Genomic DNA, 72,089 nt, shown 5'->3' on the forward strand with positions numbered 1-72,089 from the left:
TATAGGCATCACGTCCGTGTCAAGTAGACCGAAACGATTCTGCATCTACTACTATTACTCCACACATCGACCGCTATCCAACATGCATCTAGAGTATTAAGTTCATAAGAACAGAGTAACGCATTAGGCAAGATAACATGATGTAGAAGGATAAACTCAAGCAATATGATATAAACCCCATCTTTTTATCCTTGATGGCAACAATACAATACGTGTCGTTTCCCCTGCTGTCACTGGGATCGAGCACCACAAGATTGAACCCAAAGCTAAGCACTTCTCCCATTGCAAGAAAGATCAATCTAGTAGGCCAAACCAAACTGATAATTCGAAGAGACTTGCAAAGATATCAAATCATGCATATAAGAATTCAGAGAAGATTCAAATATTGTTCATAGATAAATTTGATCATAAACCCACAATTCATCGGATCTCGACAAACACACCGCAAAAAGTATTACATCGAATAGATCTCCAAGAAGATCGAGGAGAACTTTGTATTGAGATCCAAAGAGAGAGAAGAAGCCATCTAGCTAATAACTATGGACCCAAAGGTCTGTGGTAAACTACTCACACATCATCGGAGAGGCTATGGTGTTGATGTAGAAGCCCTCCATGATCGATTCCCCCTCCGGCGGAGCGCCGGAAAAGGCCCCAAGATGGGATCTCATGGGTACAGAAGGTTGCGGCGATGGAAATAGTGTTTCATGGTGCTCTCGGATGTTTTCGGGGTATATGAGTATATATATAGGCGAAAGAAGTAGGTCGGTGGAGCCATGAGGGGCCCACGAGGGTGGGGGCGCGCCTACCCCCCCTGGGGCACCCTCCTACCTCGTGGCCGCCTCGTTGCTTCCTTGACGTCCACTCCAAGTCTCCTGGATTGCGTTTGTTCAAAAAACAACGCTCCCGAAGGTTTCATTCCGTTTGGATTCCGTTTGATATTCCTTTTCTGCGAAACACTAAAATAGGCAAAAAAACAACAATTTGTACTGGGCCTTTGGTTAGTAGGTTAGTCCCAAAAATAATATAGAAGTGTATAATAAAGCCCATTAAACATCCAAACCAGATAATATAATAGCATGGAATAATAAAAAATTATAGATACGTTGGAGACGTATCAGTGTCCTCACCCAATGACAGAAGCGATAGTGATGCACGTATTTGTATTGTTGCCAATAAGTATAAAAATATGGGGTTTATTTCATATTGATTGGATCTATCCCTCTACATCATGTCATCTTGCTTAAGGCGTTACTCTGTTCTCGTTAACTTAATACACTAGATGCATGCTGGATAGCGGTCGATGTGTGGAGTAATAGTACTAGATGCAGAATCGTTTCGATCTACTTGTCGCGCACGTGAGGCCTATATTCATGATCATTGCCTTAGATATCATCATAACTATGCGCTTTTCTATCAGTTGCTCAACAGTAATTTGTTTACCCACCTATGTGTTCTTTCAAGAGAGAAGCCTCTAGTGAAAACTATGGCCCCCGGGTCTATTTTTATCATATTATTTTCAGATCTATAAAACTAAAAACCCAAAAATACCTTGCTGCAATTTATTTACCTTTACTTTATTTTGCCTTTTTATTTATGTTTTATACCTATCTCTATCAGATCTCATCCTTGCAAGTGATCGTGAAGGGATTGGCAACCCCTTTATTGTGGTGGGTGCAAGTATTTGTTTGTTTGTGTAGGTGCTATCATTGGAGACTTGTGTGTTCCGCCTACTGGATACTTATCTCTACTTTCTTGAGGAAAATACTTATCTCTACTTTGATGCGTCACCCTTTCCTCTTCAAGGGAAAAACCAACGCAAGCTCAAGAAGTAGCAACAGAACCCGGCAGTGAGGTGACAACACACGTAGCCTTGGCTTCCAACAGCAACACCCCTCATCAAGCTCATAACACATGTCACAGTGGTTGTTAGTCGTAGCACCATGGATCGCCCTTCGCATCTCTAGTAGTCACTAGTCACAGCAAAAATGGGCCATTGCAACTCTGGATGTCACCGATCCCAGCCAAATGGCCTATCGGTATCAGTAAAATGACTCGTCCGTTGTAGCTCGGTGTTGTGCCAGTTATAGCACCTCGACTTGTCGTCATGCTACAAACACCTCGCTCAAGCATTGGTGGTTGCTGGTTGCAGCACCGTCGGTCGTCATCTCCGGCATCAGTGATTGTTGGTGGTAGCACCTATCGTTGGGAGGTGTCGTCTCTAGCATCAGTGGGTGCCAACCTCAACACTCGTCATTGGTGTGGCCTTGTCTCCATTAGATCCTTTAATGGTAGCGTCAACATCGCAGCTTCGGGCATCTTGTCATTTGGGTTGCAACATCAGTAGTCGGTGGAGGCATGTGAGGTTGTGATAACCCACAAGTATAGGGGATCCTTTGTAGCCTTTTTCGATAAATAAGAGTGTCAAAACCGACGAGGAGCTAAAGGTAGAACAAATATTCCCTCAAGTTCTATCAACCACCGATACAACTCTACGCACGCTTAACGTTTGCTTTACCTAGAACAAGAATAAAACTAAAAGTGCTTTGTAGGTGTGAATAGGTTTGCAAGATAATAAAGAACGTGAAGATAAAAGTTAGGTGTTGTTTAAATAAAGAAACAATTAAGTTTAGTAAAACGAGTGTGGATTAGTGGTGGTAGGATTTGCGGAATTGTCCCTTAGCAATTAACTATGTTACTAGACCGATAGCAAGTTTTTATGTGGGAGAGGCCATTGCTAGTATGTCATCCCTTACTTGGAATTCTATGCACTTATGATTGGAACTATTAGCAAGCATCCGCAACTACTAACGTTCATTAAGATAAAAACCCAACCATAGCACTAAGATATATATTGGCCCCCCTTCAATCCCGTATGTATCAATTTCTATGTTTAGGAAGAAGCTTCTGTCACCCTTGCCCTCTAATGCATAGTCCTATCAACATACAACTAACCCTAAGGTGTGATCCACACGCGCTCTCATATGATGGGCACCAAAGGATAGCAACATAACCACAAGCAAATTAAACCAAACATAACCACACGAGTTTTTTCCAGATATAAGCTTCCTTGCGCCCAAAATAGAGCTCCAACCGACTTACGAGGAGGGAACGATACACCACCACGCGCCTAGGCTGCCTGGCATGTCCAGGTGTATCTTGGTGGCTGTGGGCCTCCGTTTGCGTTGATTCCAACTCCGAAAAATCACAAATATTCCAAAATAATTCTCCTTAAATTTTTATCGCATTTGGACTTCGTTTGATATGGATATTCTGCAAAACAAAAAACATGCAACAAACAGGAACTGGCACTAGGCACTGGATCAATAGGTTAGTCCAATAAATCATATAAAATGTTGCCAAAAGTATGTAAAATTTGTATAATATTAGCACGAAACGATCAAAAATTATAGATACGACGGAGACGTATCAGCATCCCCAAGCTTAATTCCTGCTCATCCTCGAGTAGGTAAATGATAAAAAAGAATAATTTTTGATTTGGAATGCGACCTAGCATAATCTTGATCATATATCTAATCATGGCATGAATATTAAGACATGAGCGATTCAAAGCAATAGTCTATAATTTGACATAAAAACATCAATACTCAGGCATCTAAACAAACAATCATGTCTTTCAAAATATCAGTGCTAAAGAATGCTATCCCTACAAAATCGTATAGTCTTGTCATGCTCCATCTTCTTAACACAAAGTATTTATCATGTACTACCCCGGTGTCACCCAAGCAATTGTTTCATACTATTTAACGTGCTTCAGCTTTTTCAACCCTCACGCAATACATGAGCGCAAGCCATGGATATAACACTATGGGTGGAATAGAATACGGTGGTAGAGATTAATTTGGAGAAGACAAAAAAGGTAAGAAAGTCTCACATCAACACGGCTAACCAATGGGCTATGGAGATGCCCATCAATTGATATCAATGCGAGGAGTAGGGATTGCCATGCAATGAATGCACTAAGAGCTATAAGTGTATGAAGGATCAACATGAAAACTAAGTGGGTGTGCATCTAACTCTATAATGAAAAATTCCCACTAGTATATGAAAGTGAAAACATAGGAGACTCTCCATATGAAAAACATGGTGCTATTTTGAAGCACAAGTGTGGAATTTGCATGCCCCTTCTCTCTTCTTCTCTCATTTTTTATTTCTTTTTCTTTGGCTCTTTTTGGCCTCACATTTTTCTATTTTTATTTGTCCGGAGCCTCATCCCGACTTGTGGGGGAATCATAGTCTCCATCATGCTTTCCTCACTGGGACATGCTCTAATAATGAATAATGATGATCATCACACTTCTATTTACTTACAACTCAAAAGAAATAAAAATTACAACTCGATACCTAAAACAAAGTATGACTCTAAATGAATGCCTCTGGCAGTGTACTAAGATGTGCAATGATCTAGCATAAAAACGATATCAAAAAATGGACAAGCCATGGAAATATCATGCTAGCTATCTTACGATCATGCAAAACAATATGATAATGAATCCTCAAGTCATCAGAACGAAAGCGGTGGAAGTTGCATGGCAATATATCTCGGAATGGCTATGGAAAGGCCATAATAGGTAGGTATGGCGGCTGTTTTGAGGAAGATATAATAAGGCTTATGTGTGATAGAGTGTATCATATTACGGGGTTTGGATGCACCAGCGAAGTTTGCACCAAAGGGCAATGCACGGTACCATAGAGGCTAGCAAATTGCGAAATGATAAGAGTGTGTATAATCCATGGACCCACATTAGTCATAAAGAACTCATATACTTATTGCAAAATTTTATTAGCCCTCGAAGCAAAGTACTACTATGGATGCCCCTAGGGGGAGTGTGGTAGGAGTTAACCATCGCGCGTCCCCGACCTCCAGACAAAGGAAGACAATCAATAATAAATCATGCTCCAATTTCATAGCATAACGGGAGACTATACGTGCATGCTTCGGGAATCACAAACCTTAACACCAATATCTTACTAACCACGTTCATCCACTAGTACCTCCCACATATTCCATCTCTATATCACAAAACTATTGCAAGGAATCAAACATATCATATTCAGTGATCCACAAGTTTATGTAGGATTTTATGACTTAACCATGAAAATGACCAATTCCTGGTGACTCTCTAAATAGATATAAGTGAAGCATGAGAGTTTAATTCTTTCTACAAAAGACCATGCTTTAGCAAATATAAGTGAAGCAAAATAGCATTCTACAAATAACGGTTTTCCATGTGAAGAGAAACACGCAATCCAAACTTCAAATGATATAAGTGAAGCACAAGAAGCATTCTATAAAGCCATACTCAAAAGATATAAGTGAAGTGCAATGAGCATTCTATAAATCAACCATGGACTATCTCATACCAGCATGGTGTATAAAATAAAAGGGATAAATAAACACAAAAGACGCTATAAGATTTACACATATCACATGAACGAAACCAAAAACATACCGATACTTGTTGAAGAAAGATCAGATGCCTTCTAGGGTATCCCCAAGCTTAGACGCTTGAGTCTCCTTGGATATTTACTTGGGGTGCCTTGGGCATTTCCAAGCTTGAACTCTTGCCTATCCTCCTTCTCCATATCGAGACCTCCTCGATCTTTGAACACTTCATCCACACCACACAAAACTTAACAGGAAGTTGGTGAGATCTGTTAGTATAATAATGCAAATCATTACTTTAAGTACTGTTGCAAACCAATTCATATTTTGTTTTTGCATTGTAGCTTATGTATTATAACTTCTCCATGGCTTATACCACCGATACTATCGATAGTTTCATCAAAACAAGCAAACAATGCATCAAAAACAGAATCCGTCTTAAACAGGACAGTCTGTAGCAATCTGAACATTGACCATACTTCTGTAACTCCAAAAATTCTGAAAAATTAGGAAAAAATTGCATAACAGTACTGTGTGAAAATTTCAGAAACTTTTGACATTCCAGTAAGAAATGAAAAATCACGCACTACAGCCAAAGTTTCTGTTTTTACACCGCACATACCAACAAGCAATCTAATCATCCTAAAGGCAAATCTTGGCACATTATTTTTATAACACAATGGATTTGTACAAGGGGATAATTAATTTTGTTGAAAAGTTTCTGTAATTCAAGATTTGCAAAGTTTCCATGGGCATGAACAAAGTTCAAGGAGCTCCCCCACTTCAACGGTGCTCGTCCTTCTCACTTTCACTTTTCTTTTTGTGAAGTTTTAGGTTCCCCTCTATATTTTTTGTTTTTTAACTTTATAAAAGCACTCAACAGTATGAAATGACTCTTTAAAACTTCCGGGTTGTCTCCCTGGCAGCACTTTCTTCAAAGCCATTAAGCTAGGCATAAAGTGCTCAAGTAACCGATCCACTCGGATCCCAAGGTATATCAAGGCCAATTTCAATTAATAATGATTTATAATTTAGAAGTGAGCACAAAGCAATATATATCATGCAATGACGAAGTATAACTCTCTTCGTATGCATCGGCATGTCATAAAAGAACAATTCATGCACATCAAGTAAGGGCCAATACATAACATAAGCAGTTGCTTACAATTTTATCATGTTGGAAACATAAGAGGAGGAGATGTAGTTCCTCTCTCATAATAATTGCAAGCAGGAGCGGCAAGCACATGCATATTATGTTCATCAAAATCATCATGTGCAACGATAAAAGGCAACCCATCAATGTAATCCTTAATAAGTGCAAACTTCTCCGATGTAGTGTAGTTTGGAGAAATCAAAAAGATAATAGGACTATCATGTGTGGGTGAAATAGCAACAATTTCATTCTTAACATAAGGAACTATAGCAAGTTCATCTCCATAAGCATAATTCATATTGACATCATGGCCACGAGCATAGCAATCATCAAGTTCATCAAAAAGGGATATTTCAAAATCAACGTGATCATAGCAATTATCATAGCATTCATCCTTTTGTAAGAACAAATGGAAATTAAAAAATGTATGAGTTGAAGAGTTACTCTCATTAGAAGGTGGGCACTAGTAGCTAATCCGCTCTTCCTACTTTTGTTCTTCACTCTCCTCGTCATGTTTTTCATCCAATGAGCTCACAATTTCATCAATTTATTCTTCCATAGACTCCTGCAAAATATTAGTCTCTTCTTGGACATCTGAGGAGTCCTCAATACATAGTTTAATAAAAGCATTAGAAGCATAGTTTTCATAACAATATATAAGTATGGCAAAAAAATAGATTTGTAAAGAGTAGCATCATACTTTTCAATAAAAGAAGCAATTTCATAAGCACCCTTAAAAGCAACAAACTCTTTAATTGGTTCAACATCATAGTAATTATAAACACCCTTGGCATAAGAAGATAAGATTCCATTATCACTAAACTCACATTGGTAGAGAAGGTGTTTCTTAGGGTCTTCAGAACAACAAGTAAAATCATATAATTCACATAAATTCCAAGCATAGCATTGCATAGTATTAATTTCATGTTGTAAAAGTTTCCCTTTTTGAGATAAACGGTGTCGCATAAAACAAGCATGCTCATCTAATGATTTTCCCTCAACTAAGCTAGTTGGGTTTTCAGCACGAGCACATAGGGATCAAAGATTATCCAAGTAAAAAGTTTCAGCAGTATGATAGATTTTGGGTGGTTCTTCAACCATTGGTTTAGTAGGTACAACTATTTTTTCGTATTTTGCGTTTCCTACCCATAACTAAAGATAGAAAGCAAGAGCACAAAATAATAATTACTGAGTGATAAAGCAAACAAGCACACACGAGAATATTCACCCCACGCTACTGCTCCCCGGCAACGGCGCCAGAAAAAGGTCTTGACAACCCACAAGTATAGGGGATCATTTGTAGCCTTTTTCGATAAATAAGAGTGTCGAACCCAACGAGGAGCTAAAGGTAGAACAAATATTCTCTCAAGTTCTATCGATCACCGGTACAACTCTACGCACACTTAATGTTTGCTTTACCTAGAATAAGAATAAAACTAGAAGTGCTTTTGTAGGTGTGGATAGGTTTGCAAGATAATAAAGAACGTGATAATAAAATTTAGGTGTTGTTTAAATAAAAAACAATTAAGTTTAGTAAAACGAGTGTGGATTAGTGGTGGTAGGATTTGCGGAATTGTCCCTTAGCAATTGACTATGTTACTAGACCAATAGCAAGTTTTTATGTGGGAGAGGCCACTGCTAGCATGTCGTCCCTTACTCTGAATTATATTCACTTATGATTGGAACTATTAGCAAGCATCTGCAACTACTAACGTTCATTAAGATAAAAACCCAACCATAGCATTAAGATATATATTGCCCCCCTTCAATCTTGTATGTATCAATTTCTATGTTTAGGAAGAAGCTTCTGTTACCCTTGCCCTCCAATGCATAGTCCTATCAACATACAACTGACCCTATGGTGTGATCCACACACGCGCTCCTATGATGGGCACCAAAGGACAGCAACATAACCACAAGCAAATTAAACCAACCATAGCAATTCACCAATTACTGATAGGACAACAAAAATCTACACAGACATCATAGGATGGCAATATATCATTGGATAATAGTATGAAGCATAAAGCACCATGTTCAAGTAGAGGGTACAATGGGTTGCGGGAGAGTGGACCGCTGAATATATATGGGGCAAGGTGATGGAGTTGTTGGTGAAGATGACGGAGTTGTTGGAGTAGATCGCCGTCACACGATGATTGCCCCGGTGGCGTTCCGGCGCCACCGAGAGAGATGGGGAGAGATCCCCCTCCTTCTTCTTCTTCTTCCTTGGCCTCCCCCCTAGATGGGAGGAGAGTTCCCCCTCTGGTCCATGGTTTCCATGGCGGCGGAGGGGTAGGAGCCCCTCCTAGATTGGATCTACCCCTCTGTTCTCTTTTGTTTTGCGCTCCTCAGATCTGGCCGAAAACCGTTTCTTAAATATCCGGAGATCCATAACTCTGATTGCGCTGAGATTTTAACACGAGTTTTTTCCACATATAAGCTTCCTTGCGCCTGAAGTAGAGCTCCAACGGACTTACAAGGAGAGCACGATACACCACCACGCGCCTGGGCTGCCTCGCGCGCCCAGGTGTATCTTGGTGGCTGTGGGCCTCCGTTTGTGTTGATTCCAACTCCCAAAAATCACAAATATTCCAAAATAATTCTCTGTAAATTTTTATCGCCTTTGGACTTTGTTTGATATGGATATTCTGTGAAACAAAAAACATGCAACAAATAGGAACTGACACTGGGCACTGGATCAATAGGTTAGTCCAATAAATCATATAAAATGTTGCAAAAAGTATGTAAAAGTTGTATAATATTGGCATTAAACAATAAAAAATATAGATACGACGGAGACGTATCAGGTTGCATCGTTGTTGAGGAGCACCCCGTGCAACAGCTTCGAGAGGGATGTGTGTGAGTGTGTACGGATTGAGCTCGCAACAAACCCTCTTGTGAGCTCACGTGCATTGTGCACAATAATGGTGATGACGGGTGGGAGCCGGGAGGTAGAGAGAAGAGGAGCGGTGGTGCTCAATAGAGGCGTGTCCATGACAGAGTGTTCCCTAAAGCCGAGGGAGAAAGATAAAGCGGCCCAAGAAGAAATGAATGGAGGAGGATAAGGGAAAGAAGGGATAAGGATGGGATGGGCGACCATGAACGCGAGCGATAGTGAGGGAGATTGATTAGTCGATGTCGATCATTTTCCATAATGATAAGTAGTCGGATACGAAGATTTTTGTTTGCGGGAAAGATAAGAAGAGTTGTGTATAGGACTCAATATCTATTGACGAAAAAAGAGGAAGATGATTGATTTATTTTTGGGAAACATTCCAAATCGGCTGAATGATCTTGCTCGAGATCGTTTGCATCGCGCAGTGGGCTCACGGCTGGTGGCCCCACGCACCTCCGAGTGCTGCTTTATCTCATTCATGTGTGGGACACCCTCCTCCACTCAGTTTTCCCGAATGTGATCTCTTTTTCATTAGCTTCTTCCACCTCGATGCACCACACATTCAGGCTACATCGCGCTAAGCTTAGGCCACAAGTAGCCACCGAGGATACCTCTCCCCAGGGAGAACTACAAACTGCGTGTTGTCACGCTGCTACATCAATTTGCATTGCAAACCGGAGATGACTTGTTGCAGGGGGGGCTACTGTCAGTGTCAAAACCGGCGGATCTCGGGTAGGGGGTCCCGAACTGTGCGTCTAAGGTCGATGGTAACAGGAGACGGGGGACATGATGTTTACCCAGGTTCGGGCCCTCTCTATGGAGGTAATACCCTACTTCATGCTTGATTGATCTTGATGAATATGAGTATTACAAGAGTTGATCTACCACGAGATCGTAATGGCTAAACCCTAGAAGTCTAGCTTGTATGACTATGGCAATGAGTATATCCTTTCCAGACTAACCCCTCCGGTTTATATAGACACCGGGGGGATCTAGGGTTACATAGAGTCAGTTACATAAGAAGGAATCTTCATAGTTGATCGCCAAGCTTGCCTTCCACACTAGGGGGAGTCCTAACCGGACGCGAGTATAGTCTTCGGCCTTCATGTCTTCACAGCCCGTCAGTCCGGCCCATGGATAACAGGTCGGACGCCTGAGGACCCCTTAGTCCAGGACTCCCTCAGTAGCCCCCGAACCAGTCTTCAATAGAGAGGTGTTCGGCACACAAATTGTCTTCGGCATTGCAAGGCGGGTTCCTCCTTTAATGATCCCCAAGTAATGTACTCGGCCATTGATCCAATGTCGCTCCCCTCGGCTTCTGCGCGTTAAATAACTTCGTCTTCCACGTGTCGCGCGAATGTGGAAGGTCAGGGTATTTTTGCGAATAACACCCCATCCATGCAAGGTAGAGTGCCTATTTAAAGAGATTAGATCCTGGATCCATTCGGCACCACACAGAGAAAAATCCCCGGAGACTGCTAGGAGAAACCATTCCAGCATGGCTAGCGTTCCTAGCTCCTCCTCCCGTTCCGGCCCAGAGAAAGGCGGGTGGGAGAGGTGTTCTGTGTCCCACAGTCAATTGACGAAGCTGCAGACACAGGGATTTCTTCCCCCTGCAGATCTAGTCCCTGTTCGAGCGGGGCTAGCTTCCTTCAATGGTGAGACTCAGGCAGAGGGCCTCCCCAATCCATCCAGGGGAGAGCGGGTGTGTTTTGTCCCCTACTTGCTAAGAGGCGTCGGATTTCCAATCCATCCGTTCCTCCGAAGGCTTATGGAATATTATGGCCTCCAGCTGCACAACTTCACCCCTGCCTCCATTCTACACATTGCAGGTTATGTCGCCTTATGCGAATTATTTCTGGGCATTGAGGCCCATTTTGAGCTGTGGAGGAAGTTGTTATGTCTTGTCCCGCGCAACCACGAGGGGTCAATATTTGAAGTGGGCGGAGCCGAAGTGTGGCGCATCGTCGATACCGGATACTTGTCTGGCACACCGAGGAGGGCATCCGAAGAATGGCCTTCCGAATGGTTCTACATTGAGGACGTCGCACTTCCCGACCCAGTTCGAAAGGGTCTTCCTGAATTTGCAAGCATTCCGCTAAAGAAACGCCACTGTTGGCGTCCCCAGAGTCTTGAAGAGGATGACAGTGCGGAAGTTGGTCAGCTCATGAGCAAGATAAAGATGTTTGCCCAGTCCGGATTAACAATAGTTGAGGTGATGGTGGCCTCCATAGCGCGAGGGGTTCAGCCGCTTCAATATAGAGGGCTCCCAATGTGGCACTACAACGGGGAGGATGACGCCTCCCGCCGTGGTCGAAAGGGTCCGGACACCCCCGCTGCTCTAGCCAAGATACTGGCCGAGCTGTTCAAAGGGGAGGAAGAGGAATTTCTCCGAATCAATCGCAGAGATGGGTATTCTATGTATAATCCTCCCAGTTGGGTAAGCCCAATCCTTCTGCTTCACTCATTCCGCTTCCTGAATCATCTTTGATAAATTTCTAATCCGCTTATAACAACATTGGCGAAAAATCACCGAGGGGCTTTACAGCCCCGCCCCACAGCCTGAGAACCACAACCGGGAGCTGGATCCTGGATTTGAAGAGGACCCAGATATATTCGTGGTACTTGCGGAAGGGGTGTTCTACCAGGAGAGCTACGATGGCACTGAAGTGGCCATTATCGCCGATTATCCTGGCCTTCTTCCTGCTTCCCACGTAAGTCATCAAGAAAAATCCCCCTCGAAAGAGTTTCCTCGCACTGCCTCACCTACCGCACTACCTCATGCTCTGAAGGGGAGGCGTTCGGCACGCCATGCTACTCTGGGGGCGACTCCAAAGAGAGCGGCTCTCGCGCCGAGCAAGGCCTCTAAAAGGAAGGCCCGGGAAGACAATGACCAGTCCCTCGTCAAAGAGGTACGGATTTGAAGGTATACTTTATTAGTCACATCCAACTGTAACTTGTGCGTTTGTCTTGCGCCAGAAAACAGGTTCGCCGGACTATGTCCGGGGGTCCGGCCAGCCGTACTCCCAACAACCGGGATTTAGACCCCGCCAGAGAAACGGGAGCTGGTACGGGAACAACGTCAGACTGTCCTTCGGCCGAGGGTTCGGAAAATATGTCCGTTACCAACTCGGAAGTAGAGAGCGCCATGAACCATCAGTGCTGCAGGGCTATTTTACGAGACCCTGAGTTCTCGGAAGAGGCATTCAATGCCTTCAGCTCGGCTGACGTATACATCCGAGCTGCTCGAAACGGGCTTAGCAGAGCCACCAAGCAGCATTTAACAGATGTGCAGGTAAGTTTACTGTGCCCAAAATATGATAACCATGTGCCAGTAGCCCCTGAGACTTAAAGTAGTTGGTACAACTAATTTGAGGATCGTTGTATAACTAGGCTCTTACGGAGAAGAACGTCATGCTAGCCCAAGAGCTAAAAAGGTGTCAGACACAGCTAACTGTTGTCGCCGCCGAACTGGAGAAATCCAAGAAGGCGTCACCTGGTAATATTCCCCTCCATCGTGAAAATATAATTATATGCCGTTAATGCTAACAGTGTTGCCTATACCATGACATAATTGTCAGAGAAACTCAAGGAGGCGCTGGAAGTCACGCGAGCGAATGAACAAGAAGCCAAAAGTCTACATGCTGTGGGCGAACATGTGCTGAAGCAGGTCATTATTAAGAAAAACCAACTCCAGGATTGCAAGACCCAGCTGGGCGAAGAGCTGAAGGATGTGAGGGCCCCGCTAGCCGATTCCATGAAGGAGAACAAGAAACTGCGGGGCGGCATATTCACTAGGTGTCTGAACTATTTTTAAAGTAGTTCGGAGATAAATGGAACTGATATGGTTATGATTGCAGGTATATTGATGGGCCGTCCTGAAGAGGAGGTGTCCGGATCATCAAGTGAACTGCTGCAAAGGCTGTCGCAAGTGCACGAGCATGGTCGGTTGGCCATGAGGAGTGTTGCCAAGGCTTTATGGCCGTCCGCCTCTTCTCCAGGAAGTATGGAGGAGCTTGTAGAGCTGTTCAAGGGAGCGCGGCGGCATATCCGACTATGGAAGATATCGGCCTGCCGAGAGGGTGTGCGAGAGGCCTGGGCCATGGTGAAAATGCGATATACCAAGCTGGATCCTAATCACATGGCCCGAGTTGGTGAAAACGCGATATACCAAACCATGGTGAAAACGCGATATAATTTTTGATTGCTCCATGCTATATTATCTTCTGTTTTGGACATTATTGGGCTTTATTATTCACTTTTATATTATTTTTGGGACTAACCTATTAACCGGAGGCCCATCCAGAATTGTTGTTTTTTGCCTATTTCAGAGTTTCACAGAAAAAGAATATCAAACGGAGTCCAAACGGAATGAAACCTTCGGGAATGTGATTTTCGGAACGAACATGATCCAGAGGACTTGGACCATACGTCAAGAAAACTACCAGGAAGCCACGAGGTAGGGGGGCACGCCTACCCCCTGGGAGCGCCCTCCACCCTCGTGGGCCCCACGTTGCTCCACCGACGTACTCCTTCCTCCTATATATACCTACGTACCCCCAAACGATCAGATACGGAGCCAAAAACCTAATTCCACCGCCGCAACCTTCTGTACCCACGAGATCCCATCTTGGGGCCTGTTCCGGAGCTCCGCCGGAGGGGGCATCAATCACGGAGGGCTTCTACATCAACACCATAGCCTCTCCGTTGAAGTGTGAGTAGTTTACCTCAGACCTTCGGGTCCATAGTTATTAGCTAGATGGCTTCCTCTCTCTTTTTGGATCTCAATACAATGTTCTCCCCCTCTCTTGTGGAGATCTATTCGATGTAATCTTCTATTGCGGTTTGTTTGTTAAGACCGATGAATTGTGGGTTTATGATCAAGTTTATCTATGAACAATATTTGAATCTTCTGAATTCTTTTATGTATGATTGGTTATCTTTGCAAGTCTCTTCGAATTATCAGTTTGGTTTGGCCTACTAGATTGATCTTTCTTGCAATGGGAGAAGTGCTTAGCTTTGGGTTCAATCTTGCGGTGTCCTTTCCCAGTGACAGTAGGGACAGCAAGGCACGTATTGTATTGTTGCCATCGAGGATAACAAGATGGTTTTTTATATCATATTGCATGAATTATCCCTCTACATCATGTCATCTTGCTTAAAGCGTTTACTCTATTCTTATGAACATAATACTCTAGATGCATGCTGGATAGCAGTCGATGTGTGGAGTAATAGTAGTAGATGCAGGCAGGAATCGGTCTACTTGTCTCGGACGTGATGCCTATATACATGATCATACGTAGATATTCTCATAACTATGCTCAATTCTGTCAATTGCTCAACGGTAATTTGTTCACCCACCGTAAAATACTTATGCTCTTGAGAGAAGCCACTAGTGAAACCTATGGCCCCCGGGTCTATTCTCCATCATATTAATCTTCCAACACTTAGTTATTTCCGTTGCTTTTTATTTTACTTTTACTTTACTTTGCATCTTTATCATAAAAGTGCCAAAAATATTATCCTATCATATCTATCAGATCTCACTCTCGTAAGTGACCGTGTAGGGATTGACAACCCCTTATCGCGTTGGTTGCGAGGATTTATTTGTTTGTGTAGGTGCGAGGGACTCGCGCGTAGCCTCCTACTGGATTGATACCTTGGTTCTCAAAAACTGAGGGAAATACTTACGCTACTTTACTGCATCACCCTTTCCTCTTCAAGGGAAAACCAACGCAGTGCTCAAGAGGTAGAAAGAAGGATTTCTGGCGCCGTTGCCGGGGAGGTCTACGCAAAAGTCAACATACCAAGTACCCATCACAAACCCTTATCTCCCGCATTACATTATTTGCCATTTGCCTCTCGTTTTCCTCTCCCCCACTTCACCCTTGCCGTTTTATTCGCCCTCTCTTTTCCGTTCGCCTCTTTTCGCTTACTTTTTGTTTGCTCGTGTGTTGGATTGCTTGTTTGTCACGATGGCTCAAGATAATACCAAATTATGTGACTTTACCAATACCAACAATAATGATTTCCTTAGCACTCCGATTGCTCCTCTTACCGATACTGAATCTTGTGAAGTCAATGCTGCTTTGTTGAATCTTGTCATGAAAGATTAATTCACCGGCCTTCCCAGTGAAGATGCCGCTACTCATCTAAATAGCTTCGTTGATTTGTGTGATATGCAAAAGAAGAAAGATGTTGACAATGATATTGTTAAATTGAAGCTATTTCCTTTTTCGCTTAGAGATCGTGCTAAAGCTTGGTTTTCGTCTTTGCCTAAAAATAGTATTGATTCTAGGAATAAGTGCAAAGATGCTTTTATCTCTAAGTATTTTCCTCCCGCTGAGATTATCTCTCTTAGAAACGATATTATGAATTTTAAGCAACTTGATCATGAACATGTTGCACAAGCTTGGGAGAGGATGAAATTAATGATACGTAATTGCCCCACGCATGGTTTGAATTTGTGGATGATTACACAAATTTTCTATGCCGAATTGAATTTTGCTTCTAGAAACCTTTTAGATTCAGCCGCGGGAGGCACTTTTATGGAAATCGCTTTAGGAGAAGCTACTAAACTCCTAGATAATATTATGGTTAATTATTCTCAATGGCACACTGAAAGATCTACTAATAAAAAAGTGCATGCGGTAGAAGAAATTAATGTTTTGAGTGGAAAGATGGATGAACTTATGAAATTATTTGCTAGTAAAAGTGTTTCTTCTGATCCTAATGATATGCCTTTGTCTACTTTGATTGAGAATAATAATGAATCTTTGGATGTGAATTTTGTTGGTAGGAACAATTTTGGTAACAACGCGTATAGAGGAAACTTTAATCCTAGGACTTATCCTAGTAATTCCTCTAATAATTATGGTAATTCCTACAACAATTCTTATGGAAAATTTAATAAGATGCCCTCTGAATTTGAGACTAGTGTTAAGGAATTTATGAATTCGCAAAAGAATTTCAATGCTTTGCATGAAGAGAAATTGCTTAAAGTTGATGAACTGGCTAGGAACGTTGATAGAATTTCTCTTGTTGTTGATTCTTTAAAACTTAGATCTATTCCTCCTAAGCATGATATCAATGAGTCTCTCAAAGCCATGAGAATTTCCATTGATGAGTGCAAAGAAAGAACCGCTAGGATGCATGCTAAGGAAGATTGCTTTATAAAAGTGTGTTCTTCAAATTTCTATGAAAATAAAGATGAAGATCTAAAAGTTATTGATGTGTCCCCTATTAAATATTTGTTTTGCGATATGAATCTTGATGGGACTGAATATGATCCACCTTTACCTAGAAGGCATTCCAAGAATTCAGAGTTTTTAGATCTTGATGCTAAAATTAATAAAAGTGGGATTGAAGAAATCAAAACATTAGATGTTAATGAACCCACTATTTTGGATTTCAAGGAATTTAATTATGATAATTGCTCTTTGATAGATTGTATTTCCTTGTTGCAATCCGTGCTAAATTCTCCTCATGCTTATAGTCAAAATAAAGCTTTTACCAAACATATCGTTGATGCTTTGATGCAATCTTATGAAGAAAAGCTTGAGTTGGAAGTCTCTATCCCTAGAAAACTTTATGATGAGTGGGAACCTACTATTAAAATTAAGATTAAAGATCATGAATGCTATGCTTTGTGTGATTTGGGTGCTAGTGTTTCCACTATTCCCAAAACTTTGTGCGATTTGTTAGGTTTTCGTGATTTTGATGATTGCTCTTTAAACTTGCACCTTGCGGATTCCACCATTAAGAAACCTATGGGAAGAATTAATGATGTTCTTATTGTTGCAAATAGGAACTATGTGCCCGTAGATTTTATTGTTCTTGATATAGATTGCAATCCTTCATGTCCTATTATTCTTGGTAGACCTTTCCTTAGAACGATTGGTGCAATTATTGATATGAAGGAAGGGAATATTAGATTCCAATTTCCATTAAAGAAAGGCATGGAACACTTCCCTAGGAAGAAAATAAAACTACCGTATGAATCTATTATGAGAGCCACTTATGGATTGCCCACCAAAGATGGCAATACCTAGATCTATCCTTGCTTTTATGCCTAGCTAGGGGCGTTAAACGATAGCGCTTGTTGGGAGGCAACCCAATTTTATTTTTAGTTTTTTGCTTTTTGCTTCTGTTTAGGAATAAATTTTTGATCTAGCCTCTGGTTAGATGTGTTTTTATGTTTTAATTAGTGTTTGTGCCAAGTTAAACCTATAGGATCTTCTTAGATGATAGTTATTTGATCTTGCAGAAAATTCCAGAAACTTTCTGTTCACGAAAATAATTGTTAAAAATCACCAGAATGTGATAAAATATTGATTACAATTGCTGTTGATCAATAAACAAATTGCCTAGGTCGTCCTATTTTTCTGATTTTTTGGAGTTCCAGAAGTTTGCGTTAGTTACAGATTACTACAGACTGTTCTGTTTTTGCCAGATTCTGTTTGTCGTGTGTTGTGCTTATTTTGATGAATCTATGGCTAGTAAAAGAGTTTATAAACCATAGAGAAGTTGGAATACAGTAGGTTTAACACCAATATAAATAAATAATGAGTTCATTATAGTACCTTGAAGTGTTCTTTTGTTTTCTTTCGCTAACGGAGCTCACGAGATTTTCTGCTGAGTTTTGTGTTGTGAAGTTTTCAAGTTTTGGGTGAAAGATTTGATGGATTATGGAACAAGGAGTGGCAAGAGCCTAAGCTTGGGGATGCCCATGGCACCACCAATATAATCTAAGGACACCAAAAAGCTAAAGCTTGGGGATGCCCCGGAAGGCATCCCCTATTTCGTCTACTTCCATCGGTAACTTTACTTGGAGCTATATTTTTATTCACCACATGATATGTGTTTTGCTTGGAGCGTCTTGTATGATTTGAGTCTTTGCTTTTTAGTTTACCACAGTCATCCTTGCTGTACACACCTTTTGAGAGAGACACACATGATTCGGAAATTATTAGAATACTCTATGTGCTTCACTTATATCTTTTGAGTTATATAGTTTTGCTCTAGTACTTCACTTATATCTTTTAGAGCACAATGGTGGATTTGTTTTATAGAAACTATTGATCTCTCATGCTTCACTTAGATTATTTTGAGATTCTTAAATAGCATGGTAATTTTCTTAAATAATCCTAATATGCTAGGTATTCAAGATTAGTAAAAACTTTCTTATGAGTGTGTTGAATACTAAGAGAAGTTTGATGCTTGATGATTGTTTTGAGATATGGAGGTAGTGATATCAAAGTTGTGCTAGTTGAGTAGTTGTGAATTTGAGAAATACTTGTGTTGAAGTTTGCAAGTCCCGTAGCATGCACGTATGGTAAACGTTATGTAACAAATTTGAAACATGAGGCGTTCTTTGATTGTCCTCCTTATGAGTGGCGGTCGGGGACGAGCGATGGTCTTTTCCTACCAATCTATCCCCCTAGGAGCATGCACGTAGTGCTTGGTTTTTGATGACTTGTAGATTTTTGCAATAAGTATGTGAGTTCTTTATGACTAATGTTGAGTCCATGGATTATACGCACTCTCACCTTTCCATCATTGCTAGCCTCTTCGGTACCGTGCATTGCCCTTTCTCACATTGAGAGTTGGTGCAAACTTCGCCGGTGCATCCAAACCCCGTCATATGATACACTCTTTCACACATAAACCTCCTTATATCTTCCTCAAAACAGCCACCATACCTACCTATTATGGCATTTCCATAGCCATTCCGAGATATATTGCCATGCAACTTTCCACCATTCCATTTATCATGACACGTTCATCATTGTCATATTGCTTTGCATGATCATGTAGTTGACATAGTATTTGTGGCAAAGCCACCGTTCATAATTCTTTCATACATGTCACTCTTGGTTCATTGCATATCCCGGTACACCACCGGAGGCATTCATATAGAGTCATACTTTGTTCTAGTATCGAGTTGTAAATAAATAGAAGTGTGATGATCATCATTTTCTAGAGCATTGTCCCAAGTGAGGAATAAAAAAAAGACAAATGCCATAAAAAAGAGAAGGCCCAAAAAATGAGAGAAAAGGAGAGAAGGGACAATCTAACTATCCTTTAACCACACTTGTGCTTCAAAATAGCACCATAATCTTCATGATAGAGAGTCTCTTGTTTTGTCACTTTCATATACTAGTGGGAATTTTTCATTATAGAACTTGGCTTGTATATTCCAACAATGGGCCCCCTCAAGTGCCCTAGGTCTTCGTGAGCAAGCAAGTTGGATGCACACCCACTTAGTTTCTTTCGTTGAGCTTTCATATATTTATAGCTCTAGTGCATCCGTTGCATGGCAATCCCTACTCCTCGCATTAACATCAATCGATGGGCATCTCCATAGCTCATTGATTAGCCTCGTTGATGTGAGACCTTCTCCATTTTTGTCTTCTCCACATAACCCCCATCATCATATTCTATTCCACCCATAGTGCTATATCCATGGCTCACGCTCATGTATTGCGTGAAGGTTGAAAAAGTTTGAGATTACTAAAGTATGAAACAATTGCTTGGCTTGTCATCGGGGTTGTGCATGATGAGAGCATTCTTGTGTGACGAAAATGGAGCATGACTAAACTATATGATTTTGTAGGGATGAACTTTCTTTGGCCATGTTATTTTGAGGACATAATTGCTTAGTTAGTATGCTTGAAGTATTATTATTTTTATGTCAATATTGAACTTTTATCTTGAATCTTTCGGATCTGAATATTCGTACGACAATTAAGAAGAATTACATTGAAATTATGCCAAGTAGCATTCCACATCAAAAATTCTGTTTTTATCATTTACCTACTCGAGGACGAGCAGGAATTAAGCTTGGGGATGCATGAAACGTCTCCAACGTATCTATAATTTTTGATTGCTCCATGCTATATTATCTTCTGTTTTGGACATTATTGGGCTTTATTATTCACTTTTATATTATTTTTGGTACTAACCTATTTACCGGAGGCCCAGCCCAGAATTGCTGTTTTTTGCCTATTTCAGAGCTTCGCAGAAAAAGAATATCAAACGGAGTCCAAACGGAATGAAACCTTCGGGAACGTGATTTTCGGAACGAACATGATCCAGAGGACTTGGACCCTACGTCAAGAAAGCTACCAGGAAGCCACGAGGCAGGGGGCGCGCCTACCCCCCTGGGCGCGCCCTCCACCCTCGTGGGCCCCATGTTGCTCCACCGACGTACTCCTTTCTCCTATATATACCTACGTACCCCCAAACAATTAGATACGGAGCCAAAAACCTAATTCCACCGCCGCAACCTTCTGTACCCACGAGATCCCATCTTGGGGCCTATTCCGGAGCTCCGCCGGAGGGGGCATCGATGACGGAGGGCTTCTACATCAACACCATAGCCTCTCCAATGAAGTGTGAGTAGTTTACCTCAGACCTTCGGGTCCATAGTTATTAGCTAGATGGCTTCCTCTCTCTTTTTGGATCTCAATACAATGTTCTCCCCCTCTCTTGTGGAGATCTATTCGATGTAATATTCTTTTGCGGTGTGTTTGTTGAGACCGATGAATTGTGGGTTTATGATCAAGTTTATCTATGAACAATATTTGAATCTTCTGAATTCTTTTATGTATGATTGGTTATCTTTGCAAGTCTCTTCGAATTATCAGTTTGGTTTGGCCTACTGGATTGATCTTTCTTTCAATGGGAGAAGTGCTTAGCTTTGGGTTCAATCGTGCGGTGTCCTTTCCCAGTGACAGTAGGGGCAGCAAGGCACGTATTGTATTGTTGCCATCGAGGATAACAAGATGGGGTTTTTATCATATTGCATGAATTTATCCCTCTACATCATGTCGTCTTGCTTAAAGCGTTACTCTGTTCTTATGAACTTAATACTCTAGATGCATGCTGGATAGCGGTCGATGTGTGGAGTAATAGTAGTAGATGCAGGCAGGAGTCGGTCTACTTGTCTCGGACGTGATGCCTATATAAATGATCATACCTAGATATTCTCATAACTATGCTCAATTCTGTCAATTGCTCAAGAGTAATTTGTTCACCCACCGTAAAATACTTATGCTCTTGAGAGAAGCCACTAGTGAAACCTATGGCCCCCGGGTCTATTCTCCATCATATTAATCTTCCAACACTTAGCTATTTCCGTTGCTTTTTATTTTGCTTTTACTTTACTTTGCATCTTTATCATAAAAATAACAAAAATATTATCCTATCATATCTATCAGATCTCACTCTCGTAAGTGACCGTGTAGTGATTGACAACCCCTTATCGGGTTGGTTGCGAGGATTTATTTGTTTGTGTAGGTGCGAGGGACTCGCGCGTAGCCTCCTACTGGATTGATACCTTGGTTCTCAAAAACTGAGGGAAATACTTACGCTACTTTGCTGCATCACCCTTTCATCTTCAAGGGTAAACCAACGCAGTGCTCAAGAGGTAGCAAGAAGGATTTCTGGTGCCGTTGCCGGGGAGGTCTACGCTAAAGTCAACATACCAAGTACCCATCACAAACCCTTATATCCCGCATTACATTATTTTCCATTTGCCTCTCGTTTTCCTCTCCCCCACTTCACCCTTGCCGTTTTATTCGCCCTCTCTTTTCCGTTCGCCTCTTTTCGCTTGCTTTTTGTTTGCTCGTGTGTTGCATTGCTTGTTTGTCACGATGGCTCAAGATAATAGCAAATTATGTGACTTACCAATACTAACAATAATGATTTCCTTAGCACTCCGATTACTCCTCTTACCGATACTGAATCTTGTGAAATCAATGCTGCTTTGTTCAATCTTGTCATGAAAGATCAATTCGCCGGCCTTCCTAGTGAAGATGCCGCTACTCATCTAAATAGCTTCGTTGATTTGTGTGACGTGCAAAAGAAGAAAGATGTTGACAATGATATTGTTAAATTGAAGCTATTTCCTTTTTCGCTTAGAGATCGTGCTAAAGCTTGGTTTTCTTCTTTGCCTAAAATAGTATTGATTCTTGGAATAAGTGCAAAGATGCTTTTATCTCTAAGTATTTTCCTCCCGCTAAGATTATCTCTCTTAGAAATGATATTATGATTTTTAAGCAACTTGATCATGAACATGTTGCACAAGCTTGGGAGAGGATGAAATTAATGATACGTAATTGCCCCACGCATGGTTTGAATTTGTGGATGATTATACAAAATTTCTATGCCGGATTGAATTTTGCTTCTAGAAACCTTTTAGATTAGGCTGCGGGAGGCACTTTTATGGAAATCACTTTAGGAGAAGCTACTAAACTCCTAGATAATATTATGGTTAATTATTCTCAATGGCACACTGAAAGATCTACTAATAAAAAAGTGCATGCGATAGAAGAAATTAATGTTTTGAGTGGAAAGATGGATGAACTTATGAAATTATTTGCTAGTAAAAGTGTTTCTTCTGATCCTAATGATATGCCTTTGTCTACTTTGATTGAGAATAATAATGAATCTTTGGATGTGAATTTTGTTGGTAGGAATAATTTTGGTAACAACGCATATAGAGGAAACTTTAATCCTAGGCCTTACCCGAGTAATTCCTCTAATAATTATGGTAATTCCTACAACAATTCTTATGGAAATTTTAATAAGATGCCCTCTGAATTGAGACTAGTGTTAAGGAATTTATGAATTCGCAAAAGAATTTCAATGCTTTGCTTGAAGAGAAATTGCTTAAAGTTGATGAACTGGCTAGGAACGTTGATAGAATTTCTCTTGTTGTTGATTCTTTAAAACTTAGATATATTCCTCCTAAGCATGATATCAATGAGTCTCTCAAATCCATGAGAATTTCCATTGATGAGTGCAAAGAAAGAAACGCTAGGATGCGTGCTAAGAAAGATTGCTTTATAAAAGCGTGTTCTTCAAATTTCTATGAAAATAAAGGTGAAGATCTAAAAGTTATTGATGTGTCCCCTATTAAATCTTTGTTTTGCGATATGAATCTTGATGGAACTCAATATGATCCACCTTTACTTAGAAGGCGTTCCAAAAATTCAGAGTTTTTAGATCTTGATGCTAAAATTAATAAAAGTGGGATTGAAGAAATCAAAACATTAGATGTTAATGAACCCACTATTTTGGATTTCAAGGAATTTAATTATGATAATTGCCTTTGATAGATTGTATTTCCTTGTTGCAATCCGTGCTAAATTCTCCTCATGCTTATAGTCAAAATAAAGCTTTTACCAAACATATCGTTGATGCTTTGATGCAATCTTATGAAGAAAAGCTTGAGTTGGAAGTCTCTATCCCTAGAAAACTTTATGATGAGTGGGAACCTACTATTAAAATTAAGATTAAAGATCATGAATGCTATGCTCACTAGTACAAAACAGGGCTTTTGTCACAGGGCAATATTCACATTAGTCCCGGTTCAGTCACGAACCGGGACTAATGTGAGCATTGGTCCCGGTTCGTGCGGCTAAGGCATTAGTCCCGGTTCACCTGGGCCCTTTAGTCCCGGTTGGTGCCACGAACCGGGACTAAAGCGTGCGATACCCATTAGTCCCGGTTGGTGCCACCAACCGGTACTAATGGGCTTTGAGGCATTAGTACCGGTTCATGGCACGAACCGGTACTAAAGGGCCCATCAAACTCTACCCCCCCCCCCCTGGTGGACCGCCTTTTCAGTTTTAGAAAAAACAAAAGAAAATGATGGAAATGTCAAAAAAATAAAATAAAATAAGTTTCCCATGTGATATGTGGTCTAGTTGTTGGGAAAATTAACAAATATGAATTTCGACTTTATTTGCAAAATCTCTCTGGAATTTCTTAAAATGGGCATAACTTTTGCATACGAACTCGGATGAAAAAGTTTTTTATATGAAAAATCATCTACTCGAAAAGTTACATCCGAATTTAACGGGGGAACCCCGTTAAACATTTTCAAAATCCTCAAAAACCTAACAGAAAAAAGATACGGGGCTTTTAAGATCTGGAGAGGCAAAAAAATTCAAAAAAATTCAAATTGTGGTCAAACTGTGGTCAAACAATGGTCAAACTAATTATTCTAGAATATTAGTGTTACTAAATAATTATTTCAGTTTTTTTGAATTTTGGTCAAATCTGGTCAAACAGTGGTTAAACTGTGGTCAAACAGTGGTAAAACAATGGTCAAACTAATTATTCCAGAAATATTAGTGTTACTAAATAATTATTGTTTTTTAAAACAATAGTTTCAAACTCAAACAGTGAAATGTGTCACTTCATGCTCAAGCTAAATTCCTGAGGGTTAATAGAATTGACATTTTACTATTGTCAGGAAAACAACAAGTGCAGACTTGGAAACAAGGGAGAATAGAACCCGGAAGTTAAGCGTGCTCAAGCTGGAGTAGTGAGAGGATGGGTGACCGTCTGGGAAGTTAGATGATTTGGAATGATGAGGGGTGATTAGAGATTAGAGGATAAAATGAGCAGTGATGAGGGGTGGTGATTAGAGATTAGAGGTTAAAATAATTCAGAAATTTGAAAATTAAAAAAAATTAAAAAAATTCGCAAAAAAAAATCATAAAATTTCCTTTAGTCCCGGTTGGTAACACCAACCGGGACTAAAGGTGGAGCTCTAGGCTGCGTCCACGTGGATGGCCTTTAGTCCCGGTTCGTGTAAGAACCGGGACTAAAGGGGGGAGGCATTAGTAACGACCCTTTAGTCCCGGTTCAAAAACCGGGACTAAAGGCCCTTACCAACCGAGACAAAAGCGCTTTGTGTGATTTGGGTGCTAGTGTTTCCACTATTCCCAAAACTTTGTGCGATTTGTTAGGTTTCCGTGATTTTGATGATTGCTCTTTAAACTTGCACCTTGCGGATTCCACCATTAAGAAACCTATGGGAAGAATTAATGATGTTCTTATTGTTGCAAATAGGAACTATGTGCCCGTAGATTTTATTGTTCTTGATATAGATTGCAATCCTTCATGTCCTATTATTCTTGGTAGACCTTTCCTTAGAACGATTGGTGCAATTATTGATATGAAGGAAGGGAATATTAGATTCCAATTTCCATTAAAGAAAGGCATGGAACACTTCCCTAGGAAGAAAATAAAACTACCATATGAATCTATTATGAGAGCCACTTATGGATTGCCCACCAAAGATGGCAATACCTAGATCTATCCTTGCTTTTATGCCTAGCTAGGGGCGTTAAACGATAGCGCTTGTTGGGAGGCAACCCAATTTTATTTTTAGTTTTTTGCCTTTTGCTTCTGTTTAGGAATAAATTTTTGATCTAGCCTCTGGTTAGATGTGTTTTTATGTTTTAATTAGTGTTTGTGCCAAGTTAAACCTATAGGATCTTCTTAGATGATAGTTATTTGATCTTGCAGAAAATTCCAGAAACTTTCTGTTCACGAAAATAATTGTTAAAAATCACCAGAATGTGATAAAATATTGATTCCAATTGCTGTTGATCAATAAACAAATTGCCTAGGTCGTCCTATTTTTCTGATTTTTTGGAGTTCCAGAAGTTTGCGTTAGTTACAGATTACTACAGACTGTTCTGTTTTTGCCAGATTCTGTTTGTCGTGTGTTGTGCTTATTTTGATGAATCTATGGCTAGTAAAAGAGTTTATAAACCATAGAGAAGTTGGAATACAGTAGGTTTAACACCAATATAAATAAATAATGAGTTCATTATAGTACCTTGAAGTGTTCTTTTGTTTTCTTTCGCTAACGGAGCTCACGAGATTTTCTGCCGAGTTTTGTGTTGTGAAGTTTTCAAGTTTTGGGTGAAAGATTTGATGGATTATGGAACAAGGAGTGGCAATAGCCTAAGCTTGGGGATGCCCATGGCACCACCAATATAATCTAAGGACACCAAAAAGCTAAAGCTTGGGGATGCCCCGGAAGGCATCCCCTATTTCGTCTACTTCCATCGGTAACTTTACTTGGAGCTATATTTTTATTCACCACATGATATGTGTTTTGCTTGGAGCGTCTTGTATGATTTGAGTCTTTGCTTTTTAGTTTACCACAGTCATCCTTACTGTACACACCTTTTGAGAGAGACACACATGATTCGGAAATTATTAGAATACTCTATGTGCTTCACTTATATCTTTTGAGTTATATAGTTTTGCTCTAGTACTTCACTTATATCTTTTAGAGCACGATGGTGGATTTGTTTTATAGAAACTATTGATCTCTCATGCTTCACTTAGATTATTTTGAGAGTCTTAAATAGCATGGTAATTTTCTTAAATAATCCTAATATGCTAGGTATTCAAGATTAGTAAAAACTTTCTTATGAGTGTGTTGAATACTAAGAGAAGTTTGATGCTTGATGATTGTTTTGAGATATGGAGGTAGTGATATCAAAGTTGTGCTAGTTGAGTAGTTGTGAATTTGAGAAATACTTGTGTTGAAGTTTGCAAGTCCCGTAGCATGCACGTATGGTAAACGTTATGTAACAAATTTGAAACATGAGGCGTTCTTTGATTGTCCTCCTTATGAGTGGCGGTCGGGGACGAGCGATGGTCTTTTCCTACCAATCTATCCCCCTAGGAGCATGCACGTAGTGCTTGGTTTTTGATGACTTGTAGATTTTTGCAATAAGTATGTGAGTTCTTTATGACTAATGTTGAGTCCATGGATTATACGCACTCTCACCTTTCCATCATTGCTAGCCTCTTCGGTACCGTGCATTGCCCTTTCTCACATTGAGAGTTGGTGCAAACTTCGCCGGTGCATCCAAACCCCGTCATATGATACACTCTTTCACACATAAACCTCCTTATATCTTCCTCAAAACAGCCACCATACCTACCTATTATGGCATTTCCATAGCCATTCCGAGATATATTGCCATGCAACTTTCCACCATTCCATTTATCATGACACGTTCATCATTGTCATATTGCTTTGCATGATCATGTAGTTGACATAGTATTTGTGGCAAAGCCACCGTTCATAATTCTTTCATACATGTCACTCTTGGTTCATTGCATATCCCGGTACACCACCGGAGGCATTCATATAGAGTCATACTTTGTTCTAGTATCGAGTTGTAAATAAATAGAAGTGTGATGATCATCATTTTCTAGAGCATTGTCCCAAGTGAGGAATAAAAAAAGACAAATGCCATAAAAAAGAGAAGGCCCAAAAAATGAGAGAAAAGGAGAGAAGGGACAATCTAACTATCCTTTAACCACACTTGTGCTTCAAAATAGCACCATAATCTTCATGATAGAGAGTCTCTTGTTTTGTCACTTTCATATACTAGTGGGAATTTTTCATTATAGAACTTGGCTTGTATATTCCAACAATGGGCCCCCTCAAGTGCCCTAGGTCTTCGTGAGCAAGCAAGTTGGATGCACACCCACTTAGTTTCTTTCGTTGAGCTTTCATATATTTATAGCTCTAGTGCATCCGTTGCATGGCAATCCCTACTCCTCGCATTAACATCAATCGATGGGCATCTCCATAGCTCATTGATTAGCCTCGTTGATGTGAGACCTTCTCCATTTTTGTCTTCTCCACATAACCCCCATCATCATATTCTATTCCACCCATAGTGCTATATCCATGGCTCACGCTCATGTATTGCGTGAAGGTTGAAAAAGTTTGAGATTACTAAAGTATGAAACAATTGCTTGGCTTGTCATCGGGGTTGTGCATGATGAGAGCATTCTTGTGTGACGAAAATGGAGCATGACTAAACTATATGATTTTGTAGGGATGAACTTTCTTTGGCCATGTTATTTTGAGGACATAATTGCTTAGTTAGTATGCTTGAAGTATTATTATTTTTATGTCAATATTGAACTTTTATCTTGAATCTTTCGGATCTGAATATTCGTACGACAATTAAGAAGAATTACATTGAAATTATGCCAAGTAGCATTCCACATCAAAAATTCTGTTTTTATCATTTACCTACTCGAGGACGAGCAGGAATTAAGCTTGGGGATGCATGAAACGTCTCCAACGTATCTATAATTTTTGATTGCTCCATGCTATATTATCTTCTGTTTTGGACATTATTGGGCTTTATTATTCACTTTTATATTATTTTTGGTACTAACCTATTTACCGGAGGCCCAGCCCAGAATTGCTGTTTTTTGCCTATTTCAGAGTTTCGCAGAAAAAGAATATCAAACGGAGTCCAAACGGAATGAAACCTTCGGGAACGTGATTTTCGAAATGAACATGATCCAGAGGACTTGGACCCTACGTCAAGAAAGCTACCAGGAAGCCACGAGGTAGGGGGCGCGCCCTCCACCCTCGTGGGCCCCATGTTGCTCAACCGACGTACTCCGTCCTCCTATATATACCTACGTACCCCCAAACGATCAGATACGGAGCCAAAAACCTAATTCCACCGCCGCAACCTTCTGTACCCACGAGATCCCATCTTGGGGCCTGTTCCGGAGCTCCACCGGAGGGGTCATCGATCACGGAGGGCTTCTACATCAACACCATAGCCTCTCCGATGAAGTGTGAGTAGTTTACCTCAGACCTTCGGGTCCATAGTTATTAGCTAGATGGCTTCCTCTCTCTTTCTGGATCTCAATACAATGTTCTCCCCCTCTCTTGTGGAGATCTATTCGATGTAATCTTCTTTTGCGGTGTGTTTGTTGAGACCAATGAATTGTGGGTTTATGATCAAGTTTATCTATGAACAATATTTGAATCTTCTGGATTCTTTTATGTATGATTGGTTATCTTTGCAAGTCTCTTCGAATTATCAGTTTGGTTTGGCCTACTAGATTGATCTTTCTTGCAATGGGAGAAGTGCTTATCTTTGGGTTCAATCTTGCGGTGTCCTTTCCCAGTGACAGTAGGGGCAGCAAGGCACGTATTGTATTGTTGCCATCGAGGATAACAAGATGGGGTTTTTATCATATTGCATGAATTTATCCCTCTACATCATGTCATGTTGCTTAAAGCGTTACTCTGTTCTTATGAACTTAATACTCTAGATGCATGCTGGATAGCGGTCGATGTGTGGAGTAATAGTAGTAGATGCAGGCAGGAGTCGGTCTACTTGTCTCGGACGTGATGCCTATATACATGATCATACCTAGATATTCTCATAACTATGCTCAATTCTGTCAATTGCTCAACAGTAATTTGTTCACCCACCGTAAAATACTTATGCTCTTGAGAGAAGCCACTAGTGAAACCTATGGCCCCCGGGTCTATTCTCCATCATATTAATCTTCCAACACTTAGCTATTTCCGTTGCTTTTTATTTTGCTTTTACTTTACTTTGCATCTTTATCATAAAAATACCAAAAATATTATCCTATCATATCTATTAGATCTCACTCTCGTAAGTGACCGTGTAGGGATTGACAACCCCTTATCATGTTGGTTGCGAGGATTTATTTGTTTGTGTAGGTGCGAGGGACTCGCGCGTAGCCTCCTACTGGATTGATACCTTGGTTCTCAAAAAATGAGGGAAATACTTACTCTACTTTGCTGCATCACCCTTTCCTCTTCAAGGGAAAACCAACGCAGTGCTCAAGAGGTAGCATATCCGGCTAGCTATGTTATATTACATTTAGATAGTAAGGAACATCTCCCAGAGAGAATAGTTCTGTTAAGGGTTCCTTTCCCTGGGTGTGCATGTATTAGTGTACATATCCGAAGTGTGATGTGAAAATCACAGTGTGTATATCTTCTGGGGGTTCACAATGGGGTGAGTGCCAAAAACGTCTTTAATTCACCGACCGAATATTCCCTTAAGAACGCTAGCTTTCGGCTTCACCCAGTCTGAGGTACACATTCGGATGACCCGGAAGTAACAATCACAGAGGTGCTCCCTTTATGCCCTAGCCGAACTAACGGGAACGTAGGGCATAAACACAGGAGCCAGGCAACCCAGCCTTGCCAAAACTTAAGTCATATCGATGCATATAGTGGCAAAGAAAAGGTACATATGGAAGAACTCATATGCGAAGAGCTTGATGCTCAAGGAATAATAATACAAAGCTTCTGTCCCAGAAGCCCCCAGGTATAATGGATGTGCATATTTAAAGATGTATACGTCACAAGTGCGCGGTTGAGCCGCGCGAAAGCTTTAAGGCTAAAAAGAAAAGGAAAGCAAAAAAGAGAGAAAAGATAGGGTATATAGTAGGGAGAAGGGGACGAACAAAGATTTCGGTGCTAGGCATAGAATCTTCAGAGTCTGGCCGCGTTCCATGGGTTCGGCTCTAAGCGATTATCTGAGGCATCACGCAGGCGGTACGCTCCTCCGGTGAGAACTTCGTCGATGATGAAGGGACCCTCCCACTTGGGCTTGAGTTTGTCCTTTTTCTTCTCCGGCAAGCATAGAACTAGTTTGCCAACATTATAAGTTTTGGCCCGTACTTCTCTGCTTTGATATCTTCGGGCCTGCTGTTGATAAAATGCGGAACGGCCTTTTGCGACATCGCGCTCCTCCTCCAGGGCATCTAAGTTGTCCTGCCGATCAAGCTCGGCTTCTCTCTCTTCATACATGCACGAGGTGAGTCATGAATAATGTCGCAGGGTAACACAGCCTCTGCGCCGTACACCATGAAAAAGGGTGTGTATCCGGTAGTGCGATTGGGCGTGGTTCGCAGCCCCCAAAGTACGGAGTCGAGTTCCTCGACCCAGTGCTTGTCTGATTCTTTCAAAGACCGCATTAGTCTGGGTTTAATGCCGCTCATAATGAGACCATTGGCTCATTCGACTTGACCATTTGTTTGTGGGTGATAGGTGGAGGCATAACCGAGTTTAATGCCCAAATTAGCACACCATATTTTTACCTCGTCGGCTGTGAAATTGGAGCCGTTATTGGTAATGATGCTGTGTGGGACACATTAGCGGTGCACAACACTGGATATGAAATCTATCACTGGTCCGGCCTTGGCCGTTTTGATCGGTTTGGCCTCTATCCACTTAGTGAATTTATCTACCATGACCAGCAGGTATTTTTTTCTTATGGCTTCCCCCTTTAAGGGGTCCGACCATATCCAGTCCCCAGACCGCAAAAGGCCAAGTGATGGGGATAGTTTGTAAGGCAGTTGGGGGCATGTGGCTTTGGTTGGCGAAGAGCTGGCATCCGACGTAGCGTTGGACAAGGTCCTGCGCGTCTGCTCGGGCTGTCGGCCAATAAAACCCAGTATGGAAGGCCTTGCTAACAAGGGCCCGAGCTGCGGCGTGGTGTCCGCCGTGACCAGCGTGAATTTCTGCTAAAATCTGCCGCCCCTCTTCCTCGGAGATACATCTTTGAAGTACTCCGGTAGTGCTTTTCTTGTAGAGCTCTCCGTCGTGAACCTTGTAGGCCTTCGAACGCCTGACAATGCGGCGAGCCTCATTCTGGTCCTCGGGAAGCTCCTTCCTATTAATGTAGGCCAAGAAGGGTTCGGTCCATGGGGCAATGACTGTCATAATGAGATGGGCCGACGGTGTTATTTCGGTAGCTGAGCCCCCGATATTATCGGTGTGTTCGGGATTTGGGGTTGTATTCGGATCTGGACTGTTGTTGCTGACCTCCCCTTGCCACACCACGGATGGCTTGAAAAGCCTTTCCAGGAAGATGCTAGGTGGGACGGGGTCGTGCTTAGCGCCAATGCGAGCAAGGACGTCCGCCGCCTGGTTACTTTCTCGGGCGACGTGATGAAATTCGAGCCCCTCGAACCGAGCCGACATTTTTAAGACAACGTTACGGTAAGCTGCCATTTTTGGATCTTTGGCATCAAAGTCTCCGTTTATTTGAGATATTGCGAGGTTTGAGTCCTCGGGCACCTCCCGGCGTTGTATGCCCATGGATGTGGCCATCCGAAGACCATGCAATAAGGCCTCGTATTCGGCTGCGTTGTTGGAGTCTGTGTATAATATCTGGAGTACATACTGGACGACATCTCCAGTGGGGGACGTTAACACGACGCCCGCTCCCAGCCCCGCCAACATTTTGGAGCCGTTAAAATACATGACCCAATGGGAATATGCGCCGTACTCTTTAGGGAGTTCGGCCTCTGTCCATTTGGCGACGAAGTCAGCCAGCACTTGGGATTTGATGGCTCGGCGTGGCTTGTATGTTATGTCAAATGTAAATAGCTTTATGGCCCATTTGGTGATCTGTCCCGTGGCATCGCGGTTGTTTATTATGTCATTGAGTGGGACCTCAGAAGCCACCGTGATTGAACACTCCTGGAAGTAGTGTCGTGGCTTGCGGGATGCCATGAAGACCGCGCATGCTATCTTTTGGTAGTGGGGGTACCGGGATTTGCATGGTGTGAGGACAGTAGATACGTAGTATACTGGTTTTTGAAGTGGGAATTTGTGTCCGTCCTGTTCTCCTTCGACGACGAGCACGACGCTCACCACCTGATGTGTTGCCGATATGTATAGCAACATGGGTTCACCAGCGTTTGGTGCGGCCAGGATTGGGTTGCTTGCTAGGAGTGCCTTTATTTCCTCTAGTCCGACGGTCGCCGCGTCTGTCCATTCGAAATCATCGGTGCGCCGTAAGAGGCGATAGAGTGGTAGTGCCTTTTCTCCTAATCTGGAGATAAAATGACTTAATGCTGCCACGCAACCAGCTAGTTTCTGGACTTGTTTGAGGTCTGTTGGTGTAGCCAACTGTGACAGAGCTCGGATTTTAGCTGGGTTTGCTTCTATTCCTCTATTGGAAACGATGAAGCCCAGCAGCTTTCCAGCGGGGACGCCGAAGACACACTTTTCTGGGTTGAGTTTAATGTCATACGCACGGAGGTTGTCGAATGTAAGACGTAAGTCGTCTATTAGCGTTTCGACGTGCCTAGTTTTGATGACGACGTCATCGACGTAAGCTTCTACTGTCTTGCAGATCTATTTCTCCAAGCATGTTTGAATCATGCGTTGGTATGTGGCGCCGGCGTTCTCGAGCCCGAAGGGCATGGTGTTGAAGCAGAATGGCACATATGGGGTGATAAATGTTGTTGCAGCTTGATCAGATTCCTTCATTTTGATTTGATGGTATCTGGAATATGCATCAAGGAAGCACAGTGAATCGTGTCCTGTGGTGGCATCAATGATTTGATCGATGCGGGGGAGGGGGGAGGGATCCTTAGGGCAAGCCTTGTTGAGGTCTTTGAAATCGACACACAGGCGCCAGGATTTGTCCTTCTTTGGTACCATCACCAGGTTTGCCAGCCAATCCGGATGTTTGATTTCTCTAATGAATCCGGCTTCGATAAGCTTGGCCAGCTCCTCCCCCATGGCTTTTCGCTTGGGTTCGGAAAAGCGTCGCAGTGTTTGCTTGACTGGTTTAAATCCCTTTAATATATTGAGGCTATGTTCGGCTAGCTTGCGTGGGATCCCTGGCATATCTGAAGGGTGCCAGGCGAATATGTCCCAGTTTTTGTGCAGGAATTCTCGTAGTGCGGCGTCAACTGTTGGGTTCAGTTGCGCTCCGATAGATGCTGTCTTCTTGGGGTCCGTTGGGTGGACCTGGAATTTGAATATTTCTTCTGCTGGTTTGAAGGAGGTGGATTTGGGGCGTTTGTCGAGGATTACGTCGTCCCTGTCCACCGTGGAGCGTAGTGCGGTTAATTCTTCGGCCGCGAGAGCTTCGGATAGCGCCTCAAGGGCCAGGGATGTGGTTTTGTTTTCAGCACAGAGTGCTATCTCCGGATCACCGACGAGAGTGATTATACCGTTTGGTCCAGGCATTTTGAGCTTCATATACCTGTAATGGGGTATAGCTTGGAAGCGTGTAAAAGCATCCCGCCCCAACAGGGCGTGGTATCCGCTGCTGAAAGGGGCCACTTGAAAAGTGATTTCTTCGGACCGATAGTTCTCCGGCGTGCTGAATACCACGTCAAGTGTTATTTTCCCCGCGCATCGCGCCTCTCGACTGGGAATGATCCCTCGGAAGGTTGTGCTACTTTGCTTGATGCGGCTCCTGTCTATTTCCATTTTGTGGAGTGTGTCCTCACAAATGAGGTTTAGTCCACTGCCGCCGTCCATGAGGACCTTAGTAAGTCGAAACCCGTCCACGATGGGACTGATGACTAACGCGGCTGGCACTCGGACTGTTCTGTACTTCGGTTCGTCACCGGCGTTAAATGTTATAGCCGTGTTGTTCCAAGGGTTTATTGCAGCGATTTGGCAGACTTCGGCGAGGTTGCGAAGTACCCTTTTGCACTTGTTGTTTGAAGCGAATGTCTCGAAGACTGTCAATACTCCTGTGTCATCGTTTTCTGGGGGATGCTGTTCTAGGGCGTCCTTGATAAGGATGTCCTCGCCGCTCTTGGCTACCTGCCGTAGTATCCAACATGCTCTAAGGCTGTGGGTTTCCACGGTATCTGGTGTTGTGTGTATTTTGCATGGGCCATCGAGCCATCCCTCTAGAACGGTGCCGTGCCGCATAGTGGTTTTATGTTTCTTGACTGTTGGACTGGGCGTGCCACGGGGGTGCGCCCTCTTCGCCTATAGGAGGAGTTGAGTTGGGACCGACGGTTCCCAGCAAGCTGCCTGAGTTTTCCAGGCGCTTTCCATCACGTTGTACTTTTATACGATAGTTGCTAAGTCAGCAAACTTCAGTATGCGGCGGCGATTGATGGCGTTGAGGATTCCTTCGTCCGCGCAATTGTTGCAGAACGCTGATATTGCGTCCTCGTCATGGCAATCTTTTACCTTGTCTTTGACAAGGAGGAATCTGGCCCAGAAGTGGTGGACCGTTTCCTGAGACTGCTGTTTTATGCTCATGAGAGCGTCTATGTCCGGGTGGGTGGGTGGAATTAAATCCGAACCCTGACCTGACCGATTATCCGGAGTCTGAAGACCTTCCGGACTCAACAGTCCGGGCTCCCGAGTATCTTCTGATTGTTTAGGACTGTCGTCCGGTTCTGTGTTCGGAGGGCTGGTCGCATCCTTTCGCTGGTGGGTATCCGGTTCTTCCTGATCGGCGGTCCGGACATAGTCCGTCTTCGATATAGAAGAAGACTCGCCGTCCTGCCCCTCAACCACCGCTATCTGGTGGGTGACCGGTGGAGTTTCGGTTTCTCCCTGATCGGTTTTAGGCCCGATCCGATCATAATCTGTGGCGATTCCCAAAGCGGCGATGCGATCTAGGAGCTCGTTTAAGGACGAAAACTCTACCAAATCCATCTGCTTGGAGTGTTCGGAGTTGATGCGAAGGGGGTTTTCAATGGCCCGAGAGGTCATCGTCGGCTTAACGGCAGAACGGGCGATCATGGTAAAGCCGCCCAGCCGGAGGGTTTGGCCTGGGGCCAGAACTCCCCCGGAGGTGATGTTGTCTTTAAGGACAAGGCGAGTCATCGAACCTTTCGTCGTCGTCACAGTGGAACTCTCAATGAAAGCACCAATGTCGGTGTCAAAACCGGCGGATCTCAGGTAGGGGGTCCCGAACTGTGCGTCTAAGGTCGATGGTAACAGGAGACGGGGGACACGATGTTTACCCAGGTTCGGGCCCTCTCTATGGAGGTAATACCCTACTTCCTGCTTGATTGATCTTGATGAATATGAGTATTACAAGAGTTGATCTACCACGAGATCGTAATGGCTAAACCCTAGAAGTCTAGCCTGTATGACTATGGCAATGAGTATATCCTTTCCGGACTAACCCCTCCGGTTTATATAGACACCGGGGGGATCTAGGGTTACATAGAGTCGGTTACATAAGAAGGAATCTTCATAGTTGATCGCCAAGCTTGCCTTCCACGCCAGGGGGAGTCCTATCCGGACACGAGTATAGTCTTCGGCCTTCATGTCTTCACAACCCATCAGTCCGGCCCATGGATAACAGGTCGGACGCCCGAGGACCCCTTAGTCCAGGACTCCCTCAGCTACGAGCAGGGCATCCACCAGTGCTTTGAAGTTGAAGCCGTGCTGGGATCAGTGCAAAAGTGTTGCGAGTAGCGGGGCCCGGTGTTGTCTAGGGACGCGATGACAGACTACGAGTGGGTGGCCACCACCGATCAGAGTTGTGAGGCGCCGACGGAGATGCTACAACCTCGGCAGCAGAACTGCAACTGTTGGTTAGTGGAGCTGAAGGAAATATGCCCTAGAGGCAATAATAAAGTTGTTATTTTATATTTCCTTATTCATGATAAAGGTTCATTATTCATGCTAGAATTGTATTGATCGGAAACCTTAATACATGTGTGAATACATAAATAAACATTGTGTCCCTAGTGAGCCTCTACTAGACTAGCTCGTTGATCAAAGATGGTTAAGGTTTCCTAACCATTGACATGAGTTGTCATTTGATAATGGGATCACATCATTAGGAGAATGATGTGATGGACAACACCCATCCGTTATCTTAGCATAATGATCGTTCGGTTTTATTGCTATTGCATTCGTCATGTCAAATACATATTTCTTCGACTATGAGATTATGCAACTCCCGGATACCGGAGGAATGCCTTGTGTTCTATCAAACGTCACAACGTAACTGGGTGATTATAAAGATGCTCTACAGGTATCTCCGAAGGTGTTTGTTGAGTTGGCATAGATCGAGACTATGATTTGTCACTCCGAGTATCGGATAGGTATCTCTGGGCCCTCTCAGTAATACACACCATAAGCTTGCAAGCAAACGACTAAGGAGTTGGTCACGAGGTGATGTATTATGGAACGAGTAAAGAGACTTGCCAGTAACAAGATTGAACTAGGTATGAAGATACCGACGGTCGAATCTCGGGCAAGTAACATACCGATAGACAAAGGGAATTACGTATGTTGTCATAACGGTTCGACTGATAAAGATCTTCGTAGAATATGTAGGAGCCAATATGGGCATCCAGGTTCCGCTATTGGTTATTGACCGGAGAGGTGTCTCGGCCATGTCTACATAGTTCTCGAACCCGTAGGGTCCGCACGCTTAACGTTCGTTGACGATATAGTGTTATATGAGTTATATGATTTGGTGACCGAATGTTGTTCGGAGTCCCGGATGAGATCACAGATATGACGAGGGGTCTCGAAATGGTCGAGAGGTAAAGATTGATATATAGGATGATGGTAGTTGGACACTGGAAGTGTTTTGGGACGTACCGGGAAGAAATCGGGTCACCGGAAGGGGTTCCGGGCACCCCCGACATTTATATGGGCTTAATGGGCCAAGGGAGGGACAGGCCAGCCCACAGGGGGCTAGTGCGCCCCTTTCCCTAGCCAAAAAGCCCTAGGGAAGGAAAAGGGGGAGGGCTAGCCCCTCCTGCCTTTCCCTCTCATGGGAGAAAGGAAAGGGGGGGGCCACCCTCCCCTGCCTTTTCCCCGCTCCTATACATGGCAGGGGGGCGCACCTTGTGAGAGACCCCAAGTAGGATTCCTCCTAGTTGGGTGCCCCCCTTGGCTGCTCCTCCCTGGCGCCTAGCGCAGACCAGACAATTGTTTAGCCGTGTGCGGAGCCCCCCTCCACCATTTACACTCCCGGTCATATTTTTGTAGTGCTTAGGCGAAGCCCTGCGAGGATCACTTCACCATCACCGTCACCACGCCGTCGTGCTGACGGAACTCATCTACTACCTCGCCATCTTGCTGGATCAAGAAGGCGGAGGACGTCACCGAGCTGAATGTGTGCGGAATGTGGAGGTGTCGTGCGTTCGGTACTTGATCGGTTGAAGCGCGAAGAAGTTCGACTACATCAACTACGTTGAGAAACGCTTCCGCTTACGATCTACGAGGGTACGTAGACACACTCTCCCCCTCGTTGCTATGCATCTCCATGGATAGATCATTGCGTGTGCGTAGAATTTTTTTTGTTTTCCATGCAGCGTTTCCCAACAGGAGCTACAACTGTGGTATGGCGATGCTGCGAGGTATGCCAACGACCGCGAAGGATGATGCAACCATGGCGCGGCGGTGCTGCAACCATAGGTGATGGAGCTACAACCGTGGTACAGAGATGATACTCGGTCCGCCGACGGTTGTGAAGGATGCTGAGACCTCGGCGTGGTGGAGCTGCAACTGTAGGTAATCGGAGTTACGACCGTGGTCTGGCAATGCTACCTGGCTACAAAGGATGATGCAACCTCGGCGCGGCGGAGCTACAACCATAAGTCATAGGAGCTGCGAAGGCACGAGGATATTAGGATGGGTGCTACAAGCGCAGACAACCGGTGCCACGAGGACGACAACGGTGAGTGTCGGAGCTGCGTTGAGGGAGATGTGTGGTGGTGCTACGAGCTCGCTTGATGGATGTTGAAAGATCCAGTGCCGGTGGCAGCCCGACCAACCGGCTGCTATGACCGGTGCTGCGACGGAACACGGTGGAAGACATTCTGGAGCACGCAAGTGGGGGCGTTGCAAGGCCGAGGACGACTGCGGCGTGGTTAGCTCGGGGGAGGGGGTGAGGCAACACAAGAGCGTGAGCGACGGGGAGGGTAGAGACGTGACCTCCGGGAAGAGTATGAAGGCCGAAGAGAAGGGAAGGACAACCATCAAACGGCTATGTGTGTTGCCATCCGATGGCTCCTGAGGGGACCGATCGGTCGACCGACGGAGAGTGCCCTCCTTAAAAAAATCTTTCTCAGTTCTAAATTGTACTAGTACGTGTTAACGCATCGCACACTCGTTACACAGAACACCTCATACGCTTGATCAACACATTGCTCGGTGGAAATGCGGAATGCATCTACAACAGAGTTTTGAATCCTACTGTTTAGGCGCTATACGGACTTTACATGTCTCTTTGCATTTCGTCTTTTATTTTTGTTTGTGAGAGAGGACCTTATTTGGCTATGTGCATCTTAGTTATGCAGATACCGGGTGTAATGCTTAAATACTTTAAGTAATAAAACGTCCCTTTTTGAAAAACAGGGTTTTTGAGTTTCCCCAAAGCTAAAACAGAGGAAGCCCCAAGGCAAAGAACTCACCCTTGCTCTCCGTGTCCTATCGGCACGTTGCGTCCCTGACGTCACCCGCTTGTGAGGCCCGGCACCACATCTTGTCGCCGTTGCCCGCCGCAGGGCGCACCACTCCAAAGAGCCCAGTAGTCCATCAAGCACACACGACACACACATATGGCTTTAGCCAAGAAAACAATCTGGCTTTTGCCCGAGCAATAATTCCAATCTTGTCTCACGCTACACAGCAGTCAAACAGGGAGGAGGGGTAGCGGTCGAAACGGGAGGGAGCGAGAAGCCATACAAAAACGGCATTAATCCACCGTGATTCCAGCTACTTTGTTCTCCACCTCCTCCCACCGCTTCGTTCCTTTCAAGTCTCCGAGGGCGACCCTCTCTCTTCTTCTTACTCCAGCTCCAGTCCTGTATTGGTAGTTATTGGTGAGTGCTACGTTGCTAGTGTGGGGTGTGGCAGCACTGCACTCCACTGCACGGCGAAGGCCGAGCACGGTGGTTCGTGTGAGTGGCATGAGGACCGGGGGGATGCTGTGCCGGTCACAGGCGGCGACGGCGGTCTGTGTGCCGGGGGACGCACGGTCCATGGTCGTCGGGCGCCGCGCCGACCGGACAATCGCCGAGGACGCGCGCACCCTGCACGACGTCAGGTACGTGCGCCTTGGTGGCGACGGAGCCGGCGCCGCGCGTGTCTCGTCCAGGCAGGTGGCGCCGCCCCAGCCGCCGCCCATGCCGAGGAGGCGCGGAGCGCCGGTGGCCGTGACGCTGCCGATGGTGACCAAGAGCCCCGTGGAGACGCCGGCGAGGGACACTGCGGCGGCTAAGCGGACATCCGCCACTCCTACAGCGGCCGTGGCACCCGGCGAGCAAGTCCTCCAAGTACGTAGCCCCGACCAACGCGTACTCTGCTCCAGTACGTAGTGTCTTGTTTGCACATTTTCTTTACGAACATCTGGTCGTCGCGAGAAGATGCCCACTGGGTAATTTCAATCAACAGTTTCACATCAACACAAGGACAAATCCTCGCGAACTCCTTGTACCGATTGCTCACAGAAATGCACCTCTCACAAGCATATGCATTTCAGTTTTTTTGGCCTTTCAAACGTGTAATGCATTTGAATTATCGTATGTTGAAAATTATAGTACAAAATTGTAGTAACTGTAATGAGCCGGGCCCTTGCCCCAGGGCCCGGGATGCATTTACTCGGTAATTAATAGCAGTAGTAACTTCCGTCCATCAATATGGCAAAGTCAAAACTGAAGATAGGAGTAGTAGTATGTGTGGGATACAGTAAAAACATTAACGCCAAGTAAAGAAGCAAAAAGGACTAGGCTGGAGAACAGCGGAAGGTCACAAGCGGTCCAGATTGCAGCACAGTAGATATGTCGGACAACAGTGGGAGATTACGAGCGGTCCAGATTACAGCACAGTAGATGTGTCCTTTTACAGATGGAGAGCAGTGAGAGATTATATATAGACAAGCAGAAAATTTAAAGAGATTAGTACTAATTAGCTCGTGGACCATACGCACCATCCCATGCAGGTTAGATCAAGCTGTTTTTGCCAACAAATTTAATTTTGGTCAAAGTAATAGATAGCTAGCCAGAGATGCATTTTCTGTTTAGGTTTCTGCTTAATTGCTGGAGATGTGATGCTCTTGTGCGTACGTCCACAGGTGGTCGTGATGAAGGTGGCTATACACTGCCAGGGGTGTGCAGGGAAAGTGAGGAAGCACATCTCCAAAATGGAAGGTATGTACTACTCCCCCGTCCCATAATATAAAAACGTTTTTAACACTAGTGTCAAAAATGTTTTTATATTATGGGACTGAGGGAGTATGTGCCAGGACTAGCATTAACATGTGTACCAAAATTACAAAAGCTTTGCTATTTTCCATGTGGATTTCGCCATCCGTAGTAGTCTTGAAACAGTCATCCACCCCGCTTTATATTAATAAGGCTACACGGCAAATCGATACAAAGTAGGAGTATTGAGGTAGTCTTCAAGAGCTCATCAACAAAAATACAAGACACGGCGGCGTGGGGGAAGGGGGTGTAGGTGAGAAGGAATTTTATATACCGAAATAGTTGATCTCCACTAACTTCAATTATCTTAAAATGCAACTATGCCACCATGCATGACCTAAATAATTGATCCCCACCACTAAGGCTGCTACCAATGCATGGGTGCTTAGATGAGGTGCTAAGCACATTAAATAGCTTAGCAACTATACTCCCCAATGCATAGGTGCTTAGCTTAGACTAGCCACAGTGGGAGTAACTTCGGTAGTAACATCGAGTCCAACTTAGCAATTTTGCTTATGTGGCAATGAGTTAATGAGGAGAGATGTAGTACTAGTAACTTAGCTAGTTACTGTAACATCACATGTCCCAATGCAATATGAGTCTATAACGTAATAAATGAAGCTTTGCATGTTACCACAATATGTTACTACCCACTATTGAGGTAGTAACATAGAGTAGTAACATGGGCATGTTACTACTCTATGTTACTACCCATTGTGGCTAGTCTTATGGTTGCTAAGCTTGCTTCATTTAATGATTTAGCAACTAAAGCTCTTCATGTATTGGTGGGCTTCCTTCCTTTAAATGTTTTGCCTAGGTTCACGCGCCTAGCATTGGTTCTTTCTGGGGTCACCACACTCATCTCTCTCCTCTTAAATAACTTGCCACATCAGATTTTTTGCCTACGTGGAAGGCTTAGCACCTGTACAAGGTGGAGCATTGGGAGATGCCTAACTACAATTCTCTTAACATGCAAATATGCCATCTCATCATGCCAACATGCATGAGAAAATACCCACATTAAAATGCACCATGCATACTACTCATATGTAATAAATATTCCACAACTATGGAATATTCAAATATATACTCAATTGTATGTTAGTTTCAATTTACTCTAAATACTAATGTTTCATACTAACAAATTTCGCTGAAATAATTTCAACAAATTCCTGCGGCAATGCGTGCCTAGTTAATAGTAGTGTGTGTGATTTCCATTTAGGATGTGTTCCCTCACACTTATGTTTTCGATATCTCAGGTTGCATTAGTCTCTGTCTACTAAGCATGTATCACAACACCATAATGATATCTCTGAGTGTTTATTGAAGTTTTCTTTCCTAGATTAATACTTCGTTTGATTTCTTCTCATCTCTTTGTATCTTGTAGGTGCTCCCAAACAAAGTTTCTTTGCTGTATAGCTTTAATCTCTTTATTTTGTTTCATAAGTTTAGATTATCTCATATAGCTGCCTGGTTAAAATCCCGCGCCTGATAGTTGAAAGCACCGACATAAATATCAATTACTCCGTCTGTAAAGAAATATAGATCTCTATTTCTTTACAGAGGGAGTAATTTTGAAGTACAGAGACTATATACTCAATACACTAAAGAACTATACCAACGAAGTGTGGTACTATGTACTCCCTCTGTAAAAAAAAAGAGCCTTTAGATCACGCTATATCTATTTATTCCTCTGTACTCCCTCTTACATAGGTTAAGACAGAGGGGGTATCTATTTATTCTGCGTACGTAGAAGGAATTACTACAACGAGATCCAATGTGGAGGGCGGGGGAGTCCCGTGGACAATATATGTACGAGTAGTAAAATGGAGCCCATCCGAATGCGACACCACAAATTCATTCCCGACGAGATTCGGATCGTGGTCACCCGGGCTGCGCGACTGGGCACTGCCGAGTTCCAACATATCCATGTGACATCACGACTGGTCTCGAACAGATCTTGCAGCTTGCACTTGCCCATCCACCACCCTTCCTACTGCAGAGTCTCTGAAAAAGTCTCTTTCTCTGTGGAAAGTGCAAAACACTAGTTGAGCAGCCTTTGAAAATTCATACGTTTCAGAAACCTCACATGCCACATACATCTTTCCAAAACCCTGAATAATTCTCGCGGTATATGCCAAACAATGTGACGTGCATGCATGCATACATAGAAGAATACGTATATGGATTGGCAAGTACTCCCTCCGTCTCATAATAATGACCTTAAATTATGGGGCTGAGGGAGTAGCTACCTTACAAAACTGTGTCTACTTTGCATGTTTCTGCGCAGTGAGGTAGCTATCTAGGCTGTATGTCTCCAGTGACTGTCAAAAAAAGTAAAGACTGGTGACTGGCGCATGCATGCATGCATGCGTGAAGCTAACGTGTTGGCATGGGGTAGAAGTAATTCTGTTGGTTCATGCATGCTTGTTTGATGGACCGCTGGGTCGGGTTATTTTCACTGACTGCGTGGAAGCAATGCATGTGTGCAGGGGTGACATCGTTCAGCATCGATCTAGAGAGCAAGAAGGTGACGGTGATGGGTCACGTGTCCCCGGCGGGTGTCCTCGAGAGCGTCTCAAAGGTCAAGAAGGCTGAGCTGCTGATGTGAATCTCCTCATCATCCATCCTACCCAGCATGAAGTATTACTACTAGCTGAATTTGGAAAAGAAAAGAAAAGACACTTCTCACCGGCTGACAATGGGATCCACCAAAAGATAAATAAACTCAAGCTTAGTATTTGTAAGGATTTGTACTACATGGCCCATTGGTAAACTTAATTCGCTTACTGAACCCCATAAAACTTATATCGGAATCTCCACCCTCTTATTCGCGTCTATCAATGGGGCGCCTAAATTGCATGCATGTTAAATTCACATGCCTTTCCCTAAGGTGTATTTGACTTCAGTCGCGCCGCATATGTGGCATGGGCCGGCGACATTGTCGTAAGGCGCCACACTTCTTTGAACGGGAGCGGCTACATGTCAATCGACAGACTGTGCATCTAGGTCAGTCGATTAGTAGTGAACATAAAAGACAAGAAGGCATAAGAAAAAGTGACTGACTCTGATTTGTGGTCAGTCAATCAGCCCGATCAGCCCAACAAGAAAACAAACTGATCCACCGCAGACACTTTGTGTTGTCGTGTTCTGCCTTATGTTTACCCCAAAAGTTAAAATAGGCCTAACCTGGTAAGCAACACCCACTACACTAATACAACTGGATCCAACTCATGCACCGATCACTAGGTCTTCTTCCTTCCTCCTCCTTCCTCGATCACAAACACAGCCGCCGCCATGGATGCAGAAACGAAGCTCAGACTCGAGTACCCTGTGATGTCTCCATAGATCTTCTTGCTCCCATTTCTTCCTTCCTACCTCCTCCTCCGATCACCCATAGATCTACAACATCCCCACAATGGATGAAGCATCAGATCCTACCCAAAACACAGATATATCAAAAGGAAGAGCAAAGCGAAGAAAGAAGAAACCTGCAGATCAAGTTGCTTGTGGTCAGTTCAAGGTAAACGACGATCTGATGCCCTTCACAATTTTTTGTGTCATGTCATGTTGGTAGGTCCTGTCATTTTGTTCCACTACAAATGTTGTAACCAAAGACAGTATATTCGGAGAATGCAATCTTAATGAGCTAGAACACCTTGAACAAGATAAGCAGGACACCTAAATGCACATTTAACTGAATCAATTGCAAAATCATCTGATCCTTGCAATTCCTGCAATAACTTCTGACTGGAAGACATGATTTCAATTGTACTAGAAGTTGTATAACTACAATCGAAAGCAGAACAACTGGCTAAACTCATAATGTAATAATTTTATGAACGAAACTAATTTGCATCTACAGACAAGTAAACTTGTAGTCCTTTTTCAAGAGCAACAAAACTTGTAGTCCTTGTTCAATAACAATAGATAATTAGATAGTACGAGCATGCTTACATACATACAAATAGATAACCATTACATTTGCACATAGTAGAAGTATAAGGTTTCAAACTACAAGTAAAGCAGAATACCTCCCTAAAGGCATAATTTTAAATTTTCATCATCACACCCAAATTTGCATTTACAGAAAACAAAAGTTGCAACCGTTTTGCAAGAGCAACGAAAATTTCGATACTAGAAGCATGTGTAACGATAACATCTGCACATAGTAGTAGTACAAACATGTTAAACTACAAGCAAAGAGAAACACCTCCCTAAAGTAATAACTTAAGATTTTCATCTTGAAATCTAAATTGCATCTTCAGACAACAAAACTTGCAGCTGATGTTCAAGAGCAACTACTATGAGAATTCAAATTTCAGGTAGAGAACAGCACCACCATATAATCACAATTTATGAAATTCATCTTCTTAACTAAATTTGCAACACCACCATATAAATTTATACTAGTTGGGATTATAACAAGAAAATACACTGGCTAAGCAAGCAAGCAAGTCAAACTAGAAAATAATACAGAAAACATCCCTAAATTCAAATTTATGAAAACTGGAAATTGCATTCTCAAGGAACTAAACTTGCACAAATTGGTCAAGAGCAAGGGAATTGAGATCATGGACATAAAAAGGTCGCAGTTCCCTCTTGACAAGCTAGACATAGAATTGCAAAGCTCCCCTCAAATTTCATAATAATCATCACTATACAAAATAGTACAATGTGTAAGGAAAGAAAAAAACACTTATTTTGTTTCATTGGGAATACAGAGGTCTATATTAAGCTAAGAAGTCAAGCTATAAAATAAATACCAAAAACCTCCTCAAATTCATGATTATAACTGAAAATTTGCATGTTTAGAAAGCTAAATTTGCACAAGTTCATCAAGATCAAAGGGAGTGAGTTCATGGAGATGAAAGAAGACATTGTACAAACAAAGAGAAGCTAGACATAGCATTGCAAACCACCACTAAATGCACAACATTAACTCAAGCTACAAATCAACTCACCATCCTACTGAAGCAATTGTCATCGAGAACAACGTCGAACACCTCAGGAACTTCTTCAACTGGCACAAAAGGCAGACACGGAGGACCCGGACAACTACAAAGAGGGCAAACCATACCTACAAAATAAATAAAAAGAAGCTTAGATAATAGAGAAAATTCATAAAAAACCTAATGGAAGACAAATCATGTAATAACCTGGATGAAGTATAAATATAAAAGCTACGAATGCAAGAGGAGTTAGTGTCTACCTAAATTACACTTGGATAACCTAGATGAAGTATAAATATATAAGCTACTCATGCAAGAGGAGTTAAGAGTCTACCTAAATTACACATGCAGGATTACAAAATTGCACATATGAGAAATGAGCAAGATAAAAAAGAGAAGTTACCAATATGGGAAGGACAAAATGCTACAAGTACAGGCGTACTATGCAAAAAACATTTTAGAACTAATCCGTTATCACTATACAAAGCATACTGCAAGAACAGGAACCAAAGCTACAAGTTACAAAATAAAAAATGCACGAATAACTAGGAGCAAAATAAACGTACATCGACTTAGTACACAAGCATCCTACACAAGAGTCAATATTTGCTACAAACAAGTCTGATAATAGTTAAAAAAATGCAGGCACGACATGCAAAGAATACTACAACTACATGCACCAAGCTAACCCTAATTTCACCTTAAGTTAAAAAAGGAACTTTGTCAGAAAACAAAACAAAAATGGGCACAATAGGTACATATATATGAAAATACACAACACACAAACTTAACAGTACTTCTACCACAAACACATCACAAACGAACATACTCAGATCTAGAAACTAACTCAATAAACTACAATCAGACTAAATCAAATAGAAAAAAGATTTATATAAAACCTAATATCTCTGAAGTGCTATAATAATCATCACTGTACAACCATAAACTGCAGCTGGTCTATAACAACAATAACTAAATCTACAATCACGCATGAAAAGGGCACAAATACATCCTAAGCATGAACACAGAAACGCGCACACGCCTTCAGGAAAAATAAGAACCCTAACCATACAAGAAAAAGAACTACAAAACAAAGAGAAGACGAAGATTGGAAAAACAAATTACCTGATACGACAGATAGAGAAGAAAAGATACCCAACAAACTAGGAAATCACCGAGGCCACCACCTGCAGAACACAAAAGAAAAGTCAGACCATAAGCTAAAATAGGACAGGGAAGCAGATCTAAACCAAAAATCAGAGAAGGTGGTGGGGGTGGGGGGGGGTCAAACGAGAAGAACTCAATACGAGCCCTAACTATGGATCAGAGAGGGAGGTTAACAGAGAAGAACTTGCTACAAATCCTAGCTCTGGATCGGAGAAGGAAGCGAGGAAGAGGAGGCAGACAGACTGAGTGGCCACAGAGACTAAGGGGACAGACGAAGAGAAGAAGATAAGGCAGCGCAGCGGTGATCGGCTTCAACACCCTTCCACTTCGCGGGCTTCTAACAGGCGCAGCCTGCCAAACGGGCGCAACAAGACCATAGATATCGGCCCGGTACAGATTCGACTGAGAAAAACAACTGGTCAATCGATTCGTTACAGCCCAACCCAACATCAGAACTGAAAAAACAAAAAACAAACGAACACAAATCTCAAAGCAAAATCCAACGACCAGAAAATCGACTGACCACAAAACAAAAAATCAGCTGACTGAAATCTAGCTAAATTGTATTTGAACACCTCGCTTTCAATTGGAAAAAATCAAAAAATCTTTACGAGGCCTGATTTTCAGGTTATAATATTTTGTGTTGTACTAGTTGCCAAACCATTAAGCGAAAATTCACAGGAGCTCTCGTCCTCATCTGGTCTCGGTATCTTGCACCTTCCTTTGTCATATAGATCCGACACAGTGTGCGTTCGTGCGGCAGAGCTCGATTAATGCTACATCGAGTTGGCCCACCTTGCGCGGTAACATCGTCACTTCGGTGTTGGACCTGGCGGCAATGTCCGTCTTGTACCCGTGGCCGAGTTCAGGGCCATCCGTTTTGTGCCATCCAATGCTCTCGGCGTCAGGACCACAGGAAGAGATCCATCGCCCACACCCCACCGGTGCGGTTGTTCATTTTTTCAGTTATCCTTGAGCGCACTAACCCTACCAATGGTGAACCAGCAGCCGCTTCAAGATCCGGTTCTTCTCCCCACCCTGTCGTGCCCCGACTGCGCGCAGGATGTAGTCACTTGCATCGCTCGCAGCGTTTCTACAAGTGCATGAATCATAATATAAGCAATCTATATTTTTCAGTTCAAGGACTTTTGATCGCATTCAGCCACTTAGGGCGTGTTTGGTTGTCATCTCAAATATTGTCTGCATTGAATACTTGTCTCAGCTCAGCCTAGTTGAGCAAAAATAGGCCAAAGATCCTCTGCATGTTGTTTGGTCGCCCGGATTGCATAGTGGCCATTTTAGGGTCGATTGTTTGGTTGCACACATTTGTGCTTCAAGGGTCAGCAGATGCACACCACAGCTGTTTGGCTGCGTGCACGTTTGTGTTCTCCTGACCCCTTTCAAATGTGGTGGCCTTATCACCACATTTGTAGCACAACATCAGGCACAACATCAAAGTACAGACATCACGACAAAGGTAAGCAAGCAATGAATGACAGGGTAAACAGTAGATTAACAAGCAAACTAGTATAAGCAAGCAATGATCAGTGTGAGTTGCTAAACAAGCAATGCTCTGTTTTAGATAATAGCACTGGATCAGTGGGAGTTGCCAAGTCAGTGCTATGATCTAAACACATCAGTGCCAGTTTGGCAAGTTGCTAAAGTGGCAATGTTATGTTTAGATCATGATCTGAACTGTCAAGACCCCGATCCTAAGTTATACCGATCTAGCATGTAACACATCATATCACTTTGCGGCCTCACGCATGGTATCCCCACGGGTGCCACCTTACCTGGCCCGAGACCGTTTGCGCCTTTTGGCTCACGTATATGATAGTGTCGCTAGCATCCATATGACAGACAACCCGGGCCGACATGACTAGTCATAAACCCAAGGTGGCACTAGCTTACAGGGACAGGCATACATGACCCAGCAATGCACTTGTCGGTCATCAATGTATGAACCCAAGTCGTAGCAAGCTACAAGGACTTAAAGGAACATGTGACATTTCCCCGAAGGGATAGACACAGGAGCAAAGAAGGACACATGCCGATCATCCCATGTGTTCCGGAGCAGTAGCAAGCTACCATGGCTCAGTGGAAGCACTAGGAGACATTTCCGCATAAGAGAGGCTACCAAGAATAAACAACTAGATTATCGGATCCCACACATACCAAGCATTTCAAAATCATACACACAATATGCTCGATATGTGGAAATACAACATGGCATCACAACAAAACTCTACGACTCAAAGTATTTATTCAGAAGGCTCTGAAGAGTCATACATAGTAATAATTACAATCATGGGGCACATGACCCAACATACAGAGCATACAGGCAACAAAAGCATAACATGCCTGAGTACAGACAACTACAAATGAAAAATGTTGAGAAGCCTGACTATCTACAAGACCTTCCCAAGGGTACAAGATCTTAGCTGAGGTAACAAGCTAAACATCGAAGTCCACGCGGAACTACTAGTGAGACTGAAGTCTCTCTGCAAAAACATAAATTAAGCAAACGTGAGTACAACTGTACCCAACAAGACTTACATCAGAACTAGCTATATATGCATCACTATCAACAAAGGGGTGGTGGAGTTTAACTGCAGCAAGCCATCTTTGACTCGGTGGCTATCCTGAACTACGATTGCCAGTAACTCCTTTGAGGTGGCGCGCACGAGTCCACATATTCACCATATCAATACACCACTATGGATCCGCTCCCATCTCCCTACGAGAAGGCCATCCATAGCACTCACGCTTATCTAGCGCATTTTAGAGTATCCACTTTCACTTGTCTATGAACAATGTAAGCAACCCAGTAGTCCATTACCGCGGACGCAGCTATTCGAATAGATCATGTTAACCCTGCAGGGGTGTATTTCTTCACACACGCCTCACCACTTACCGTCGTTTACACGACATGTACTCGGCAACCTTCAAGCGGAAGCCCAACGAGGGTGTCGGCCATGACCTGACTAACCAGACAAGTCTCTAGTCCAGGTTTATCGCCTATTCAGGTTCTATCCACAGGGAGTCCGACTGAGGTTTCCACTATGACCCCGAACGATGTGTGCAGGGTTCCCGGGACACCAAACAGGCGTCTCGGTACACCGTGCCATGTTCCTACCGCATCACAGCCCACCCCTAGGGTCAGCGCTGCGCACGGCCTCCAGCATACTACAAACACCAGAAACTACTTGCAAGTCCTGGACAGAGGACAAGGCGATTAATAAGCCGAGAGGGTCCATTGGTTTCAGGCCCAACGCGTGGTAGTAATTGTTCTTGGATCACAAACACGGAACTCAGTTCCTGAGGACGGTTTCAATGAGACAACCCACCATATACTCCTACATGGCCTCTCACCGCTACATTTGCCAAATCGTGTTCACATAGTTAGCTTTCAACAGTAGGACATGTTCACAACATTCCAAATCCATCTCAGATGAATCAGACCCGACACAACTCTAAGCATAGCAGGCATAACAAGCAAGCATGAATGAGTAGACACATCATGGCTCAAACAGCTCCTACTCATGCTAGTGGGTTTTTACTAATTACTATGGCAAAGACAGGTCATGCAGAGGAAAGGGGTTCAACTACCGCAGCATGTAACAGTTGAATCGTTGTTGTCCTAATGAAGTAAAAGAGAGCAAGAGCAAGAGAGTGGGATTGTATCGGAATAATAAATGGGGGTTTGCTTGCTTGGCACTTCTGAACATAGTAATAGCTCTTCATCGGTGTCATCGAACTCATCGTCGGAACAACATCCACTGAGAGGGAACAACACCGACAAACAGAGAAGTAACACAATCAATGCAATACAACAATATGATGCATGATCATGACATGTCAATATGCTGTGATTTGAGCTAATGCAGCTAGCAACAGAAGGGTTTGAGTTGATTTGAACCAAAGGTTCAAATTCAAATTCAAACTATGAATTTCCGAAGTGCATTAACATGTTTTGATCTATACAGCAAGGTGAAGTTTCTTTGTCATGCATGAAACTAGTACCAATGGATAGATTGGATTTTTTTGATAATTTTTCATATATAAATTATTCCATTTGGAGTTACGGTTGATTTTCTATGATTTTTAGAAGTTTAGGCATTTTTCTCGGTTTTCTAATTATTTAGAATTAAACTAATTCCAGAAAATGAATTACCGCGTCAGCACTACGTCAGCATGACGTAAGCGAGTCAATGGGGTAGCCCAGATCAAACTGACAAGTGGGTCCCGCGTGTCATTGACTATACTAACTAACCTAACACTACTAGGGAAAACCTTATACACAGAATCTTAGCAGCAGCGTGGTTTAAAAACAAACACTACTGCTAATTAGCAGTAGCGAGCTCCAGTAAACCGCGCTACTAACACCCACATAGCAGTAGCGCTCTAGGTGAAACAAGCGCTACTACTATAATTGCCACGGCGTTGCCTCCAAGCTAGATATAGTAGTAGCGCCCTTCTCTTGGACGCGCTACTGCTAAAGTACTCAGTAGCAGCGTTTTTCTTCAAAACTCGCTGCTGCTAAGTATCACCACAACTAATTAAGTTTAGTCCCATACTGCTAAGCGAACAAGGTGTTTACCACCTTAAATACGTTACTTCTCAAACTGTCTCGAGCACTTGGTCTTCATTGAACTATATGTGTAGGATTTGTGGCTGCAATATGAATCCTCGCCTGTACCTATATAGGTACAGTGAGGATTCATGTTGACTATTTAGATTCCACACAAAAAGATCAATGATGACCAATGTATATTTTTGATGTTTTTACATGCTTAGACTTATAGCGTATTTCCAGGACAAAGCGGTACTGATAAAAAGAAATAACTGCTTCCTTTAGCAGTAGCGTTTGTTTCTAAAACGCGCTATAGCTAAGTTAGCTATATCACGTTTCCTTAAGCGCGCTACTGCTAGTTCGACTAAACCACCCGCGGGCTCAAAATTTTTTAAGTCCTCCTTCCCCCTGTTCCCCTACTCCTCTGTCGCCCCCGCCCGAGCCCGAGCCTGCCCTCACCGCCGCCGCCCGAGGCCGCCCTCAACCTCACCGTCGCCGCCCGCCGTCGCTCTCAACCTCACCGCCGCCGCCCGCCGCCGCTCTCAACCTCACCGTCGCCGCCCTCGACCTCACCGCCGCCGCCCGAGCCCGCCCAGGACCGCCACCTCCTGATCCCGAGCCCGCCCTCGCCGCCCTAGCTACCTCCGTCGCCGAGCACCTCCATGCCACCGTCTCTCCCCTCTCTGTGTAAGCCCCCCACCCCCCACCCCCCTCTCTCTGCCTAGTTAGTAGATGTTTTTTAGTAGTAGATGTTAATTTAGGGTTCATAGATAATGGTTTTTAGTAGTAGTAGATGTTAATTAGTAGTAGTGATGGTACTAGTTAACTAGGGCAGTATGGTTAATAGTAGATGTTTTTTACTTTTGTATAATGTAGTTTTTTACTGTCTTTAGTAAGTGTTTAAAATAATTAGTAAGTAAATTAATAAACTAGTTGAACTAGTTTAGTTTTAGTTGAACTAGTTTAGTAAGTAAATTAATAAACTAGTTGAACTAGTTGAATTAATAGAACTAATGTATTTTTATTAAGAAAATTAATATAACTAGTTGAACTACTTTATTTTTAGAAAGAACTAGTTTTTTCTATTTCTAGTAAGTTTATATTTAGTAAGAACTAGTTGAATTAATAGAACTAGTTGAACATGTCATATTTGTTGTTATTTTTTTAGTTTAAGCAATTATTCGGGGTGTATTAGTGATAACTTATAGGGTTTTTGTTTTTGCAGAAATCAAGGAGCCCCTCCATCATCCCCGCCGTCGTCCCTGTCACCGACCCCCTCCGACCTCGAGGTGAGACCAGCCAAATCTCCATGTCAATATGAGTCCTATAAGATATGATGTAGATAAAAACATATATACCTTGTGTTGCTCAAATAGGATATGTGGTTGCCCAAGTGGCCGGTCATGTTCAGGTTACACCTCCGAGTGGCCTATGTTTTGCCGGAGTGTTGATTAATTTCTGTTCCGACAAATTTCAGACGCTCGATATGTCCTTTTTAGCAAAGGTCATGCCGGATTTTTCCGTGAATTCTGGCATGACTTGTGCTAGAATATGTAGGAAATATCGAGTGGCCTGGATTTTCTCGAAAAATAATTAAACGACATTTCGACAGACCGGTAGTCAAGCCGTGATGAATAATAATGATCTAATTTAGGGTTTTAAGTACATATATTTAATTGTACAAGTTTAATCTTTGAATTATGAACGTAGGAAATGTCATACTCGGACGACGAAAGTCTCCCGGGGGAGTGCAGCTGGTGCCACGATGATCGAGGTATGTGCGACATGCCTCACCTGGACGAAGATCGGCGCTTCAGCACTAAGCTCGAGGAGACCTTCGATGTTGAAATGGTACGCAACGACGACACTTGTTTTTTCGTAATTAAGCACGACTTCAACTATTTCAACGTCTAATTTTCATCTTTTACAATTCGACTAGCTTATCCCATGCCATGGAAGACGCTATGTCTTGGAGAGGATGGGTTTTGAAGACCATGAAAATTTTGAAACAAAGAAAATACACCTAAGGAGCCATCATGATATGGATTTTGAAGTAAATCTGTACAATTCTCAGAGCGTAACCCATTTTGATTGCCAAAATCGGGAAGCACTTTGCAAATTTTTTGGTTTTTATGAGGATATGATTGTCACCATGGATCTTGGTGATCCTGACATCGAGTAAGACAATATGGACATTTGGGTCCTTGTTGATACGCTTCCGATTCTATCGCTATGTGAGTTTCTCAAACATAGTTATTAACTAATTTATATTGTTTATTTCAAAATAGTTGACAGATTATTTCCATTGACAGCTTATTTTCATTCTTCAAACAATGTGCGGAAGATGGTAGACAAAACCCACTACACCGATGGCTCCGAATTAACTTATAAGGAGAAAAATCATCTGATCGCATTTTGTACTGGTCTTGAGAATTACAATACCTATTATCGAACTCCTCCAAATTATGGTGAATACGTGCTACTAGTGCACGTGTTGAACCACGGTAAGTTCTATGGAGATACCCTGGTAAGATTTTTTTACTATTACGACATCCGTGCATCTTTTGCATACTTCTAAAACTAGTACATCATTGCTAACTACGAAGTTATTACTATGTTTTTCAACAGAAAATCCCGATGGATTGTGTGCCTCATCTGATGTATCAGAATGGTCGCCTTGATGTTCTAAACATACAGCCAGGTCATCCTACAGATCTCACCTGTGCATATCGGATTTCTAAAACCGGCGAACACATGCTAATCAAAGAATGAAAAAAATGTTTGGACAGTCGTAAGGAGGTTCTTGGAAGCAACATTAAGCGAAAGGCAAGAACTGGAGACAAGATAATCTCCATTCTCCATAATGGAGAGTCAGGGGCTATCTTGTTTTTTTGCTATTTTACCTTAGAGAATATAGTAGGTCCTAAGAGAATGTAGTAGGTCCTATGAGGTACAATATGTTTATTATGTGGTACAATGTGTTAGAGTTGATGATAAGGAGTAGTTGTGATTATGACTAGTGACCAACTTGCTATGTGATGTCTCATTGATGAAAACGATGATCATGAGGAGGTGTTATATGACAATGATGTATTATGATGATAAGTTGTTAATGATATGATGATGATGATGATATTTATTATATCATTGCGTGAAAGAACCGCGGATTAGTTTCAAGTGGATGTCCATCCACTTGAAACTAGTCCACGGTTCTTTCACCCATTGATGTAATAACTCATTATGATGTAAAAACAATCTCTAAATTGCTGCTATATGAAAACTTGTATAGAGGTGTATGAATACAACATGAAATAAAAAAGAAATAAAATACAGAATAATAGTAGTAGCGCCGGCTGGGAAAAGCGCTACTAGTAATTACCAGTAGCGTTGTTTGCAGAAAGCGCTACTCCTAAGTCGGTATAGCAGTAGCGTGGGTTAACCCACGCTACTTCTAACCTTTAGCTGTAGCGCCGTACCAGTAGCGCTCCTGCCCGCGCTACTGATAGGCCTAAAACCCGCGCTGCTGCTAGGCTTTTCCCTAGTAGTGTAATTAAAATTAACCCTAACTAACTTGGTTAGTCGGGCGGGGCCCGCATGTTAGTGACCCAAGGGGGTCAAATCCCTGGTCAACCGGGGCTAAACCACCTGTGTTTAGCCGCCGGCGATGACCAGACGCGGCGTAGGCTCAGGATCGCTCCTCCGACAACCAAAAGCATGGCAGAGGTCATCTACGCGGAGCTGGCAACGCGCACATCCAAAGGGGCAAGTGGGAGTAGTTGGGGTGGCCGAAGCTCGTCGCAAACGAGCTCGGGGCGGCGGCCGGCGTTCAGGTGTGCAAGGTTTCAGAGTTAGGCTGCACGGCAGGGGTAACGGGGGGCTGCTATGGCCTCCTAGGGGTGCACTGATCACAGTGACGCGCTTGGTTGCGGCTCTAGGTGACGGTGGCCACATCGGCGACATGGCCGGCGATGCCAAGCTCCCGGCCGCGATGGGCAATAGCGTTAGCGGGAGCAAAAGAGCCAGGGGAGAGGGGGATCGACGCAGAAGCTCACAGTGGTTGCAGTGGAGCGAACGGCGAGCTCGGAGGTGGTCGGAGTTGAGCGCGGTGACGAGAGGGATCTCTGGTGACCGAACGATGAGGAGGAGGTCGGTGGAGGCAGTGGAGCGCGTCCGGCGGCGTGTGGCTCGTCGAGGTGGTCGGGGCATCGAGGCGGAGCTTGTAGGCACTTCGAGGAGGCGGTAGCTACGCAGGCGACGACAGCGAGCTCGCGGGCGAATCAGCCATGGCGGGGAGAGGCGAGGGAGAGAGCAGGGGGAGAGTCAGAGAGTCAGAGCGATTGGGACAGCACCGAGGAGGTCGTCTGCGGTGTCGATCTGGCCTGGGGACGCAGGTAGACGCCCTGGTAGCGTGGAGCTCTCGGGCGTGCGCACGTGCTCGTCCTTCTGGCGCGAGGAGGAGGATGACTGGCACTAGGCCAGCACAGTGATGGGCCAGCCAGTGGGCTGCCAGGTAAGTCAGGTGGGTTTCTCTCTCTGCTTTATTTTTGTTTTCTGTTTTCTTTTGTTTGTTTGATTTGATTTGAAGCATCAAATCGTTTAGAAACTTTCTATAAATTTTTATGTGAGCTCAGGAAACTAGTCCAAGGTCACATGCAAACTTATAAAAATATTTGAATTTTATTTCTTATATAACAGAAATAAATCCAACTCAAATATGTTATTGATTTAATTCAAAGGCCCAAGATAGATATTTGTGAGACTCCAAAAATGTTGGTTTGAATTTTACCTCTTGCCAATACTTTTATAGCTTAACAGGAACATTTTCTTGGGTTTAGTTGAAGCAATTTTTAATGTTGATCATTCCTAGAAATGATTTCTAAGGCTTTCCACTTCCCCAATTCAAATTTAAATGGAATTTAAACATGATGCATGGATGCCACTCACTTATGCAACTAATTACAAAGAAGAATTCTAGGGCTGTGACATGAACATAGCACCGCAAGTTGTGCCAGTTGCCAATCATTAGCAGGACACCCACATTTGGCTACATGTTGGTTGGTAGTAGTACCTAAATGAGCAAACACAATGGTCCTACAACGACTATGAGCATGCACATTTGTCCTACCTACACTAATTAATCTCCATGCATGTACTGAAATCTTGCACAAAAACCCTAACTACGAACAACACAAAATACTGAACAATACAACTTGTGCAGCCTGAACATCAAGCAAAGATCAATAGCAATCTAGCATGAACATCAATCCAATGTGACTACCAATCTTACAAGCACAAATCTACAACAACATCACTGCATCAATGCAGTGCACTAATCTAGCAATCTAACAACAACGAGGCAGTGCACTAATCTATAGTAACAGTCAATAAGCAATCGATTGGATTCAGATCGATTTGGCTGGAATCAGATAGAATCGAGTCCAATCGGATCTAGTTGAATCCAATACATGCCTAGTACAACGCAAACCCTAATCTACATCTAAGAGCAAAGGGGGGAAATGCTACTTACTGGAGTGGGTGCTGATGGAGCATATGCCGGTCGAGGACAAACCCCGACGGGAAGAGGGGGCCGCCGAAGAGGACGAGCCGGCAATGTCACGGGCCATCGGTGATGTGTCGGTGCTCCTGGTCACACAGGAGGTCGAGGAAGAGGTCACCTCGTCCATGGCCCTGCCGCGCTGCCTAGAGAAAATCCTCGAATGGGGGTTAAATAAACCTTCCACCCACTAGGATTCTGACCAGCGGCGCACCCGATGCCCCCTCTAGCGGTGCCACCGCACCCAGGACCACCAAGTACGGATACGACGACGGAGCCAGAGCAGTCGACACCTCCTTGACCCTACGAGGGGGCCTGGTGCAGAAGGGCGAGGGCGCGCGGATGGCCGCCATCAGGTCAATGCCTGAGTTCGCGAGGCCGGCCACCCACCGGTCTTGGATGTTGTTGCTAACAGCGATGATGGGGGTTAGGAGGTGGCGTGGCGGCGGACGAGTCATTGTAGGAGAGGAGAGCAAGGGGCAGTGAGGAGAGTGAGAGGGAGCAGTGTGAACGGAGGAGTGGGTGATGACACGAGAGAGGGAGAGGTGTTATGAGACGTCCCGCTCGTCTCCCGCGCTCCCCGAGGCATGCAGCGAATTGGAGCGTGTGGCCACAGCGAGCCTAGTTCACAAAAAATTGCCAATTCGGCCATTCCTCCCGGGCCTGGCCTGAGGTGCTTTAAGTTCCGTGCGGCCCGAGGAGCAGATGAAGCCTAGGTAATAAACAAGACATTTTCTTCCCGTGTGGGCCTGGCTGGGTGATGACCCACAAGTATAGGGGATCAATCGTAGTCCTTTCGATAAGTAAGAGTGTCGAACCCAACGAGGAGTAGAAGGAAATGATAAGCGGTTTTCAGTAAGGTATTGTCTGCAAGCACTGAAATTGTAAGTAACGAGTAGTTTGGTAGCAAGATAATTTGTAACAAGCAAGTAACGGTAATGGTAGCAAAAGTGCAGCAAGGCAGCCCAATCCTTTTGAGGCAAAGGACGGGCCAAAATGGTCTCTTATGATAAGCAAAGCGTTCTGGAGGGTACACGGGAATTTCATCTAGTCACTTTCATCATGTTGGTTTGATTTGTGTTAGCTACTTTGATAATTTGATATCACTACAAAAAAAATACACTTTCGTGATGATACGTGTTTGTCACAGTAGGTCACGTTTTCTGTCATGCATGTACATCCATGACGATTTTATGACATAATCAAGATAGTCATACCTGTGTTGTCGTAGAAGTGTTCCATGACATTACCAAAATTATCATCACGGAAGTGTCCACTTCCATGATGATAAATGGCGTGTCATGGAAGTGTTTTCGTCAAGGGTAACCGACACGTGGCATCCACCGTAACAGGTCGCCGTTAAGCTATTGGGTCCAGTTTTGGATCCGATAACCCGTTAACAGCCCGGACCAATGGGGATTTTCCACGTGTAAAATTCTCATTGGCCGGAGGAAACACGTGTTGGCTCACCGTTGGGACAGATGTCATCCACTCATTGGACAGGAGGTGCCTATGGTATGTCGACACGTGGCACAACCCAACAGAGGCCCATTCCGGTGAAAAGGCCGGCCCGTTTGACTTGGTCAAAAGGTAACAGGCCGGCCCACGGAAAGCCTGTTAACGGCATGTTCGTATATAGCCCCATTTACGGCGCGCTAACTCCCGACCCGTTACGGCCTATCGGAATTAAGCCCAGTAGCTTCATCTGGGCCTTCGAATATGATTCTAGCCCGTTGTAACTTCCGGCCCATGTATAGCGATGTCTTTCGGCCCATATGAGGCCCTTTGTAACTTTGGGCCCATTAAAGGCCCGAGATGAAACTGGCCCATAATGAACAGTGTATCGCTTTATACCCATTAATGGCCCATTATTCTGTCGGCCGTTTCCAGCCCGTGTTAACTTTGGGCCTTCTAAGGGCCCATTTATTCTTGGGCTCATTTCTAGAATTCGGTTAGTTACGGTCCATTACTGGTCAGTTCATTTTGTGGGCCAAATTCAGCCTGTGGTTATATTCGGCCCGTTTGTGGCCCGTTAACTCGTTGGGCTGTTTTCATAGCGTTATCAAATACGGCCTATTAACGGCCCGTTATGGTCCACGAATAGTACGACCCATGTTTGGCAAAATGATTATACGCCCCGTAGAAGACCAATGGATCCTACGGCCCGTAGAAGGCCCATGGATCATACGGCCCGTAGAAATTCCATGGATCCTACGGCCCGTAGAAGGCCCATGGATCCTACGGCCCGTACAAGGCCCATGGATCCTACGGCCCGTAGAAGGCCCATGGATCCTACGGCCCACAGAAGGCCCATGGTTACAACAGTCCGTGTGTTGCCATGATTATTGTGGCCTAGTTACCAAAAATAGGTTATTGTGGCCACTAGAAAAACGCGGAAAAAGAACTGCAGTGACTACAAGCAAACAACTAAACAAGACAATAAGGAAATAAATAAGCAAGCAACTAACGCTAGCCTATTACAGCTATTACACATATTACATCCACTGGGCATCAAAGTTCGCCACCAATGCAAATATAGGGAACAAAGCAGCATATTACATACACTGGCCGTCAAAATTGGCCACCAGTGCAAATAAACGCGGCAGCAAAATAAGTCCATAACTGAAACAACTTCAGAAGAGCTCAAGAAACGTTATCATGGCTATCCACCATGCTGGCAATAAGCTTAGCAAGCTTTTTAGCTTTGTCCTGTTTCGCGCTAAAATCCTCCAACGCTTGCTGTTGCACCAGAAAGTATGCATCTGAATGCTCCAGGGACTTCTGTAGTCCTTCCGCTTCTTGTCGCAACACAACTGATCGATGTCTTTCAGCTTGTAGTTGAGGCTCAAGAAACTGAACTGATTCAGACAGTGAGTTTGAATAGCTTGTGCAAGCAGTAGTGGCCAGTAACTTGAACACTAAACCAAGACAGGACTTTGGGGTTGTCTCACTGTCTTCAAGATAGTTTTCCTTAGCTGTTTTATCAGCTTTGTTGGAGACCAACAAGGATGTCTCACTATACTGAACCTTATCTGCATTACTTCCTTTACCATTGCTTAATAAGGCACTCTTCCCCAATATTCTGTCAGCATTCTAAAAGAAGAAACAAGCAGACACATAAGAAGTTTAGCATGTACTAGTATATGAAACTCATTTCGGTGAACCAGTTCATTAGTAAGGTCGACAAGATTAAACTACCAAGTCTTATATTGCCAACTAGTACATTATAAAAGCATCAAACAAACATATATCTATGTCCTATGGTCACTGCATTGTCTTGCCAAATCAAAATAGAGACACGGTTCAAATCATATCAGTTCAAGAGAAAGCAACACTAAAAGAATACAAAGCGTGGGAAACTACACGGCACAACAAGATTTCAGATGGGTACCACGGGTCTACATGTACAATAACACTATTGGCTCTGTTGTGATGCTAGTAATGTGCATGATATGAGAAGTCAACTGTATACACAATTGAAATTGAAATCAACAGAGCTATTTATAAGAGCAAACTTGTTAAAGAAACATGCATAAACATACCTGTTGTGCCATTGGAGTTTCAATTGGATCGTTCAATTTAAAAATAAGTTTGTATGAGTAAATACAGTGATACAGGAGCAAAGCAGTATGCACGATAGCAATGGAATCTTAAATGAGAACAGTTGTTCTTCAGGTTTAAGCACTTGTTCTACATGAACCGAGTACAGTAAGACGCAAGCATATAGTACTTCAAAAATGAGCTCATAGACCTTACTACATTCTTGGTTCGGGACCAGCACAGAACAAGGTGTTCCCAGTCATCGTCCAGTAAATGTGTCTCAGGAGAACGTAATGGAATTTGATGAGTTTCTTTGCCAGTGATGTACGTTTTCTTTAGGTAATTCTGATACTGTCACCAAGAATTCTTGAAGATAGCAGAGGTATTAGCACAGGTTACCTCATCCTGAGTTTCCAAATCGGTCCTTCTCTGTAGAGAAAAATGGGAAAATTTGTTGTATTATAACCATCATGGAGGTAGAATGTATGGGACAAAGCAAAGTAATTGCCATGAATAACATTACTTACACATAACTCCTGGACAAACACCAGCAACTGGCAGTTTCCTTCATCTTCAGTATAATATTTCCATGATGAGAAGATATGCACATAGGATTTAACAACATCAAATGCGATAGAAGCGAAACTATGAATGGCTGGTTGTGCTTCCTCCACAGGAATAGGTGTACTAACAGGTGGAGTTGGGGTTCGCCGTGGTAGTAATGGCGCTTTGGGCACTGGAGTTGCCTTACTAACTGCTCTTGTTTGGGAGCTCTGTGGTGGAGATGGTGATGTGTCAACAGGAACTGGGTTACTATCTGCTTGTAACATCCTAAATTTTCAATTTGGAATGTTATACATTAGATCATCATTGCATAGCATATTTTATTGCATTTTGGCAAATCCTCGAAAATCCTAAGCAACTCAAGGACCCTCGGAGAGAGTTGGGGATTTTTCGCGGTTTTCATATTTGATTTTTATCAAATAATGAAACGAGGATTTTTGGTTTAATTTATTTTTCTCTCCGAAAAATATTTCATATTAAAATATATGAGAGGAGAAAATATGACTTCTGCAAAATAATTGAAATATTGGAGGAAAATATTAAAATCAAATATTTGATTTTATTTGCAATTTTATTTGCATTAGAAAAATTGCACGTTTTCAAAACTGCATTTTTGAGCCAAGAAAATGTTCATCTCGTTCTAATTATTTTAATTAGACGGTGAAAATTTGTTTTGGCATTTTTGGCATTTTATTTATTTTTCTACGATTTTTTTAGGTTCGGCGATATTATTTAAAAAAAAAGGATCGCGAGCGCCCGACTGGGCCGAAGCCCAGCCGCGCGGCCCAGCCCACCCTGAGCCGTCTCCCACCTGGAGACCTAGCCGCCGCCGCCCGTGTCACGATCGGACACGACGCCCCGCCGCCTTGCCCCTCCCCACGGCAACCCCCCCACCTATATATACCCCGCCGCCTCCCTCACCCCGTCCCGTCGCCGAAGCCGCAGGAGCCGGAGCCGAGCCGCCCGACCCCGCCGCCGAGAGGAGCCGCCACCCGGAGCCCCGAACGCCGCCGCCCGTCGCCTCCCCGAGCCCCGCCGCCCCTCGCCGCACCCCGAAGACCCCGCCGGAATACCTCGCCGAGGTATAACCGAAGCCGCCGCCGCCGTGACGGTTTTTAGAAAAAAAACCGTTCGGTTTTTTTTCCGAAACCCTAGGTTTATTTTTTTAAATAGATCGGTTTTTTTTCGGTTTAGTTAGTTAGTGAACGTTCGCCGATCCGTTCGTTTTAACGAACGTGTTCGTCGGTTAGTCGCAGTTAACGAACGTCCGTTTGTTTAACTGTTCGTCAGTTTTATTTTTCTCGGATTTTCCGTGATTATTCCAGATCGCGATTTCCGATCTGTTTTGGCATTTTTGGATTTATATTTATTTTTGTACGATTTTTTTAGGTTCGGCGATATTATTTAAAAAAAAAGGATCGCGAGTGCCCGACTAGGCCGAAGCCCAGCCGCGCGGCCCAGCCCACCCTGAGCCGTCTCCCACCTGGACACCTAGCCGCCGCCGCCCGTGTCCCGATCGGACAGGACGCCCCGCCGCCTTGCCCCCTCCCCCACGGTAACCCCCCACCTATATATACCCCGCCACCCCGCCGCCTCCCTCACTCCGTCCCGACGCCGAAGCCGCAGGAGCCGGAGCCGAGCCGCCCGACCCCGCCGCCGAGAGGAGCCGCCGCCCGGAGCCCCGAACGCCGCCGCCCGCCGCCCCTCGACGTCGGCCGTCGCCTCCCCAAGCCCCGCCGCCCCTCGCCGCACCCCGAAGATCCCACCGGAGCCCACCGGAATACCTCGCCGAGGTATAACCGAAGCCGCCGCCGCCGTGCCGGTTTTTTTAAAAAAACCCGTTCGGTTTTTTTTCCCGAAACCCTAGGTTTATTTTTTTTAAATAGATCGGTTTATTTTTTTCTTCGGTTTAGTTAGTTAGTGAACGCTCGCTGATCCGTTCATTTTAACGAACGTGTTCGTCGGTTAGTCGCAGTTAACGAACGTCCGTTCGTTTAACTGTTCGTTAGTTTTATTTTTCTCGGATTTTCCGTGATTATTCCAGATCGCGATTTCCGATCTGTTTTTCGTTTTAGTTTATCTTTTCGCTCGTTTATCGGAATCAGGCGATTCAAGCGCCTAGAGTTTTGTCTCGAAATTCTCTTTCCGTTTAACCAACTCAAACAAGTTTATGCTACTGTAAAATTTGACCTAGATCCAGATTAGTAAACGAAGCTTGTTTCTTTCGCCGTTTGACTTTCGTTGCTTCGTTTGATTTGATTTTTTTGCAAACCAGAGTTCTTAAGTTGAACTTTCTGGTTAGATCTTTATTTGAGTTTTACCTGTGCATTTGATGAGTGCTTATTGTATGCTTGTTTGTTTGCGATAGAGTACCCGGAGTGCGCCGCTTGCTACTTCGAATCTCTAAGCTTCACGGATCATTAGCAAGGCAAGTAACACTTTGATCATACCTCTTTACTACCCAGTTTTATTGCATTAGATCAACCCTCAAACAATGCATGGTTAGGATCTGATTTAAACTGTGGGAATCGAGAAGTAGATGAGGTAGTACCTATTGCCCTGTTTTAATATCAAACCTTTGGGAGTTACTTCTACGTTTGCTTATATTGCTATGCTATGACAGTAGACGTGGATTGGGTGAGTGTATCCATGACAGATGTGAGATTGTTAATTAATGGTTTACTTAAGGTGGCAACTAAAACACACATCTGGGTGGATTGAGGCACCTGGGGAATCCAGTGTTGCCTGTTTTTCTAAGGACCGCCACCCAGGCTCAAAGGGATCATGAGATTATTCATGCTAGAAACTTTCGTGTGCAGCCACAAGCTATTATGGGCTCTAGCATAGTTGAGTAGGTTACATGATCTTTTGAAGAGGTGGGCTAGCAGATGTAGGAGAAAGTAGGTGTAACTGTCCACCCGGAGTAAAGAGTTATTGTTTTCTAAAAGACTGTGTCTCGGTCATCCATTTCTCAAACATCATGTAGTGCGAGAATCAAGCGGAGGCGATCGAGTCTTGTGGGGAAAAGTGCACAAACCTCTGCACAGTGTATAAACTAATCATGGTTAGCCGTGTCCCCGGTTATGGACATCTTGAGTATCTAGTACTTGGATTATCATGTGAATCTCATCATGTTACTTTAATTAATTTTGTTGGGTTTGATGATGATACTTAATTGGGATTGAGAATGCTGTCAACCATTCTCAATGTTTAACAACCACCATGATAGTTAAATAAAATTTATTCCTTTGCAGTAGGGAAAAATTGGCTTTTCGCAAAACTGTAACCATAGAGCCTTCTACCAGCCATATATGCATGTAGTATAGCATTATTATGTTCATTACTCTCTATGTGTTACATTGCCAGCATATTCCATGTGCTGACCCGTTTTCGGGCTGCAACGTTTCATGTTGCAGACTTTTCAGACGACGAGTAAGGTGCCTTAGGTCGTGGTCTTATACTCAGTGATGCCGTTGGAGTTGATGGACTACTTATCTTCCAAGTCTTCCGCTGTTATCGTTTTAGATGGCCTTAAGCCATATTTGTCATACTTATTTCTCTCTTGAGATACTCGATGTAATAAGTGTGTGATTTTCTACTCTGTTATAAATCCTCCAAGTACTGTGCGTGTCAGCATTACTGATCCAGGGATGACACTAGTGCACGGTAGATCAGACTATTTGAGGTCTGGTCGCTACAAAGGTGGTATCAGAGCACACGCTGACTGTAGGACACGACCACTAAGCTTAAACCCTAGAACACTACTCTCTTCTCATTTCTGACTCGTCTCCACTTTCTACTCTTTTAGGAATGGCGGATGCAAGGAACAAGTTCATGCAACCGGATGAAGATACACCTTTTGGACGACACTTGAAGGAAGTCACTAAGTACCTGAACATCGGAATACCAAGCTTCACCGGGACTTACAACGCCACATTACCCGAAGATGAGCGCTGGAAGATTCAAGTTCAAGTTCCAGGAAGGATGTTTACGCCAGTCACTGAGCCTATAGAGTTTTCCTTTGATGCACCAACCTGGAGTTTAGGGAAGAGCATGGCAGCCCACATCTCTATGGGACACATTGGAGAAGTCTACCACAGGGAGCTTAAGGATACTATTTATCAGATTTGTGGACGCCGAGATGAGCAATGGGAGATGATCAGCACCAAGAAGGATGGATCAATTGCAGCTTTCATCCAGGAGCAAAACCAACACATCCATCGCCAGGAGAACCAGATGTGCGCAGACATGATAGATCTGAAGAAGGCATTGACCAAGATCACAGAGTTGGAGGAAGAACTCAAGTCTACGCGCGATGGATATGAGGAGGAGATCGCCACGTTGTTGGAGAAGAATGACGACCTGATAAAGAAGATCGGAGTATTCATGGGAGACCCAACACCAGGAGGAGAAGATGACGATTCTACTTGCCCGGATAACTACATCATCATCGACGACACCGACTCGGACCCCAGTGAAGAAGATTTTGTTGATGAAGCTGGAGCAGATATCATGGAGTCTTCGACCGATCAAAATTTCTAGTAGACCACCATATCAGTAGTAGTAGTATTTTCCCCCATGTATATAGAATAGTCCGAGCACTTAGTAACGATAGTTAGATCGATTGTATGCCTTGTTTGATTGAGTGATATTGTTTGTGTTTGTCTCATGTGCATATGGGTAGTGTTTACCCTCTAGACCTCATTCTATTCTGAATTCTCATCTTTTCTAAACCTATCAGATGCCTCCGAGACGCGACACCGGATTTCTTTTCCCACCGGAGATCACTCAGTTGATTTAGCAGCAGAATGCCCTGATGCAAGTGTTAGTACAGAACCAAGGCAACAACAACAACCCACCACCACCACCTGTTGATCACTTAGCCCGTTTCTTGAGGCTAAATCCGCCGGTGTTTTCCAGCAGCACCGAGCCGATTGTTGCAGATGATTGGCTCCGCAAAGTTGGAAGGGAGTTGACCACTGCAGGATGCACATATGCGGAGAGAGTGCATTTTGCCACACATCAGCTTGATGGGCCCGCAGCATCATGGTGGGAGAATTACACAGCCACACACCCTATTGACACTGTCACATGGGACCAGTTTCAGCAAGCTTTCCGTACTGCCCATGTTTCAGCAGGAGCTATGGCTATGAAGAAGCGTGAGTTTCGCAACCTACGCCAAGGAGGACGCACCGTAGGCCAGTATGTGGAGGACTTTAGTAAGTTAGCACGTTATGCTCCAGATGACGTTGCTACAGATGCAGCCAAGCAGGAGAAATTTCTGGAAGGACTGAATGATGAGTTGAGCATGCAGTTAATGGTAGCAACCTTCAACAACTACCAGGAGTTGGTAGATAGAGCTCTCATGATTGAAGGGAAGCAGCAGCAGATTGAAAGCCGCAAGAGGAAGTATGGACAAGGGAAGTACAATTCTGGAGCTCATCAGAAGCCACGTTTTACCCCAAATTCGGGAGGACCTTTTCAGCATACCCATGGAGGAGGTTCGCACAACCATAGTGAACCCAAGAATGGTAATGGGAATGGAGGAAGCAACGGGCAGAACCGTAATAACCCATCTACCCTAGCCAAGAGGGATCTAAGCCACGTTACTTGTTTCAAGTGCCAGAAGACTGGACATTATGCAACTGAATGCCCGGAAGCTAAGAATGGAAATGGCAATGGAAGCTCTGGGAAGAAGCCTAACCCTTTCAATAAAGGACAAGTGAACCACGTTTACGTGGAGGAGGTTGAAGCACAGCCTGATGCAGTAATAGGTAAGTTTTTGGTTAAGTCATTTACTGCAATCGTTCTTTTTGCTACTGGTGCATCGGATTCATACATATCAAGGGGATTTGTGGATAAGTTTAAGTTGCCCACCAAAGTTCTCAGAACACCTATGTTAGTAACCTCGCCAGGAGCAGAGTATATGGCAAGCCAAGGATGTTTTCAGATGCCATTGCCCATAGGTAGGCATGTTTTCCCCTCAGACCTAATAGTTTTGGAGTCGCAAGGTTTGGACGTAATATTGGGTATGGATTGGCTATCGATGTATGGGGGAAACATCAATTGCGCCAGTAAGACGATTTTGCTTACCACCCCAGAAGGAAGAAGGATTAAGTATGTATCCCGGCATGTGCCGAAGAGGACTCAAGTAAATTCCTTATCAGGAGTTGTACAGGAAGAAGTACCAGTGGTGAAGGATTACCCGGATGTATTTCCAGAAGAGTTGCCAGGCATGCCACCAGATAGAGACATATAGTTTTTGATTGAACTTTTGCCAGGCATAGGGCCGATATCTAAGAGACCGTACAGGATGCCCGCTAAGGATTTGGAGGGAACTAAGAAGCAGATTAAGGAGTTACTGGATAAAGGCTATATTCGCCCAAGTTCATCACCTTGGGGATCACCAGTACTTCTAGTGGGGAAGAAGGATGGATCGTTAAGGATGGTTGTTGATTATCGAGGATTGAATGAAGTGACCATCAAAAATAAGAACCCCTGCCGATGATCAATGATTTGTTTGACCGATTACAAGGAGCTAAGGTATTTACCAAGATCGATCTACGATCAGGATACCATCAGTTAAAGATTCGAGAGCAGGATATACCTAAGACGGCTTTTACCACCAGGTATGGGCTATATGAGTATACCGTTATGTCATTTGGTCTGACTAACACACCTGCCTATTTCATGAACCTGATGAACAAAGTGTTTATGGAGTTTTTGGATAAGTTCGTCGTAGTGTTCATTGATGATATTTTAGTCTACTCCAAGAATGAAGAGGAGCATTAGGAACATTTGCGTTTGGTACTTGAGAAGCTCAGAGAACATCAGTTATACGCCAAATTCAGCAAATGTGAGTTTTGGTTGAAGGAAGTTGGATTCCTCGGACATGTTATATCCGGAGAAGGAATAGCAGTAGACCCCACCAAAGTCGACACTGTGACAAACTGGGAATCACCCGCATCAGTTGGAGAGATCCGGAGTTTTCTTGGACTTGCAGGATACTACCGGAGGTTCATTGAGAATTTCTCGAGGATTGCTAAGCCCATGATAGAGCTGTTAAAGAAGGACACCAACTTCAATTGGATTGAGGAATGTGAAGCTAGTTTCCAAGAGTTGAAGAAACGTTTGGTTACATCACCAGTGTTGATTCTGCCAGATCAACGCAAGGATTATGAAGTATATTGCGACGCTTCACGTCGAGGACTTGGAGCAGTGCTAATGCAGGAGGGAAGAGTTGTTTCATATGCTTCACGACAACTTAAACCCCATGAGAAGAATTATGCCACGCATGATTTGGATTTAGCAGCCGTAGTGCATGCGTTGAAGACATGGAGACATTTTCTCATCGGAAACCATTGTGAGGTGTACACGGATCACAAGAGTTTGAAGTACATTTTCACGCAGAAAGGCAAAGGAGATGGTTGGAGCTCATTAAGGATTATGATATGAGATTGCATTATCACCCAGGGAAGGCTAAAGTAGTAGCTGATGCGTTGAGCCGCAAGAGCCATGTCAACACCCTCATGACAGGAGAGTTACCCCAGGAGTTAGCCGAGGATCTTCGCGAACTACGTTTGAAAATAGTTCAGAGAGGCTATGTAGCAACGTTGGAGATTCAGTCTACCCTGATGGAAAAGATTAGAGAAGCTTAGAAGACAGACAAGGAGATTGCAGAAATAAAGGAAAGGATGAGCAAAGGAAAAGCCAAAAGATTTCGCGAGGATGAACACGATACCTTATGGTTTGAGGACCGCGTTTATGTGCCCAATGATCCGGAGATCAGGAAGTTGATCTTGCAAGAGGCCCATGATTCACCGTATTCGATTCACCCAGGAAATACCAAGATGTATTTGGATTTGAAGGATACTTTCTGGTGGACCGGAATGAAGAAGGATATTGCGGAGTATGTAGCAGTTTGTGATGTATGTCAGATAGTGAAGGCAGAGCATCAGAAGCCAGCAGGATTGCTACAACCATTGCCGATACCCGAATGGAAATGGGATAAACTAGGCATGGATTTTATCACGGGATTGCCCAGGACTCGTTCAGGCTATGACTCAATATGGGTTGTAGTCGATCGTTTGACGAAGGTAGCTCATTTCATCCCAGTGAAGACCACTTATACCAGTGCTAAGTTGGCAAAGATATACATGACCAGGATCGTATGTCTGCATGGAGTTCCGAGGACCATTGTATTAGATAGAGGAACCCAGTTTACTTCAAAGTTTTGGAATCAGTTACATGAAACTTTGGGTACCAGGCTAGAGTTCAGTATAGCCTTTCACCCATAGACAGACGGACAGACCGAGAGAGTCAATCAGATTTTGGAAGATATGCTGAGAGCTTGTGTGCTAGATTATGGATCTAGTTGGGACGACAATTTGCCGTATGCAGAGTTCTCTTACAACAACAGTTATCAATCCAGTTTGAAGATGGCCCCTTTTGAAGCCTTGTACGGAAGGAGGTGTAGAACACCCTTGTTGTGGAACGAAGTTCGAGACCGCCAGTTGTTTGGACCAGACATGATTAAGGAATCAGAACAGAAGGTGAAATTGATTCGCGATAGGCTGAAGGTAGCCCGGTCCAGGCAGAAGAGTTATGCGGATTCTAAACGCAAGGAGACAGTTTACGAAGTCGGAGACAGAGTTTACCTACGAGTATCACCACTTCGAGGAGTTAAGCGCTTTGGAGTTAAAGGAAAGTTAGCGCCACGTTTTGTAGGACCATACAAGGTTTTGGAACATATGGGAGAAGTTGCTTACAAGTTGGAATTGCCCGAAGGATTGTCAGGAGTTCATGATGTGTTCCACATTTCTCAGTTGAAGAAGTGCCACGCAGAGATGGCTGATATTCCTCTGAGAGATACAGTGCCATTGGATTCTTGAGTATGCCAGCCGAGTCACCCGCAGCAAGGTTATCAAGTTTTGCAAAGTTCAGTGGAGTCACCATACCGAGGACGAAGCCACCTAGGAGCGAGAGGAAGATCTACGGAAGAACCACTCTCACCTATTTTCTAGCCAACCCAAATCTCGAGGGCGAGATTCATCTTAAGGGGGTAGGTTTGTAACTTCCCAAATTTTCAATTTGGAATGTTATACATTAGATCATCATTGCATAGCATATTTTATTGCATTTTGGCAAATCCTCGAAAATCCTAAGCAACTCAAGGACCCTCGGAGAGAGTTGGGGATTTTTCGCGGTTTTCATATTTGATTTTTATCAAATAATGAAACGAGGATTTTTGGTTTAATTTATTTTTCTCTCCGAAAAATATTTCATATTAAAATATATGAGAGGAGAAAATATGACTTCTCCAAAATAATTGAAATATTGGAGGAAAAATATTAAAATCAAATATTTGATTTTATTCGGATTTTATTTGCAATTTTATTTGCATTAGAAAAATTGCACGTTTTCAAAACTGCATTTTTGGGCCAAGAAAATGTTCATCTCATTCTAATTATTTTAATTAGACGGTGAAAATTTGTTTTGGCATTTTTGGATTTTTATTTATTTTTCTATGATTTTTTTAGGTTCGGCGATATTATTCAAAAAAAAGGATCGCGAGTGCCCGACTAGGCCGAAGCCCAGCCGCGCGGCCCAGCCCACCCTGAGCCGTCTCCCACCTGGAGACCTAGCCGCCGCCCGTGTCCCGATCGGACAGGACGCCCCGCCGCCTTGCCCCCTCCCCCACGGTAACCCCCCACCTATATATACCCCGCCACCCTGCTGCCTCCCTCACCCCGTCCCGACGCCGAAGCCGAGCCGCCCGACCCCGCCGCCGAGAGGAGCCGCCGCCCGGAGCCCCGAACGCCGCCGCCCGCCGCCCCTCGACGTCGCCCGTCGCCTCCCCGAGCCCCGCCGCCCCTTGCCGCACCCCGAAGACCCCGCCGGAATACCTCGCCGAGGTATAACCGAAGTCGCCTCCGCCGTGCCGGTTTTTAAAAAAAAACCGGTTCGGTTTTTTCCGAAACCCTAGGTTTATTTTTTAAATAGATCCGTTTATTTTTTTCTTCGGTTTAGTTAGTTAGTGAACGTTCGCCGATCCGTTCGTTTTAACGAACGTGTTCGTCGGTTAGTCGCAGTTAACGAACGTCCGTTCGTTTAACTGTTCGTCAGTTTAAGTTTTCTCGGATTTTTCGTGATTATTCCAGATCACGATTTCTGATCTGTTTTTCGTTTTAGTTTATCTTTTCGCTCGTTTATCGGAATCAGGCGATTCAAGCGCCTAGAGTTTTGTCTCGAAATTCTCTTTCCGTTTAACCAACTCAAACATGTTTATTCTACTGTAAAATTTGACCTAGATCCAGATTAGTAAACGAAGCTTGTTTCTTTCGCCGTTTGACTTTCGTTGCTTCATTTGATTTGATTTTTTTTGCAAACCGGAGTTCTTAAGTTGAAATTTCTGGTTAGATCTTTATTTGAGTTTTACCTGTGCATTTGATGAGTGCTTATTGTATGCTTGTTTGTTTGCGATAGAGTACCCGGAGTGCGCCGCTTGCTACTTCGAATCTCTAAGTTTCACGGATCATCAGCAAGGCAAGTAACACTTTGATCATACCTCTTTACTACCCAGTTTTACTGCATTAGATCAACCCTCAAACATTGCATGGTTAGGATCTGATTTAAACTGTGGGAATCGGGAAGTAGATGAGGTAGTACCTATTGCCCTGTTTTAATATCAAACCTATGGGAG

General features: G+C 43.6%; 1 protein-coding gene across 1 annotated transcript; it reads left to right on the forward strand.

Moving 5' to 3' along the window:
- Positions 1–39,491: 39,491 nt before the first annotated feature.
- On the forward strand, positions 39,492–43,875 carry LOC109732231 (uncharacterized). Its single transcript, XM_020291426.4, has 3 exons — positions 39,492–40,110; positions 40,908–40,983; positions 43,530–43,875. The coding sequence occupies exons 1-3, from the start codon at positions 39,745–39,747 to the stop codon at positions 43,646–43,648; spliced, it is 561 nt and encodes a 186-aa protein (XP_020147015.1). The 5' UTR covers positions 39,492–39,744; the 3' UTR covers positions 43,649–43,875.
- Positions 43,876–72,089: the final 28,214 nt, after the last annotated feature.

The sequence above is a fragment of the Aegilops tauschii genome, chromosome 1 (genome assembly GCF_002575655.3).
Source record: "Aegilops tauschii subsp. strangulata cultivar AL8/78 chromosome 1, Aet v6.0, whole genome shotgun sequence".
NCBI classification, from domain to species: Eukaryota; Viridiplantae; Streptophyta; class Magnoliopsida; order Poales; family Poaceae; genus Aegilops; species Aegilops tauschii.

What these genes read in the sequence shown, in the direction of transcription:
- LOC109732231 (XM_020291426.4), top strand. Translation starts at nt 39,745, where the DNA reads ATGAGGACCGGGGGGATGCTGTGCCGGTCACAGGCGGCGACGGCGGTC. An exon ending in CCGGCGAGCAAGTCCTCCAA is followed by an intron (nt 40,111 to 40,907) that starts GTACGTAGCCCC and finishes GTACGTCCACAG; the next exon opens with GTGGTCGTGATGAAGGTGGC. An exon ending in GCACATCTCCAAAATGGAAG is followed by an intron (nt 40,984 to 43,529) that starts GTATGTACTACT and finishes GCATGTGTGCAG; the next exon opens with GGGTGACATCGTTCAGCATC.